We start from the raw sequence: 72,089 nt of genomic DNA on the forward strand, positions 1-72,089 counted from the left end.
TTATAGGTGGAGGGGGGGTTAAGAGGGTTAATAACATATATGGCAAAACAAAGTTTGCGGGGTCAGCAAGTATTATATAAGAATTGCTACATCAATGAGAAATATGTTACTTAGAAACAACCAAATGCTGAAACAATACAATCAGTGCATGAGTCATGGCTTACAATTTTGTAGCCGTCCACGGGTTACCTAAGGTTACCGGGTAATTTAAGCTTGCATTATTTTAAGCAATTAAATTTGCATGGTAGTCAGTACGCTAAGAAACATATACATATATGTCCTAATATTATAAATAAGAAAGATTTGATCGTATATAGTTGTAATTGATAAACACTGAAACTATTCAGCTCATTTTAATATTTTTTAAGAACTCCAAAATTGCATAACAAGAGGTGTAAATGTTTGTACATAACAAAATAAAGAAATTCATTCATTTGGTACTTTATCTTCCACCGAAGGTTATCCCACTACAGATAATAGACATCCTTCTTCCCCTCGCTGCTGTTGCCGAGTCCATACCTATACGCTAATCTGAGAACCTTCATCTTATATATAAAATTCTCGTGTCACAATGTTAGGTAAGGTAAGGTATTCATTCGTCTTAAAACATTTCCTGTAAATACAAAAAAAGAAAAAAATTACCTGTTAATATATATAACTAATATATTTATAAAAATCACGAATAAATTAGAGTTAGATAGTTAAGGTCAGTGAAGGCATGATGAAAAATGAAAAGGGCGTTTATATCAGTCAGTATCAAATAGCCTTGATGCTGTTTACAAAACACTTGTCTTTGAATAAAAACTACTTATAGGGACTTAGGGATAGGGGATAGGGACTTACCTCAAAGTAATTATTAAGTTGAGTTAAATATACTACCTACCCGTAATATGAATTTGATTGATGATTGGAAAAGTAATAAGTATAAGTAATAAGTAGTAAATATTTATTAGTTTTTACGATTTACGTAAAATTGCCGGTGTAGGCTGGATGATGATTGAGGAAAACAGGGATGTCTTGCGCGAACTTGGGGAGGGCTATGTCCAGCACTTGACTGCAATAGGATGAACTGATTGACTTACTGACCGACTGAAATATGTGTTTAGTTTACAATCTGTCTACAGCAACAGGTCTAAAAAAATACTAACAATTAATGAATTCCTATAATTGTATAAATATTATTACAACATGAATTGAAACTGCTAAAGCTATCTTAAGTACTTGCGGAACATGCGGAAAAATCATTCGTAGTTACAAATAACATGTTATTCCATTGCCTGCATTCTCTTGCACAATTATACAGTCTTAACCTCTGCATATTGTGCTGCCCACTGTTTTATAATAAATAATTAGACAAGTTAAGAAATAGTTGGCAAATATATGTGTACTAAGAATGACATAGCGTTCCTTAAGAATAACTGAAACTATTGGATATGTGAAGTACAAACCTGAGCGAATCACAAAGTGAATCTATGTTAAAATTGATAGATGCGTACTTAGTATAAGAACAAGGTTTATAATTAAAGGGTCTAGTGCTGTGGATACTTATTGTATTCAATATATATACAGTACATATATTCGGTAAAACTATTTTTTTATGTATTTACTCCTAGTTTAATTTAGTTTTTAGAAATACAGTCTACATAAAATAAAGACAGAAAAAGATTTTCTCTTCTTATTTAACAACTTATAAGTATGAAATACAATACAAGTAGTCAACAAATGAATACAAGTGCATACTTGAAATGAACATTATTAATCTGTGTCTGATCTGTATCACACTCGTGATGCATGCACTCAAAACGTATAGGTACTTATTCGTTGGGTCGCTAGCACCCCTGGCAAGATATTGATATCGCACCCTTAAGGTTAAATAAATTAAGAAATAGATAGTAATAATAATATATTAATATACAATATTATTATAATACTACATATGCTTTAACTATCTAGATACGAGCAAAGGCATACTTGCGAGACCCTTTTAGTACCATTCTTATTTCAAAGGCTTAAAATTTTTAATTACGTGCAAATCTATCTTTCCGCACTGAAAGTCAGTACTTTATATCCATTTCCAAGTAACAAACGAGGTTCTACAGATCAATTTACATTATGACATGTATGATAAAAGTTTCTTCTATTTGTTGAGGGTAGACTGAAAAAACACATAGCATCATGCAGTTTTTGTATCAATGACAACTAATCTAATCATTTCGGCCAACGTATTTTTCTTAAATTTGGAAAAATAGGACGAACGAACTAGTTGTATAAATTATCTTCAAAATCTCGAGTTGTTGCTAATTTTTATCAGATATCGATTTTAGAGTTGTATGCAGCTTAGAGACTGGTGAAAGCAAACTATAATTGTATAAAACAAAATAGTCAATCACATTAAACTTTTATTTGAACTTAAAAAAAAATATTTGTCCAGACTCCAAAAGCTCCGCTTGCCAACTCTGATACTGCGTAGCATGCACATACCCAATGATTACACTAATAAACGTTATTGTGCACGCCACAAAATCACGGTCAATAGCTGTCCACGTTTTACAATGTAGACGCCTTTCTTAAATCTGTGGTAGACGCACTTTTATATATCAGATTATACTGGTATTACTTATATACAAGCAAATAAGAGTAATTCGGTTTTACTGTGACTAAAGTTTTATTTAATTTTAGTTTTTTTTTTTTTTTATAAATATTTACACAATACACACACGGTCGTCTGTTCCTAAAGTAAGCAACTTAATGCTTGTGTTATAGGTAACAGCCGACTGGTATGTAGCTACATTTTTTTTTTTCGATAAACATACTTATAAATAATACATATATAAATATATAAATAAATATTAATATTACACCCAGACTCGGGGTAGGAATCGAACCCACAACCCTCGGAGCAGAAAGCAGGGTCACTACAAACTGCGCCAACGGGCTAGTTTAAACTAATACAAAATAATTTCTAGAAGGAAATGCAATCGAAACTGTATATAAATCTGTCGGGGAAAAAGTCTTCATATTTCCTAATAAAAAGTTGGTATAAAAACTTTTTGGTGGTATTGTTTGTAATTGTTTAATACCATGAAATTTTAAAAATGAAATTCATAAGTAAGAAACAGTTTTCCGCCACAATACGGTACATTAACAGGGAAAATGTGACTCAGTGCGAAAAAAATTGGTGAGGTTTATGGACCTAATGCAGTGTCAGTAAGAGTAGAACTAAATTGGATTAAAAGCGTTTTCAGTCAGGAGTCTGTTACGACATTTGCAAATTACGATATATTATAATAAATGTAAATTTAATATATAAAATTCTCGTGTCATGGTGTTAAACATTGAACTCCTCCGAAACGGCTCGACCGATTTTAATAAAATTTTGTGGGCATATCGGGTAGGTCTGAGAATCGGCCAACATCTATTTTTCATACCCCTAAATTATAAGGGGGGGGGGGATTAAGCGGGTTAATAACATATATGGCAAAGAAACGTTTGCGGGGTCAGCTAGTACATTTTGTAAAATCTTATCTTGAATTTCTATATGAAATATGAAGAAACTTTTTCCCCAACCTAATATAAGCTACCGGTTTTAGCTTTATAAATATTTTTACGAGTTTTTTGTATTAGTATAAAACATTGTATCATCATTTGCATCTTACGAACGCTTATTACGTGATTTAAAAATAACATTTTTAGACACAGCTTTAAGGTAAAAATACGTATAGGAATATATGTACCTATGTTCGAAATAAGTATCTAGTGTCTGTTATGAATTATAACAAACTTGTCATAAAATAAAACCACGAGAACATTTTCAACAACAATTTCTTCACACGAAAAGAGAATTTTCGTTAATAATTTTTGAAATATAGAAACGACATTACAAATTAAGACACGAAAATAAACCGCATTCAATGAATTAACATCTTGGTGCGGTAATATGTATGAGACACAACTATAATATGTTTTGTTTTGTTAGAGGTGTAAACTTCGCAATAATACCGCACACAATGTGTATCTCGAAATGGAATCGATCACGATGAGCAATTTGCATCTCAATAAATGTACATCTTGAAGTTCATTCAGAGTTATGCGTAATGAAAAACAAGAGGCAATCAACCTCGTGCCATCCGCAGTAAATAGCGATACACAAAAGAATTACCTAATATAATTGCAAGTACCTACTGATTGAATACCGCCTTACGCCACATTCGAATAAATCACTGTATAAATAAGTATAATATAATTTTAATAATCATAGAGCTTTATTGACCTACCAGGCGCATGATATTAAGATAGCAGAAGCTAAAAATAAACTTATTTTCAAAAGGCAGAGTTAATAAATATCTTGTAATAAAGATCTTTAGGTATTTTTCCTTTCTACACAGCACATTTAAGTTGCTCAACGCTTGGATGTAATAGTGTTGGGAATCTTTGTTTACTGTCTGTGAATTTCGCACATAAATCTTTTTCACGGACCAATGATCTAGCTGACAGTTTACACCACAGCTCAGAGGACCGTTATACAACTAATTGGTGACAATCAAGCTACTGCTTTGTGACTGCGAATTATTTCGTTCATTATAGCTTTATCTATACATGTAATAAAACAGTAGCGAGGATCATTTTGTACAATGTTTAAATGTATTTTGTATGTGATATGTTGAATTTATTACATTTTGTAACAATGCTATTGTAGTCAGAATTTTTTTTCTTAACCAAAAAGTGTGGTAGTTTTAGTAAGTCTCGGCTTAATTACTTAATATTCCTAGATCTAATTTAGGCTATACAACATCACTCCACGAACCTCATAGCGGAGTTATTCGTTATTTACTCAAACCAATTCAAAATTTTAATTTAAGAAAATATCGAAAGAAACTTAATAATTTTAGAGAAATTCAATGAAATGACAGCAATGACTGAATCTAATATAAAGGTAGTGTAATATTTAACAATATTTGAAATTGAAAATATATTTTCGGAAAAACTTATTATCCTTCTAGAGGAAGATATATTAAAAACTATTTCTACACGTTTTAATATTAATGCTTTGTTACGCAATATGCGATATTTAACTCGAGGAACGAATGCCTTAACAATTAGTACTGGAAAATTCCCACAACGTGAACTCGTAGTTCACACAGAAGTAAACGGTTTACGATTTGCAGTTCAAGAAAGCTAGCGGTTTCTGACCTGTGCGAGTGTTATGTCAAACAAAAGAAAGTTACGTTAGGTCGGGCGGTTCCCTCAACCCTAACGTTCGCACGGCCCACGGAAGTAGTATGTAGCATGTAGCATGTTTATAAAGCAAAAAATAAATTCACAATACCATAACGTACCTATGTTTGGATGAATGATGGACTGCTATAGGAGGCGACCTTTTGTTGTAGTTAACACAATTACTTAATCACTAGGTATATACAATGTTTCCTCTCGGGATTTGTAAATTATAAACTTGTACTACCTACCTGTTGCTGTACTGTTAAAAAATGTTATCTTCAGAGAGCGATTAAAGCACGGTGACAAAGTTACACGTTATTAATTGCTTATCCAAATTTTATACGGTAGAAAACATAATTAACACATAAAAAAATTACAAATACTTTGTATTTGAAATTTTTTGTATTAGGATTTTGTTACTTCTTTAATGTCACCGCCGCGCCGCTATTCAACAATTTTCCACATAAATCGCTTCCTGCTGTATTGAATTACTTGACATCAAATCCATGCATGCACCTTTATAATTTATATTTAACTAACTGTGCCCGCGACTTCGTCCGCGTACAATTTAACAAAATAGTTACTATTAAGTCGCAAAACTAAAATAAAAGAAGCCAAGGTCCTCCTTATTACATCAGCTAACTGCCAGTGAAGGTCCCGTCAAAATCGGTCCAGCCATTTCAGAGATTAGCCAGAACAAACCGACAGACAGACAGACAAAAATTGTAAAAAATGTTATTTTGTTATATGTGCCGTGTATACATCCATATACATTTAGTAAAAAGTCGTTATTTTAATATTACAAACAGACAACTCCAATTTTATTTATTTGTACAGATAATTTTTAATTTGATAAAAACAACAAATGTAATAACATTCATTATACAAAATAATAATTTTATTTACAAAGGAAACAATGATATAAAAATAGAACATTGGCTTACATTAGATTAATATTATATATTAAGGCTGCTTCACCGATTAACGTTAACACTGTTTGATAGATGACACTATCCAACGGATAAGACTATATGAATTCCACTATATGTACAGCATATTTCTATTTTCAATTGTGAATCATCTAAAAGTTGTTGTTTGTTATTAGAGGCGAGACAGGTCCTAATAGTTTGTTCTACCTTCTGCTGTTACAGTCTATTCGTAAGTTATGTACACGGTGAAACAGTCCTAAGCCACATTTAAATTATTTACATTGGTCACAATAAAACCAGTTACCACGTAAAAGTCCCAATTGTCCCAGTTGTCATACTCTATAATATGAGGTTAAAAGTTCTTTAAGTAGCCTCAGTTGTTACAGTTCAATCAGTACTTCCAAATCTTAATAATAATAATAAATAAGTTTATTGCACACAGTAACATAACAATGACATAAGAATAAAGCTTAAAGGGAAAAAATTAATAATTACTAGGCATGCAACGCAAATCATCACCCAATTTCAAAAAAAATCTCTGTTCGAGATTTAAGACATGCCCACGCGAGAGGTGATCAAAGCAATTTCAATTTTTTAAAAATTCTTTTATTTTCATGTTGATTTGCATTTTCAGAATTACACCTATATATAATGCGATATTAAAGGGATACAGCAGAGAATAACAGTGTATGCATAATATTAAAAGCAGTTCTTTACAGGAGATTTTTAAAAATCTAAAGATTTTCAAATGGTCGTTTACAATAAAATATGTAGAAATAATACAATAAAAAGACAATTATTATCAATAAAATTTATTATTATAGCGAAAATAGTAAGAGACATTGTAAGGACATAAAAAGAAGGATAAAATTAATTCTGAAGTTTTAGACTTCCTAAAGCCAATGTTTATTCTTTAAGATATTATAATAGTTTATAAAAACACTCCGCAATTTTTATTTGGGCAAAATAACTGAAAAATGTGTAGAACAAAAGATTAATTTAGTAAAACCTAGCTTATCTTTAATTCAGCACAAGAATACATATATTATAACCCTATATTACATTCATGTATTTATGTATAGAGGAAGATTAAAGTGCGTGGGTACTGGGTAGTGCTAGTTTTTATAAAGTAACCGTTGATTTTCTTGCAGTCTCTTTTATAAATTAACTGTAATCGATCGACTATATCTTTCTCTCATGTTTACTTTAAATTATTATAAAATTACGACTTGAAAGTTGTTTAAAATAGCTTATGAAAACAGTAGGGAAGTACTTAAAATACTACTTAGATATTACGTTACTACGGGTATTTTTTTAGTAAATTTTTTTAGGCGATAGAAATATTCTGTAAGAATTGGAATAATCTACAATCTGTGCTCAGCAACTCAAAAAGTAGTTTAAAGAGTAGAAAAAAAAAAAACGCTTTTAACAGAGTAAGAGATGGAGTTGCTTCCGTCTAGGAGTCAATGTTTTGTTTATTTTATTTTCGAGGAAATGAATAAAATACTTTTAATTTAAAATTAGTAATCACGATTTTTATTAATTTCCTAAACTTCTAAAAATTTACTATAAAACATATCTAAATAAAATTTATAGATATGCCATATTTAATAAGCGACTTCAATAAAGATTTTTTTTTAAATTCTATAGATTAAACATTTGACAAAATTACATAACTGAAAGGATGGCATAATATGACACTCAAAGAATTAAATATCGTTTATCATATAAAAACTTACGATACGTGTAACGTACGTGCGCGTGTCAAATGTAAAATATCAAAATGTAAATTTTTTAATCGACTTCAAAAAATTAGGAAGTTCTCAATTCGACTGAATTTTCTTTTTTATGTGTAGTACCCATAACTTTTTACTTGGTATGCCGATTTTGATGTTTAGTTTTTTAATCGTAAGCTGGTTATTGTCGTTAAGACCCATTTCAATTTTATTGATATCCGTAAAGTACTTTTTAAGTTATCCTTAATAACACCTATTTAATTAATTATTTTCACAACTACCTTCATTGTTTTACTTGTCTATATAAATTAAGGTCGGTTTTTAAGTATAGAAGAGAATGAGATAGAATATATTACACAGTATTTTATATTATCGGTGTTTTCGTAGGGTACTTTGCAAGTTTTGCTTTTGCTGTGTGAATTGAACACACATTTTTTTTTTAATGACGAGAAAACTATTATTATCTTTACTGCTCATATTGAGTTTTAGGTTTCGTTGTTTTTATTTGAATGCGTCAACATTGAGATCCCTAATATTGGATATAAAATATTGTATGCTAAAGTGTACAGCTGAAAGGTAAAATGACGCAAGAGAAACTGAGGAACTTCTGTAATTAATCTATCCAAGATTAGCAAACCCCATATATATATACCTACCGTTTTGTACTTATCTCCTGTTTTTATTTTTGTAATTTTGCTCATTCTCGGTATACAACAATTTATTATTATTATATTAATAAAACGACAATTCAAAAGTGCTTTTGAAGCCTGCTTGAACTGATTTTTCAATTTGATTCAATTAAAATTTTACGAGAGGTATTATTAAAACAGACGAAAGTTAAAAATAATAATAGGCAAAAGTCTGCACATTATTAAATCAACCTATTAATATATATTATAATAAGAGATCGGTGAAAAAATATCTATAATGAAAAAAAAAACTACATTTAACTTTAGCTGTGTAATTGATTCTATCCGGCAAGCTACAGTTGATTTTTTGTCTATCTACCTGACAGAAATCTACCTGCTCTGCTTACCCTCTACCCGCGCTTGCTTTCTAACGATTTACAAAATGGACTTGCAGAGAAAATTCTAGATGTTAGATAATTTTTTATTTCTTAAAGAAGTTATTACTAAATTTTAACTGGCGATTTACCTATATGACTTACGCCGAGTTGCACGACACAAAATTAAAATTGAATTAGAGATTAAACTAATTTAATCACAAGAATTTCATACAATTCTTGCGATTAAATTAGTTTAATCAATACTTCAATTTTAATTTCTTTTCGTGCAATTCGGCGTTACTATCTTAGAATTTAGGTCTTATTAACATTTGGAAGGTATTTTGATATATTTTTTTTATACATCTATCGTTACATATTTCGTCTTTTACGTTTTTCAATGATTATGACTGGTTATTAATGTGTGTGTGTGTGTGTGTGTGTAAAAACTACTCATTACTTTATTCTAATTTATGGTAAATCTTCTATTATGAGTTGAAACATATCTACTTACTTTATATTTTGTACTTATCACGATATTTCATAGGTAATACATATCACTAAACTCGTAACTAAATTATATGCATCAAAATTATTAATTGCACATTTATTTATATCAACAGCATGAATTTTATTACTTAAGTTGAAGTAAATTTAAATGCGTTTGATATTACCCGATCTTTTTTTTAGTATGAACTAATCATAAAATATACGATTAATAATTTTTTTTTAAAAAAAAACGTGATTTTTTAAATAGGAAATGCATTATAAGCTAATTAACAAACGTTTGGTTCATTCAATTGAGACCGCTAGTATCTATACCTATTAGTCGTTAACTAGAAATTTTACAACACTGTGAAAGTCTATAATCTTCCCCAACGTTTGACGCATAATTTAATATATTGTATAAGCTAAGAATATACATTGTAGTCGTGTTGTAAAGGGAAGGTTGTTAGCGTCAGGTTGTCGGCCCCTGCCCGTGACGTCACCTCACTGACCATTCCGGGACCCGCCACAATGGCCTTTCTTAGAAGGAGCAGATGCGCTTGCGCCGCTATTTACCGCGTCCCTCGCTGCTGTACCCTTCGTTCGCCTTAACCGCCAATATTGAGTAGATATATGACAATACCAAAAAATATTAGCTCATAGCAACATTCAAAATACTTTACCTGATCGCCGTTGATAAATGGCCTTTGTAAATATCAAGACGGCATAAAAAACGATTGTAAAAACTCACTCTTAATAAGAAGTGGTTAGTTGGCCGGAATTTTACGACTTCGCGGACTGTGCGGGTACTGGGCAGGTAGACGACGCTGATTACCCTAGCTACAGCGCGTACCTGCGCTCAACGTATCATTAGTACTGTACATGGTAATAATACCCCTCCGTAATGATCGGCGCGCAATCACGCCCCGTGTCCTTGTCGCCGCTCGAAGAACATCGCAACTTCCATGGATGAGTGTGGATCTAGTCATGATGTATAACATGCACTAAACCTCCACTCATCGAAAGAAATTGACCTTTGTGCCGGCCGCGCTGGTATCCGGGGTACGACGCACTGCACGCACTGAACGTCCGCGACGTCACGTTGCACCGAACCGAACGTTAATGAGCACGTTGCCGTGTGTAAAAAAAAAACAAGAATTAAATGTTTGCCGCGCGTTTCCAGCGACGCAGCACAACCGCGCGCTTCAACCGTTCACTATGAAATAAACGGTCGAGATTTGAAATCTCGAAAACTAGACGCTGCGCGTGCGGCGGGGTAGGAGAAGTGGTGGTCGGCGGCGACCAATAGCGTGCGAGCGCGCGCAAACCGTGACGTGGAGGGGAGAAACGCCGCGCAACACCGCGATATTATCTTTTCTTAAAGAACGTTATTTTCTTTCTTTCCTACTCGCTCTTTCGTCCGTTCAACCGATAACGGAAGTGAAATGAACGTGCGCGTAAACTATAGACGTGATGGTAGTACCACGACGCCAGCCGAGCCTCCGTTCACCTGCTCAATTTGGGTATCGAATAATCTACAATTACATAAATTTAAATTAGACCTCAACAATGGTCAGTTTTGACTTTATGAAATGAAATAACAAAATAATACAAAATAATCGTTTTAAGTAGTTAACAAAATATTTATTACCGAAAGCCGTAACAATGGCCCGTTTCTCAGAATATAAAATTAAATCATCAGACTTGACAATAATGTTTCACAGTACCTATTGATTTTTAATAATCATGCAAAATAACTCGCTTACAAACAATATTCCACTTTAAAACAAACAGTACAAAGAACAAAGTACAAAAATTACTAACAATGAGAGATATTTTATTCTTGGGAATGTGTTACATAATTCGGCACGTAAAGGTGTTACAACGTCTAAACCATTAACGTGAGAATGATGTAAAGTAAGGTAGTATAATATTTTTAAGACAATTGATATGAAAATCAAAAAAATATTACAAAATAGAAAAAAATGCGGGACTTTAGAAAGGAGTTGGTACAATAAACGCAATTGTGATACTTAAAACTCCTTTACAAGGCTATTTTGCTTAACTCTATTGACTATTTTAGATTGTCATAATATATCTAACATTGTTGCAATCCCTGACGCGCATTTTTGCTCCTTCAATAGTAGGCCAATAGTTTTTCTATAACGTTTTTTTTTTAAATGTCGGCTAGCCGGGTAGTCGATCACATGGGCCGAAACCAAATGTACATCAATGGGATGTCGAACAGCCTTTTTTTACATAATTTTATTAGTATTACTACATAACAGTTGATAATTGTCGTCAGGCAGATTGATTTAAATCACTTTGGTTAAATTAACTTACTGATCTGCATGTGTTTAACACGGCTGCTTTTTGAAGTAGTTGATAAGTGCTGGCTGATAGTTTTAGTGTATCCCTATGAAAAAAATCTCATAAAACATGGACAAATGGAAACCAAATTCTCATATAGGGTTATAAGAGTCAATGAGATCTGATAGATTCTTATAACTCGGTATGAGAATTTGGTCTGCCTTTGTCCATGTTTTATGATTGTACCTGTTGCGCTGGTGGTTGCGGGTTCGATCCCCGCACGTGGCAAACATTTGTATTGGCCATACAGGTATTTACCGTGGTCTGGGTGTTTGTGCAGTCCTTGTGGGTCTTCCCACCGTGCCTCGGAGAGCACGTTAAGCCGTCGGTCCCGGTTGTTATCATGTACACCTGATAGCGATCGTTACTCATAGTAGGGAATATATCCGCCAACCCGCATTGTAGAAGCGTGGTGGATTAAGTTCTGGTCCTTCTCCTACATGGGGAAAGAGACCTATGCCCAGTAGTGGAATATTACAGGCTGAAGCGATATATTGCATTTTCTAGAGAAGTCGAGAGGTAGTTTTTAATTACATATTTTCTAAAGTTCTCTGTTCCTTGACCTGGTCTTTTCTAGCTACCACTCCGGAAATAGATCTTCGATAAAGCTACTTGTTCGACGTCTCTTTGTCGACGTTTGAAAGGCTTAGATGTTGGCGATGTCTTCCGTGTAGACTTTTCTTGGCCTATTCTGTGATTTTAGTTTTGTCATCGATAAGTCTTACATTTGTCTGAGCAGTCCTATTTTTAAGATTAAAAGGTGAAAATACTTGATCCATTTTTGATATTAATTTGTGAGGTCTGGAAATGTCTGCTTTATAAATTATTATTATTATGTTATGGTTAGTGATATTGTGCTATATATTAAATCTACTAAACTACCACTAGGTAGAAGAAGAAGAAGAAGAAGAAATATACTTTATTGTGCATATTACAAGCCAACATAACATACATCTTTAAAAGATAAAATTTGCAAAACAATATTATGCACAAAGGCGGTCTTATTGCTAGGTAAGCGATTTCTTCCAGACAACCTTGGGGTAGAGGAGACTTCAAAATAAAAAGAGTAGGGTTATCAAAAGGCAAACAGAAAATTAAAAACAAAGTAGATTCTACAATCTAATAATACAATAATATATACATACATATATATATATACATATATACATGTACACACATATATACATACATATATAAATAGATATACATACATATATAAATAGATAGTATATATTATAAACATATAAAGAATTAAATACACAAATAAATACATACCCATTACATAATATATAATATATAAATAAATAGTATATATTATAAATATATAAACAGTTAAATACATACCTATTACATTAATTACACCGGCACACAAAAAAAATGAAGTGGAATGTGCATTTGACCGGACCTACTTACGGGTACGTATTTTGGTCCGCTGAATCCGAATTTGAGGTCAGTTTGACCTGTACACCCTCAGAATTTCGAGAAAACTTAAAAAAACCCTAAAAATGATGAAAATCGACAGTTTTAATGATATAAAAATTTTTTTAGAACTAAACTAAGAGTGATTTTTGTGTATTTCGATCCGCCGAATATGTGTCGAAACTTTATTGAGACCATGGGCCGCTTTAAATGCAAAAAAAATCGCACAAAACCCTCGAAATTTTCGAAAAAATATAGTTTTGATGAAAAATTCAGAGAATTCAGTTCTTGTTTCTTGTTTTTTTCCCACCGAGTTAACATCATGTTAACTTCGACTACAAATCGTATGTGGAACCCACGTTGAATCCAAATTAGTAATTTGGAGACCAAAACATTCTTCATAAATTTGTTTGATCTTATCAGATAACGATCTTCGATTCCTTTCCAAATTGAATTCGCCACAAATGTAACAAAATGAATCAGGATTTTTATTACACAGATGAGAATTACTTCTTGTAATAGTATACTCTCCAGTAGCCAAGTTGCCCACTTCTAAAGAGCTGCAGTCGCTTGATGACGACGCCTGCGAGCCTGCTTTCTCACTCTGACCAGACGCCGATACTGGGGTTCCGACTCCCTGCATCGTAAAGTACTTATCACTTGTACCTGCCATGACGGCACACACGCCGTTTACCCAGGGACTCTGCCAGATGGTTCTGTTGCCCACCGTCACCACGTGGAGGTGCCCTGGTTACAGGCACAAGCAATTAAGCCTTCAAAAGTCAAAAACAAAAGTGAAAAAGCAAAAAAAATACTTTTTTTGGAATTTTCGAGGGTTTTCTGCGATTTTTTTGCATTTAAAGCGGCCCATGGTCTCAATAAAGTTTCGACACATATTCAGTGGATCGAAATACACAAAAATCACTCTTAGTTAAGTTCTAAAAAAATTTTTATATCATTAAAACTGTCGATTTTCATCATTTTTAGGGTTTTTTTTAAGTTTTCTCGAAATTCTGAGGGTGTACAGGTCAAACTGACCTCAAATTCGGATTCAGCGGACCAAAATACGTACCCGTAAGTAGGTCCGGTCAAATGCACATTCCACTTCATTTTTTTTGTGTGCCGGTGTTATCAAGTAGATAATAGTTAATCATAAATATAAAATTGAATAATTATCGACAGCACATTTACGAATAACTATACGAGTAAACTTACTAAGACCAGCTTTTCACTAACAATTTAGGTAAAAATCTTTAAGTAGCTTCTTAAATGATGTAAGAGTTTTAGCCTCCCTAATACTTTTAGGCAAAGCATTCCACAGAATTATTGACTGCACTGTAAAAGAGCAATTGTAGAAAGCAGTATGATGGGTAGGTATATACAGCGTAGTTGTATCATTCGAGCGCAGTGCCTTGTCAGATTCACGCACTACAAACTTTTCTCTTAGATACTCTGGGGCCCGAGGACTTTTAAGCACATAGTAAAGCAGCGACAGCATTCTAGTATTCCGGCGAAAGCGGATTGGCAACCACTTGAGCTTTTTACGAAAATCGGATATGTGATCGTATTTTCGCAAAGAAAATACGAATCTAATAGCTAAATTTTGGAGCCTCTCAAGTTTTGTCAGTTGTTGCTCAGTAAGGTCAGGATAGCACGCATCGGCATAGTCGAGATGAGACAGGAAAAGAGATTCCGCGAGTGCAATTTTAGTAGAAGTCGGTAGCATGTATTGCAAGCGTCTTAACGAATGCCAAGTTGAAAACATTTTTCTACTCACTTCTTTTATCTGCGTTGTCCAGTTCATATTCTCGTCCATGTAAACGCCAAGATTTTTAACGCACTTACTATATGGTATGGAAGTGTTATTGATGAGCACCGGAGGTAAAGAAGCCCAGTCAATCCTCGAAATAAAAGCCCGACTACCCAATACTATAACTTGCGATTTCACTGGATTTAATTTAAGACCATAACAGCTACTCCATTCAGCTACAGCAGCAAGATCTTTATTAATTATAGTAATAGCCCCAGGCAAGTTTTCGAGGTCAGACTGAGCATAGATCTGCAAATCATCTGCATACAAATGGTAGAGAGAAGAAATGCTATTCGTGATGTTATTAATGAAAATGGCAAATAGAAGAGGTGATAAGACGCCACCTTGAGGCACACCGACAGGCAAATTAGACCAAGAGGAAAGATCTATTGTCATCTTTACTCTCTGCCGGCGCCTCTGTAGATAACTACGAAACCAGTCAATCACTGATGGAGATATGTTAAGTGAACACATGGTACTAAGAAGTACGTCATGATCTACCGAATTAAAAGCATTACTGAAGTCTAATAAAGTCAGAACAGTAAGCTTCTTGTTATCCATGCCATATCTGATGTCCTCGGCGAATTTGACAAAAGCAGTAGTCGTGCTGTGTCCTGTTCTAAACCCTGATTGAAGTGGATTTAGAAGATTATTTTTCGTCATATACAAAGTAAGTTGAAAGTGGACTATGCGTTCGAAGACTTTGGAAAGAAAAGGAAGGATAGAGATTGGTCGAAAGTCAGTAACAGTAGAAGGATTAGATTTTTTAGGTAAAGGAATAACGTAAGCATCCTTCCAAGTAATGGGAAAAATGCCAGAATCAATAGAACTATTAAAGATATGCGTGAGAACAGGGAGAATTACATCAAGGATAGGTACCAGCATCTTACGACTAACGTTATCGCAATCAACGGCATCAGACGATATGGATAATATGTTCTTCTTAACATCACATTCAGTAATTTGACTAAAAAAGAACGGAGGATGATTAGGAGCTGGTAGCTGGGAAAGATGATGTAGTGTGCAAGCCTTTGTATTGGCGTCAAAGTCTGAATCAGGTGAAGCAAAATGTCGGTTTAGTTCGTCTGTAGGAATATCTGAGTAATAATTACTTGTTTGCTTACCAACTCCAAGTGATTTAAGAAACTTCCACACTTTTGCTGGGTTGCCGTTCTCAACCGATTTATGAACATGACGTCTTTGCGCATCCCTACACATCGTATTACAGCGATTGCGTATTTTTACGTATCTCTCACGATGCTCATCAGAATTGGACTTCCTATACTTTGCCCTAGCCCTGTGCTTTTTGGCTATCAACAACTTTAACTCGTTGGTCATCCAAGGTGCAGGAAGATGCTTAATTTTAACAGGTCTTACTGGGGCATGTTTGTCATATAAATTAGCTAGTAGGCTATTAAATATTTCTATTTTTTTGTCGATATCCGTTTCGCTATAAATTATGGACCAGTTCAGTTCACGTGCGTCTAACAGTAAACTATCTGAATTCATTCTACCAAAATTCCGCTGCATCAATACTCTTGCCTTTTGTTTAGGAGGACGTAAATTATAAGATAGATATATCAAATCATGGTACGAGAAACCCTCCGCGGGACACTGTCCAAATTTGAAAACAAATTCTGGAGCAGAAACCATGATGAGATCTAAAAGTGAAGGTACACAACCGGGAAAATAGTGTGTGGGTTTAAGTGGCAACAGCTGCATATTGCACGAATCAAGGATGAAACTGAGTCTTTCAGATCTTCTATCACGCTTTACCATACATGTGTTAAAATCGCCCATAATTATATTATGACAATATGAGGGAGTATAAGTCACTATAATCTGTTCAAAAGAAGTAAAGTAGTCTACATTAAGTGATGGGCTATAGAATACACCTAATAACATTTTTGTGTGAGCCAACTCAACCTCTATCAAGATGTGCTCAGCAGCATCAATTGGCGGGGGCTGTGGTGACAAGCTTATTATAGAAAAAGGAAAGTTGGACTTCACTTAGGTAGTTATCGATCGATTATTGATCAGAAATTATAAGACGAATGAAATACCAGAATCGCATTGGTCTGAACGAATGACAATGTATATAGGTAGGTACATGAACGAGATTTTAAGAACCCGCTCTTTTAAATGGAATAACTTAGTAACAAAATTTTAAAACATAATTTTTTTTTTTTTTAATAATAATAATATCTTTATACATAAAATCTGTTTACAATATAAGTTACACTGAGTCTTCCCAATAAGTTATCGTAGATACTTGTTGTGGGAACAATTGTGGGAAAAATATGAAATATGAAAGTTGTTTTTGTCCTAATATCAAAAAAAATTAAGACCTCTTTTTACCCTCCTTCAAAAAAAGGAAGAGGTTTATATATATTTTATTATGTATGTTCGGGGATAACTCCGTCGTTTATGAACCGATTTTGATAATTCTTTTTTTTTTGTTGGAAAGGAGATATCCCTAGTTTGGTGCCATCATAAGGAAACCAGGATCTGATGATGGAATCCCAGAGAAATCGAGGGAAACTCTCGAAAATCCGCATAACTTTTTACTGGGTGTACCGATTTTGATGATTTTTAATTTAATCGAAAGCCTATGTTTATCATGTTGTCACATTTAAATTTCATCGAGATCTGATTATAACTTTTGGAGTAATCTTTGATAATGCGTATTTACTTGACAATTTTTTTGTCTATAAATACCTACGTTGTATTACTTGTCGATATAATTGAAGTCGGTTTTTCTTCGTTTATCTGCAAACACAATTATTATCATATATACCTTTTTCATCGTATATAGGAGTCTTAAAACGATTGACGGATGTCACAGAAATGAATGTTATATAGCAATTTTTTTAATTGGTTAAGTTATTAATTTTCTTTTTTTGCAAATACTGTGTCAACAAAAAGTGACCCAGCAAGGCCTACTCAGAAGTACAAATTATCCTGAATTGAAAGTGTTCCGAAATTTTAAAGTACCATTTTAGGCTAATATTCAAATTATTTATGGACCTAGCCTGTTGAATCAATAAAGGAAACAAAATAGAAATGAACACTTAACACAACAGGCATAAATAATGTCTGTATCGGCATGTATAGTGTTAATTGGTTGAAATCGCTTCAGCCTGTAATATCCCACTGCTGGGCTTTCCACATGTAGGAGAAGGATCAGAGCTTAATTCACTTTGCTGCCGGCTCCGAGGCACGGTGGAGAAAGCCACAAAAAAAAAAAAAAAAAACCTGCAACCGCCACAGGAACAGCCACAAACCAGTGCTGTGACTGTTGCGCCAACGCGTCGTCTATCGGTTGAATTATTATTATTACTAATTACTAAATAATTATCTTAGACCAAAACCCTCCAATAACAAATCAACAACAACATAAGGAAGTAAACAACATCAACCAACTTTACCCAAGCAAACCAACACTACCCAAGAAAAACATTAAAATTGAGATTCCAGCATACACAAGAATATACATTGCAACTTTAAACGTATTAACACTAAGATCAGATGAAAACGTATTAGAATTATTAATGGCACTACAAAACACCAACCGGGATGTTCTTGGCATGAGTGAAGTCGGAAGAATGGGGGAAAGTATTGTCGCACACCCAGACTTTATACTCTATCATATAGGTGAAACCCCAGGAAAACACGGTGTAGGATTTCTAGTAAAAAAATACCTAGCAAAGCACATAAATGAATTTTATGGTGTATCAGAGCGCATCGCATTATTAAATTTAAAACTACCAAATTACAAGGACCCATGGACCATTATCCAGATCTATTCACCCACAGAACAGGCAGGGATTGAAACAATTGGCCAGTTTTTCCACGATCTGAATAAAACTTTAAAGACATATGTTCACAAAAATATCATTGTGATGGGTGACTTTAATGGTCACATCGGTGAACGCCAACGGGGAGAGGATAAAATTATAGGACCCTATACATACAGCTCAAATCCTAAAAGCAAGAATGGAAAAATGCTTGTGGACTTTGCAGTGGAAAATAACCTGACCATATTAAACACCGTCTTCAAGATAAAGAAAAACATAATGTGGACCTGGCTGTCACCCAATGGCAAAACAAAATACCAAAATGACTTTATATTGACCAATAAACATAAATTTTTCACAAACATTAATGTCATTAATAATTTAAACTTTAACACCAACCACCGCATGGTCAAGGCTGAACTGATTTCATCCCAACCCAAGAACCCCAGACCAAAAATAAGTCTAAATAATATAAAACTTAACAAATATCTGTTAAGAGAAATAGCCAATTCAGTAAAATCAAAACTGAAAGATTACAAAAAAGAAACAAAAGACGCCGACATACAGGAGAAATACACCTGGTTGGAAAGTTCAACCACAACCATCACTAAAGAACATAGCAAAAAGAATGGAAACCTATATAACAGGATGTCGCAAAAAACTTAAAACCTCCTTGATCAAAGAGCAGCTCTAATAAACCCTAAAAACCCAAATAAAAATAGGAAAGAAATCGCAAGAATTAGTAAGGAAGTAAAAGAAAACATAAGGAAAGATAGGAGACAAAATCGGATGGAAATAGAAAGACATATTAGACAGACAGGAGGAATAAAAAAGGCATACAAAGAATTAACTAACAAGAAGGATTGGATTGTGTGAGGATTGGTAGACAGGAAATACCCAAGATCGAGATCGAGATATACCCATGTCTCTCCATTTCAAATTCCTGAAGATCATTTCTAGTACTGCCAGAAAGAGTGTTGGTGAAAGGGGGTCACCTTGTATTGTAATAATTAGAGAATGAAGGCTATTTTGATTGATTGATTGAAATAATTATGTTATTATATTACGTAAAATTTGAAGCCGTTTTTCTCACATAAATTTTATTTTGGTTCCATGATTATACAAAATAGCTTAACTGTTTAATTATAAAAATGAAAATAACATTTCTAATTCGACAATTAAGGATCGTTGTTTGCCATAATGATAGTGCAACCTAAGTCAGTAAGTTGCATGACTTCTGCACCCCCATCTAGTAAGCGATGAGAGCAAACGGCGATTTTTTCACTTATAGTGCATTTCTGTTTATTGGTAAGATGACCACTTTGGACCACTGTAGCGCTTAGCTGTTCTAATAATTGTGATGCTGAGTATGCGTCCATTAGGAAACTGAAAAATAAGAAGTTGTGTTACAAACTAAAATCAATATTCATTATTTCTTTTGAGATGACTAAAGATTGCTTAAAAATGTTATATGTTTTGTCTGGATACACTAAGTAGAAGTAGAATTATTACTCTATAAACTATTGTAATGAAATTGGATTTTTTTTTTTTTGTAAAATATACATTTACCTTTCAACAAATGCCTCCAACTCACTGTAGTTTTTAGTGCTAAGGAACTTATCAACCAATTCTTGAGGAACAAGACCAGTTACCTGTAATAATGTTTTTTTTTTTTTTATTATTTGTATAAAATATATAGTTTGGACAACACTATACATTCTGGGATGTATAAAGGCTTTAATTTAATTTATCATATACTATATAGATTGAGATTACCATTAAGTATTAAAAAAAAACAGTCAAATAGAAACAACAGCTTGGGCTAAAAGATAAGTCACTACTTCTAACTGATTTTTTGTACATAGCTTAGAAAGTATATATACTATAATAAATATTCCACATCTATAAGGAAGAATTGTAATCATTACATAGTATAAAACAAAGTTGCTTCCCGCTGTATGTATGCTTAGATCTTCAAAATCACGCAATGGATTTTGATGCGGTTTTTTTTAGTAAATAGAGTGATTCCAGAGGAAGTTTATATGCATAATACATGCATAATAGAGAACAGGAACATTGATAGTTTTTGCAACTGTGCAAAGCCGGGGTGTGTCGCTAGTATTTTATAAGTTAGCTTTTATGTTGTGTACACAGCATGGTACAGATATGATGAGTTATGTGATAATAGATTTAAAAATATGAGAAGTAAAAGGGGAAAAAATTGAGTTCATTTGGAAAAAATTGACAATAAAAAATTAAAATACATTTTATCAAAAGAACTTTAACACTCACTATGCTAAGTGTCTCCACTGGTGTACTAAGTGTGCACTAGACAATGTCTGTTCTGGCAAATTCTTAATGCCAAAATAGCATTTGTAATATTAGAATTTTTTTTTTAATAAATTCATAGCTTTTTACCTTAATTGTTTGAACTTGGTTTTATTATTATGTGTTTTTATTGGTCAGTTAAATATATATCATCAGGACAAAGACACATTAAATTATTCATTGCAGTATAGAATATCATATTTTTTGCAGCGTTTACTATATATGTTTTGTTTTTTTTTTCTGTATCATACCTCTATTAATCCTTCAGGGGTAATCTTGCCAATTAATCGCTGGCAACATTGTAAAGCAGTAAGTGCACGACGCAAGTCCCCCTCACACGTATCAACTGCATCTTGCAGTATATCACCATTGCCAACGTCAACGCCTTCTGCTTCACATACTTCTTGTAATCTTAAAGAATATTTATAAATATAGAAACCTCCTCAAAACTAACTAGGCTTAAAAATAAAAAATGGACTGTATTTATTTATTTGTTTCAATATTTTGATGTTAACTCTTCTATTTAATTACCTTTTATTAATTTGGAAGGAAATTTAAAGTAGAAGATGTAAAATGCACTACTATGGAAAAAATACCTTTTGATAACATTTTCTCTTGCGAGTGGTTTGAACCTAAATTTCGAACATCTACTGGTGATTGGAGGTATAATCCTGGACACATAGTTGCATATGAGACAAAATCTAGTTGTGCGTGTCTCTCTTTCCATAGTACGACGCAATGCAGCCTGTGCTGCTGATGTCATTGAGTCTGCTTCGTCTAATATCACTAATTTGTAAGGTGGACATGGTCTTCCGCTGTAAAAAAGTTATTTTTAAAGCAAAAAGGTCATACAAGAACTTGTTGTGTAACTTTATTTGTAACAATAAAAAAAAAATACTAACTCGGGTCTCTTATTGCTGGCTGTTAATTGAGAAAATGCTTTGACTTTGTCTCTTATAACTTGAATACCGCGCTCATCAGATGCGTTAAGTTCAAGGACACGATCACGAGTAATGTCCCCAAACAGCTGCCGCGCCGCCGCGAGAATTGCACTCGTTTTGCCTGTTCCTGGCGGTCCGTAAAACAATAAGTGAGGTAGGTCCCCACCCGCCAAACATTCGCGAAGAACTTGCACGACTTCTCCCTGATCGACAATATCATCGATGGTTTTCGGCCGACTAAGTAATAAAATTAGAGTTATTAAAAACTTTACAAATTACATTTTTTAGGACGTGTATTAAGTGTTAACATACTATTTTTCAACCCAGGGCGCTGGCGGTTTCTTTTTCACTGCTTTAGTGCCAGATGATGAAGGTTTATCAGCGTTTGAAATTTTACCAGTTTTGAGAAATGCCTGCATTTTGCTACTTTCTGAAAATTTTAAAACATGTATTTTTAATGAATTGTTCGAGTTAGAGAACTCAGAGGCGGTAAAATCAAACTACCAAAATTGTCAGTGTCAATGTCACTTTCCAAGGGCGCGTTCCACTAAAGGCCCACAACACCATCGACAATGACCGCTTAAATTGCCGTTCCACTAAGTTCCACTAGCATAATTTCTTATGTTAACATAGATACAAAAAAATGTGTTTCACTTTAAAATTCGTCTACAACGCTTGCGGTTTTTTTACATTAGTGGATTTTAGTGGAACGGCAATTTCATTTTCAGTCATTATCAACTGCGTTGCGAGCCTCTAGTGGAACGCACCCCTAGTAATCTGACATTGGCTGCGCTCTACTGAGCTTGATAGTGTTGTGATCAACGACCGCAAAGCCGTTTCTATCGTTCCGCCTAAGGCCTGTGGTAGTCGCGAGCGATCGCTCGACACCATAGATGACGTCACCTGTTCGCGACCACATCGCGCCCGCTTCACCCAAAAAATATAGGTGGGTGAGAAATGGCTTTCATCAAAACGTGGCGGGAACTTTAAAAAAAAGTGTCAATGTCAAATTGTGAATGTCTCACATTCGATTCTGCAACAAACGCAATGATGGAGAGTCAACACGTGCTAGTGTATCTTTCCTTTTATTTGGTGGAAATTTTTGTGTTTATTGTTGAATTTTGTATACTGTGCCGGTTTGTTTTGAATAGTAGTGCTGTTTTTATTTTATGTAATAAGTGGTAGTCCCTAATATGGAGTGGGACGCTTCACCTCCTCCTGATGGGGGAGGTGGTGGCGTTGGCAGCAATAAAAGGCACTTGTCAATGGATCCTGATCCTGAAAGTGTAAAGAAAGCCTCTCCTCCGTCTGCCTCTGTGCAAGACACGTATACTGATCCAGATTTCACAGGTAATAAAGTTGCTTATAATCAGGATGATAAAGGTCCCTTTTCTGTTCATATTTCTAAATTGGAATCTGTGCAAAAATGTGGTCCATCCATTCGCCTTCTCAATTTCGCACAGTTCCTTCATAAGAACTCCATAAATGGAATTGTTAACGGAGGCATTAAAAACCTAGGCAGAAATAGGATTTCTGTAGATTTTTTGTCGGCTGATCTAGCAAATTTATTTGTCCATAATCCTATTCTATCCGCAAATAACTACGAGGCTTCTATCCCACAATATCAAGTCACGAGGACTGGCGTGGTCCGCTCTGTCCCCATTGAATGGTCTTTATCAGATATGGTTGAGGGAATGGAATACCCTCATAACTGCGGTAAAGTCATCAAAGCTCGTCGCCTAAATAAAAAAAGAATTACCGATGGAAAACCTGAATGGATACCTACTACTACAGTTGCCCTAACCTTTCTTGGACAGAATTTACCTGAGAGAGTTTTTTGTTTTCACGCATCCCTTCCTGTTTCTTTGTACCAATTACCGATCATCCAATGCTTTGCTTGTTGCCGTTTCGGTCACACTAAGGGCCAGTGCCGTTCCACCCCCCGATGCTACAAATGTGCTCAACCTCACTCTGGCGAAACCTGCACTGTCTCAGATGAAAATGTCTCTTGTCTTTTCTGCAGAGGCAATCATAAGGCTACAGAATCTTCAAAATGTCCGGAGCATGAAAGGCAAAAGCAAATTAAACTAATTATGACCAAAGAGAGTATTGGTTACACAGAGGCTTCATCACGTGTCCCTCATCTGCCCCGGCTATCCTATGCTGCAGCTTCTCAAGCGTCGCCTAGGCTAGAGCCCTCTCCTCAAGTCACTTACCGATCCCAAAGCTCTCCTACAGATCCTTCTCCTCAAATCACTCACCAATCCCAAAGCTCTCCTACCATTCCCTCTACCTCCTAACGTAAAACGGTGTTCAGTACTCCTCGTCCTAGTACCCCTTTGCGCCCCTCTTATGATGTTTATGCTCATTCCTCCCTCACCAACTCTCCTAAATCTACCATGCCTAACGGTTGTGCTTTTCCTAATCCCCAAATGATTGAGCCGACCCCAAATTTAACTCCTAACGATAATTTAATAGAGATTTTGGTCTGCGCTCTTGTCAACATGATCTCTAAGTTTGGAGACGCTTTACCGAACAATGTCCTAAGTTTATTGCAAACTTTTATATCTACTTTAGTTAATAAAAATGCTGGGTCGCACGATCATTCAATGGAATTGTAGAAGTATTCGAAATAAAAAACATGAACTAATTTATTTAATCAATGAATATAAACCTGCAATATTTGCTCTTTCAGAATCTAGGCTTCAGCCTCGTTCTATATTGAGAGTACCTGGCTACTTGTGCTTACGTGATGACAGAGATGATGGCTACGGAGGGTCCGCTCTTCTGATTGATAGAACTGTTACCTTCTCGCAAATTCATATCCCTTACCATGGTCCTGGTTTTCAAATAATTGGTGCTAAAATATTTAATGTATTATTTTTTTCAATCTATTTACCACACCCTAGTTCAGCATTAATTTCAGAATTAAACAATATCTTATCCACATTTTCGTCTCCTCTTGTCATCTTAGGAGATTTTAATGTTTATCACACACTCTGGGGTTGCGGTAAATGTGACTCAAATTCCTCATCACTGTTGTCATTTTTTGATAATCTCAATTTATGTGTCTTAAATGATGGTACTCCGACAAGAAGAGGTGCCCCGAGTGAAAAACCTAGTGCAGTTGACCTCTCCGCGTCATCTCCGAGTTTAGTCATGTCCTTCGTGTGGATGGTCTTACCGAACTCATTCGGTAGTGATCACTTTCCCATATTAATAAATTTTGATTCCGCTCCTAATAAATCGGCTCCTCTCCCTCCTCTCTTAAAATACCGAACTCAGAAAGCTGATTGGCGTAAATTCTCATATTTTCTTGATTCTAAAATTGCTACCCTTCCTCCGGTCTCTGACAATAATTTTTTACTGTGTTATGATCTGTTTATTTTGTGTCTAACCTCTGCAGCTGATGAATCAATTCCACTTAAAAATTCTTTTCTAGATAAAATACCTTCGCCCCCATGGTGGGACTCTGAATGCACAGATAGATATTTTCTCCCCGTGTAGGGACGGGCAGTAGAATACAATTTCCTACGGCCCGGCAAGAAGGCCTGTCGTAAGAGCCGACAAAATTCTTGAGGTGGTAGGCTTCGGCCGTGGCTTAATTACCACCCTCTGGGTAAAGTCGCGCCGCCAAACGGCAATTGCCGTGTTCCGGGGCGGGTCCCAGAGCAGCCATTTGGGGAATGTGTTTGGGTAGTTGTGGCACTCTATGTGACCGATTCTGTCTGCTCATCACTGCCGCATCGGGTGCCTGGCTTCGGAGGGTAGCGGGATCCGAGGCACGGTGCCGCCGCTGGCCGACCGTAGGAAGTTGGGGGCCCAAGTAGCAGGAAAGCCACCTGTGAAAGGCTGCCCCGCCACCTGACGAAAAATCCCAGAATGCTCTACCTTGCCGGTTGGCGACCGGAAGGGAGGACCAGGTAGCCATTTTGGGGGGGCTCGGGCGTCCCCGCAGTCTCCGCGTCAGTCTCCCTACGTGCGGCGGTGTAGAGTCTGACACCTGGTAGGTAGGATGCCGCCTCGTCCAGTTCGCATTCCCCAGCACCTATTCACTCCACATGAAAGCACAAAAAAATAAAAAAAGGTATACACAGCGGCTGCACGTCCTCCCACTGAAAGTGCACCTCTCTAACATCCGAGGTCTGCACTCCAATTTCGAATCTGTCCACCACCACCTAGAAACAGAAAAACCGCAGCTGCTGTTCCTCACTGAGACGCAGATCAGATGTCCGGCTGACACGGCGTACCTCAGCTACCCCGGGTATTCTCTGGAGCACAGGTTCATACCTCGTGCCGGAGTCTGTGTGTACGTCCGTGATGACATTTGCATCAAGCGTCTTAAGCACCTTGAGACATCCAGTTACTCCATCCTATGGGTTCTGGTGGACACAGGACAGGAGAAAATCCTGTATGCCTGTGTCTACCGCTCGCACAGTGGAGACGTGGAGACAACTCAGTTATGTGACCATCTTACCCTAACGGCGGATAAGGCTCGAGAGCGTTACCCTTCGGCACAGTTAGTCATCCTGGGGGACTTCAACGCCCACCACCAGGAGTGGCTGTACCCATACCAGGTGACCGACCATGCTGGGAGAGAAGTGCGTAAACTAGCCTTGACGCTGGACCTCACCCAGCTTGTAAATTGTGCTACCAGGGTACCAGACGTAGACTCTCATACCGCCAACTGCTTAGACCTATTTTTAACAACTGATCCAGACAGGTACTCAATAACAGTTTCTGCACCACTGGGTACTTCTGACCACTGTCTGGTAAAATCAATATCCGTCTGTTCCCCACCCGAAGAATCCCCATGTGGCCCAAGACGGGTGTGGCGATATAAGGCAGCGGATTGGGATGAGATGCGTCACTTTTTCTCGTCCTATCCTTGGCGAGAGGTATGCTTTTCTTCTGATGATCCGTCGAGCTGCGCTGAAGCCATTACCGCGGTAATACGTCAGGGTATGGAATATTTTATACCATACTCTGACGTAGCGACGAATGGAAAAGCTCGTCCATGGTTTGATGCGGAATGCTATCGTGCAGAAGCCAAAAAGCGGTCGGCATACACTGCATGGGCTGAAGCTCGAGCGCGCAAGTCTCCAAATTCTCGGAATTTGAAGAAAGCTTTTAACCAAGCCGCCAAGGCATGTAAAAGGACGTTACGCAGGACTAGATTCAACCATATCAGCCGCATTGGGGCCAAACTAGCTTCTTACCCTTCTGGGAGCAAAGCGTTTTGGTCCCTGGCAAAAGCCGTTGAATCTAACTTTTGTTGGCCGTCACTTCCACCATTGCTGAGGACTGATGGATCACTGGCCCATTCTGCAAAAGAGAAAGCGGATTTGTTTGCATCTCTTTTTGCTGAGAACTCGCGTCTGGTTGTTGCAGGAAAAGCACCACCAATCTCAACTCGTGCTGACTGCATTATGGCAGAAGTACGCATACGCCAAAAAGAGATCCTTAAAATCCTGCAAACTCTAGACGTAAACAAGGCCAGCGGACCGGATGGTATACCAGCGATAGTCCTGCGTACCTGTGCCCCTGAGTTGTCTCCACCTCTGACACGCCTGTACCGCCTGTCACTTAAGACTGGCAAAGTGCCGAAGTCTTGGAAGCTTGCCAACGTGCAGCCTGTGCCCAAAAAAGGTAGTCGTGCAGACCCTGTCAATTACCGTCCCATCTCGGTCACATCCATTCTCTGTAAGACTATGGAACGTGAACTAAACAACAAACTCTTGGCCCACTTGGAAGGTAACGATCTCCTCAGCGACCGGCAGTACGGTTTCCGCCAGCACTGTTCGACTGGGGACCTTCTAGTGTATGCCACACATATTTGGAGTGAGGCCATTGACAAACACGGCGAAGCACTTGCCGTGTCTCTCGATATCTCGAAGGCCTTTGACAGGGTTTGGCACGCGAGCCTTATAAGCAAGCTTCCTTCATATGGTATTCCACCTGGCCTTTGCACTTGGATTTCTGACTTCCTGAGCGAACGTTCAATACAAGTTGTCCTTGACGGGTACTCGTCGGACCAAAAGGCTATCGACGCTGGTGTTCCTCAGGGATCAGTCTTGTCCGCTACCCTCTTCCTGCTGCATATTAACGATCTGCTCGTCCCCGGTACCTTTGGGTACGCTGACGACTGCACAGTGACGGACAGATACTTTTCGAGTGCAAGGGCTAGTAAGGATGTTATCCAGTCTTGTCGAGAGGATATGGTCAGCCGCTTGAACGTCGCCCTCCAGGCAGTCTCCGAATGGGGCGATGCCAATCTGGTCACGTTCAACGCTACAAAAACACAGGCGTGTGTGTTCTCCTCTAAACGGAGCCCTTTACACCTGGCTCCGACTTTCCGGGACGTTTCTGTGGAAATTACCGACTCCCTACAGCTCCTCGGTGTAGAGCTATCGTCCAATCTGAACTTTGGGCAACACATCGAGTCCAAAGCAAAAACTGCAGCAAAAAAACTAGGTATTCTCTCTAAGGTCAGGCGATACTTCACTCCAGAACAGCTGCTTCAACTATACCAAGCACAAGTTCGGTCTTGTATGGAGTATTGCTGCCATCTTTGGGATGGATCCGCCAAATACCAACTGGCAACTTTGGACTCGGTGGAAAAACGAGCTAAGAGACTCATAGGTGACCCTACTCTGACAGACACCAAGTTGCAGAGTCTCGATCATCGGCGTAGGGTAGCTCGTCTGTCGGTGTTCTACAAAATATATTTCGGTGAGTGTGCGAAGGAATTACACGATCTAATTCCCCCAACAACCTTCCGCCATCGGGACACTAGGCGCGGTCGATCGTTCCATCCTTATGTCGTCGATATGCCACCTACGCGCACAAAACGCTTTGGCTCTACTTTTCTGATGCGCACAGCTAAGGAATGGAACTCGTTGCCCGCGTCTGTGTTTCCCGAACGATACAATCTGGGTGCCTTCAAGGCCAGAGTGAATAGGCTGTTATTAGGCAGGCATGCTCCACCTTCGACCGCATCGTCACTTAACATCAGGTGAGATTGTGGTCAAATGCCTGCCTATTTGTCATAAAAAAAAAAAAAAAAAAAAAGATAGTATTCGGAAACGCAAGGCTGCTGAGGTTACCTATCTTTCTGATTTATCGATGATTAATTACCTAAATTTACAGAAAACAACTGCTAAGACTAAGCGCTTACTCTCAAAGAAAAAGTCTAGTGGGTGGCGTAACTTCTGCGAGTCTTTGTCACCGCGAGCTCCTGCCTCGCTTGTGTGGAGAAAAATAAAATCTTTCAGACAAATTTTTCAGGATGATCGTATCGTCTCTTCTAACGATTCCTCTTACTGGTTGCCTAACTTTGTTAATAATCTAGCTCCTCCCTATGTTCCTTCTGAAAACATTTTTTTATGTCCTCCCTCTTGCATGGCTTCCGAAAGATTCAACGATTCCTTCTCTTTAAATGAACTACTTTCTGCCCTTGATGGACTTAAGGATTCTTCGCCTGGGATCGATGGTATCCCATACTCCTTTATTATGAAATCCCCCACTTCTGTTAAACTATATCTGCTTGATATCTTTAATTTAATCTATAGCTCCGGAATTGTCCCTGAGTCGTGGAAAACTCATATTATCATTCCTATCCTAAAACCTAATAAAGACCCCAGGAATCCTTCTTCATATAGACCAATTGCTCTTTCATCTGTTATGACTAAAATTATGGAACACCTTATTAAAAATGGATTAGAGTGGCTTATAGAGAGTCGAGGCCTATTGTCTAAATACCAATTTGGCTTTAGGAAGGGTATGGGCTCTTTAGATAGCCTCAGCATCTTTACCACCGATGTTTGGCGTGCCCTTAGTTCTGGGAAACATGTTATTGGCGCCTTCCTTGATATCTCATCTGCATACGATAACGTTGAGCTCCATATTCTCCGTCAGAAAATGTTTAACTTAAACTTGCCGATGAAAATGATCAATATTGTTTTTAATCTTTACTCTGCCCGATACATCACGGTTCGCGTCCAAGGTTTATTACTTCCAAAAAGAATAGTCTGGAAAGGGCTTCCTCAGGGCTCCGTTCTGAACTCTCTTTTGTACAATTTGTATACTTACGACCTTGACAAATCGGTCCTCTGTTTTTGCAATATTCTACAATATGCTGATGACATTGCTCTTTATTCTTGTTCTTCAACTTTTTCCGAGGCCACTTCTAGACTTAATTCTGCCCTGTACTACTTAAATAATTGGTTAAATGATCATGGTCTTACCTTGTCTGTCCCAAAATGCTCTGGCATCGTTTTCACTCGAAAACGCTCTGTCCCAGATAGCGTGTCTCTTCACATCAATAGTCAACCTATTGCCATTCAGAATCACGTAAAATTTTTGGGAGTCATACTGGACTCCAAAATGTCGGGCGTTCAACATCTAAATTATATTTCTAACAAATGTGAAAAAAATATTAATATTCTAAGATCTCTCTCGGGCGTTAGATGGGGATCGCACCCTTATTCGCAGAAGTTGTTGTACAATGCGATTATACGTAGCCATTTTGACTATGCAAGTTTCATTTTGGAACCATGTAATAAGGTTGCTCTCTCATATTGGACTAGATTACAAGCGAAATGCCTACGAATTATAGCTGGAGCAATGAAAATGTCTCCTACTAATGCCCTTCAAGTGGAATTGGTTGATCCTCCTTTACATCTCCGCAGACAGTTCTTATGTGACAGGTTCCTTATTAATGCCGTACAAAACTTTTCTCACCCTTTAATTAATAAACTCCATGATCTCAATCAGCTTATTAATAATTCAAATTTTTGGACCTATAAAGATAAACCCCCCCTTACTAAATCTTTTCTTAAAATCAACATCAATGGTATATATCAGTTTGACAAAAATCCACTATTCACGTATAGCTACGATTCCTTGATATATCATCCTAGAATTATCCTGAACCTAGGAATTACTAAAGAATCACCTGGCGCCGCACTTGAGTTTAATAGAATAATCGATTCGGACTGGTCAGAATGGTTACATTTCTTCACTGACTCATCTAAAATTAACCCCGAGTTAAACGTTGGTTCTGCTGTCTGGATTCCTAAATACAATATTATCTTGAATTACAAACTGCCTCCTCTCTCCTCAACTTTCTCAGGTGAATGTATTGCCATTTTGGAAGCTGTCTTGTATATTGAATCCCATGGTCTTAATAAATCTGTAGTATTCACTGACTCCCGAAGCTGCCTCCAGGATTTATTGAAAAGTCCATTTCATGCTAAAAATAATCTTCCCATTACTCTAAAGATAAAAGAAACACTGTTCAAATGTCATCAGTCGAATATTGAAGTAGCGCTTGCTTGGATACCGAGTCACAGCGGTATAACAGGTAATGAGATGGCAGACATATGTGCAAAAGACGCCATTCACCTAGGCTGCGATAAATATAATAAATGCTTTACCCGAGACTTTAGAAGTTTGGCTAAACAATGCCTGGATAAATCTTGGGATAGATTATGGCAATCTTCAAGACTAGTTACAGGTAAATATTATGGTAATATCCAGCCGTGTATCCCTGTCAAGCCATGGTTTTTTAAATACTCCGACCTAGGTAAAATAACTACGTCGATAATTATCCGTATACGATTGGGTTTCTCCTGCACACCTGTGTTCTTAGCTAAGTTACGCATTCGTGATAGTTCCTTATGTGAATGTGGCTTGGAGGAAGGATCTCTCGATCATTTATTTTTTAATTGTCTGAAATTAACTGTATCACTATATGATATGCTTCCCAAAAACATTCCGCGGCCGGTCAATGTTTGTTTTCTTCTAACTTTAGTGCCATCTTCTTTTTGTGTTGTCTTAGCTAAGTTTATTAGAATCAATGATATAAAATTATAATTTACCAATAAATCAAAGTTAAATAGTCATGTCAAATATTTTCAACTAACTGCAGTTTAAGCGGCTTATCCCACTATTGTACTGTCAAAAACGGACCGTTTCCGGACTTATACACTTTCAGTAGGTACTTGTCATTGGCAAAATCATCGGCGAAAAGCTGATGGAGCCATAGTCTTTAAAAAAGAAGAAGAAGAAACGCAATGATATATCCAGGAACCCATGTTATATATTTTACTTCAATCCATGCAATGTATTCACTCACAACCCCCACAGCTGCACTTTTTCACCATGCCACCACATTGCGAACACATAGCTGACCTGCTGACACCTGATTGCGCCCAAATATGCGTTCCACATAAAACTCGCCTACTAGTACAACACCTGTGGTGTTTTGTACCTTAATGGAACCGTGGAACGGCAATTTCGGCGGTCGTGGTCGATAACGTTGTGGGCCGTAGGTGGATCGCGCCCATTGAGTTTCGTAAACTTGCAAATGTCAAATATACGTGCGGCGGGAAAATAGGCATATCTTACATATTACTAAACTAAAATGTCTACTAGATCTAAAAAGAAATTATCACCTGCTGATACAAAAGAATCACAAGTTATTAAAAAACGAGTGGAAAACTCATGGATTCTTTTAGCAAAGGGTTAAACCATTAATAAGTTATAATGTGAAAATCATTCTTTTGGCATTAGTAAATAATATTTTTTATGTATATTACAGAATCATTACTCAATAACACCAGTTTTAGTATAATAACTCTGCCTCATCCTGCCCATGGTGGTCCTGCAAAGTATTGTTTAAATGACTCTGACCACAAGATTTATGAAATTGTAACATTCAAAGAACCTTATCGATCTTGGTTTATAGAAGATACTGTCAAATCTGATGGGAGCTTGTTGATGACCACTCCGATAGATCCATTATTTTTAGGTAAGACAAATCAACCTATAAAGTTAACCAATTGACACTACATGGAACTTACTGCAATTGTAATTTTGAATCTCCCAATATTTCTATGACAATGCAAACACCATGGTCACAGGTGACTTAGAATATGATCATGAATAGGGGTATGAGTCCCTTGAAACTTAAAAATAAAAGTAAACTCCCCTGAAACTTAAAAATAAAAAACTATGAGTACCCTGAAAGCTTAAAAATTAGCTTGATAATCAATAACAGACTATGTAATTATAAATCTCATTCACTTACAGTGTTACCTAGATTACGGGAACAATGCAGCAATAGAGCAATTCCATTAGAAGATTTACTGTCTGAGAAGGGCTTTGATAAAATTCTTGACTTTGTTGTAAACCTAGATAGGATTGCTGATTTAAAGGTAAAATATACACTTAAGATATATTTTTATATAGATTCAATTAAAACAAAGATCCTTTGTTTTTGAACCACTATAATTTTTGTGATGAATTAATTTTAGAACTGTATTATGTTTTGTTACTTAACAAGGTAAAACATCCAGTTGCTTCTGCTTCCTTTTTCTTACTTGCAATTTTTAATTGTGAAAGCTGTTTGAATGATGTATGTTCGTAGTTGATAGTTTTTAGACATATGAAGGAACTTATTGTCTTTTTCAGTTATGAATAAGAAAAATGTAAAATGTAATATTTACAGTAATTAAATTCATAAAATTTTCACCATTCCTGTTATAGGGTCCAGCTGACATTAAAGCCTATAAATATAATGAAGAAAAGACTTTAAACTGGTTAGAAAGTAAAGTCCATAAACTAGCAGATTTTTTAAAGAAAAAAAACATACATGTCACAGCTGGTGCTGTATCTGCAACATTTGTGTCAAGTAGTGTTAACAACGACACTATTGATGAAGGTAGGAAAATATGACATCTAAGAAATAATATTATTGATTGCTTTCCCAATTACACATAAAGCAACACTGTGTAACACAGTGTTCGACAATTATATAGTTAGCGACACTGCAGAACATTGTTGCACACTGTTTAACACTCGAAGAAATTGCATTGAACTGAACAATCTTGACTGAACCTTCTTTTCTAAACTTTTTTGTCTAATGTGGTCATAGATAAAGTAAAAAAAAAATAGATAACGCACCTAGAACAGAAAAGTGAAGCCACTTTTTTAAAGATGTGTGAGTGAGTGAAGTGTTGACACTTTTTAAAAAAAGTCCCTAAAATTTTTATTAAACAATTAATTTAATATAGGTACAATGGGTATGTGGAAATAAAAACCTGTTTATAGTTTTAAATATATTTACTCCTTTTTTCGATTCAAATTGTTACATAAATCTATTGTAGCCGTGTTTTGATTTATTTAATTATATAAATCTGTGTCAATGAAAACTTGCGTTTTTAAGTAATTGATGATTCCTCTGAGGGGCAAGTTCCTGCTTTAAAGACGTCTAACTCTTTGCTGTAATAAATTGATTTTATTTTTACATTTTTTTTTAAATTAAGTTCCTGTTTTTTTTTTAACTTTTCTCTTAGTTTATGTTTTCTAGGTGTATCAAAGATTGAATCTTGGTTAACGACTGATTTAGACTCATCCGGTAGGTCCTAGAACAAAAAATATAACATTAAAATACGTAGTAGTAAGTAGCAGTATGTACTTGATGGTACTCTGCGAAGTCCACGTTTTGTACCGTACATGTCAGCTTTATCAAAATGGTTTGAACAAACCAACTAGATGAGGGTGGCTGTTGTTGTAGTTCATTTCGGCTCAGTCGTAAAGCAGCTACCCATTCATCTCCTATTAAAATATTCGTTGGAAACCTAAAACCATGATATTTAGTAGTAAAATATGAGTAGTTAATTCACAAATTTAAACTGAAACAAAGGAGTTAAAAAATTCATATTTAACTTTACTTCAATTTAGGAAAAACATAAAAATCACATGATAAAAAAAAATGTTGTCCACTTTCTACTTAATTATTTTTCTATGATTGCCTACAATTTACTTACCCGCATTTTGGGCTAATGAAAATAAAAATTACTGGTAACATTCCCTCGGTACGTCATTTCGGGACATCGAAATTAAAAGTTCCGAATAACCTCAATATTATTTTGGAATAACAAGAAATATAAAGTTTTGTGTGTACTTACGTATGAAACGATATTTCTTCAGACTTTTTATTCACTTTGGTATTGTTTTTGCACCATTTAATTACATAAGAACGGCATTTTGTAGGCAAAGTTACTGTACGAGGCCCCGTGAGATACTAACGAAAATGAGCGTAGTTTGATGCATATGTGTGCGTGAGCGCGTGTGTTTACTTGAAGGAGCCGAGTTTTGTGGCTTCACTAACAACAAAGGCCGTGCATTATCTACCTTTTTTTACTTGATCTATGAATGTGGTCTGGTTTGTGTGTAAAATAATTTTTATCTAATTGACACAGCTAAAAGTAATATTATGAAGAATTAAAGATGACACAACTATTTTGTATATGTGTAGGAACAGTGGATATCCTTTACATTAATAAATATTTGTAACGGTCATAATGATATTTATCATATTTTGTGTATTAAATTATTTATTTTTTAAAGTATTCAATGAAAAGAAATATTTGACTGTTTATTATAATAACAATAATTAAAATTCAATAAGTATTCTAATTAATTTCTTTTTTATAGAATTTTATCTTAAATACGCCAGTGGAATTATATCTGAGTATCTTCAAGATGATGTCATAGAGAAATTAGAAAAGCGGTTTGATTTCAAAACAGAACTAATAGAATATGTTGGTAATAAAAGGAAATCCGAGGTCGAAAGTAGTGAGACAAATAAAAGGATTAAACATGAAAACAATGGCGATTCTGAAGATATCAAAGTTCCTGTTAACAATCAAGCACCGGAAACAAAGAAGCCTAAAACATTAACAGCAAAAGAAAAAGCGAGACAAAAAGCTGCTAGTGGAACTAAAACAATATCTTCTTTCTTTTGTAAAAAGTAATGCTATTACCTATTTTTTTATTAAATCAGGAATGAATTACCTATTATAATAAATAAAGTATGAAAATTGTAGAATTACTGTATATTTATGGGTATCATAACGGTTATTTATTATTATTATTAAATTGGGGTTTCTTTGTTTTTTTTTAACCGACTTCCAAAAAAGGAGGAGGTTCTCAATTAGACTGTATTTTTTTTTATGTATGTTACATCAGAACTTTTGACCGGGTGGACCGATTTCGACATTTTTTTTTTTATCGAAAGGTGGTGTGTGCCAATTGATCCCATTTAAATTTATTTGAGATCTAACAACTAGTTTTCGAGTTATATCTGATAATGCGTTTTTACTTGACGCTTTTTTCGTCGACCTACGTTGTATTATACCGCATAACTTTCTACTTGATATACCGATTTTGATAATTCTTTTTTTGTTAAAAAGGGGATATCTCTAGTTTGGTACCATGATAAGGAAACCAGGATCTGATGATGGGATCTCAGAGGAATCGAGGGAAACTCTCGAAAATCCGCAATAACTTTTTACTGGGTGTACCGATTTTGATAATTTTTAATTTTATCGAAAGCGGATGTTTGTCATGTGGCCACATATGAATTTTATTGAGATCTGATAACTACTTTTTGAGTAATCTTTGATAACGCGCAGTTACTTGACTATTTTTTCGTCGATCTACGTTGTATTACTCGTCGATGTAATTGAAGTCGGTTTTTTTTTCGTTTGCGAGCAAACACAATTATATATTATTTCAGGTATTATGCTATGATGATAAGTAAATAAGATTCTTTTAAAATTTTTATTGGTAGGTATGATGGTGATTAAAGTAAAAAGAAAATACTATTGTTTAGAAAAATTGTTTTAGTAAAGATTTTAAGACGGCGTTGGCGGCTTTTTGAGGTCGTTTTCGAGATTATCTTTTTTACAAAAATATTTTTTTCTATAATTATATATTATTACTAGCTGTGCCCGCGGCTTCGCCTGCGTTGTAATCAGTGTGTAACAAACTTTTCCCAGCAAACTTCCAGTGAAACTCTCATCAAAATCGGCTTAGCCATTCCATAAACCTTCTTCTTGAAGCCCTCTCTCCATTGGTGAAACCGCATGAAAATCCGTTCAATGGATTTTGAGGGAATCGATCACATACCCTTTTGGGGACTTTGTTTTATAATATACCTACTAACTGTTTAACCCAAATTATTTTTCTATTTCAGTCACTTGAAATGCTTATCACACTGAGTAACTTATTAAAAGGCACAATTTAGTATAATTTAATAGTTATTTTTATAAAACCTCTCTATACACTACATTTTTAGTTTTATTTTCAGGCTGCAGTATAAATAACCTATCAGGCGATATTATAGGTGCTGTATATGTTTCATACAAACTTTAAACCCCAATTACACCCCCTTAGCGGTGGAATATCGCAAAATCTGTTCTTAGCGGACGTCTACTAACTATAATCTACCTCCCTGCCAAATTTCATCTTTATCTATCCTAGATGGATGGACCATCCAGCGGTTTTTGAGTGCTCGTGCTCGAGATATATATATAGATTACCATGTATTCTTTGGACACCTCGTCACCACCTGTAGAGCATAAATTTTAAATTTCAAGTCTCTTACTTTAAAAAACAGGACTTTCATACAAACTTCCAACCCCCGTTTTACTCCTTTAGGGGTCGGGTTTCGTAAAATTCGTTCTTAGCAGATGTCTTCGCCCTATAAGAATTGTTTGTAGGTGTTATAGTTTCGGAGATTTCGTGATGAGTGAGTCAACCTACCATCCCCCGTTTTAACCCCAAAAGGGAGTTGATTTCTAAAGATAAATTATTTGTACACGTTCTCACCATCTATAGAGTATACATTTTAAATTTCAACTCTATTACTTCAAAAACATAGGACTTTCATACAAACTTCCAACCCCCGTTTTACCCCCTTAGGGGTCGAGTTTCATAAAATCCGTTCTTAGCGGATGTCTACGTCCTATAAGAATCCTACCTACTAAATTTCATGTTTCTAGGTGTTATAGTTCGGAGATTTCGTGATGAGTGAGTGACCTTTCGCTTTTATTATATTTATTAGAATTAGATTAGATAATCATAATAAAAATAACAAATTTCAGAAAAAATTTCCGATACATGAATGGATGTCATTGCGTTAGTGGTATTTTATAACTTAACAGGTTAATATCATACGCTCAAAATCTCGGTTTGAAGTAAAAGAGAATAATTGTGTTTGCTCACAAACGAAAAAAAAACCGCCTTCAATTACATCGACAAGTAAATACAACATAAGTAGACGGCAAATAGTCAAGAAATCCGCGTTATCAAAAATTACTCAAAAAGTAGTCATCAGATCTCGTTTAAAATTAAATGAGACCACAAGACAAGTATCAGCTTCCAAAAATAAACTGCTACTGCCCTCTCGTGGATCAAACAGCTCACTTCGTATAGTAGACCTATAGTTCGAATTAAGTAGTATTACTGAATGCCGATAGATGGCGCGGTAAGGACGCGCTGTCTCGCACGCGTCTTCAAAGATTACAAATGAATATTCACTACCTATATCTCGATCAAATTTAAATGGGAGTACAAGACGCATCAGCTTTCGATTAAAACAAGAATTATCAAAATCGGTATACACAGTAAAAGGTAGAGGCTTACCTAGTGTGACAGCGTACAAAAGGCGATTATTGGCAATTTAAACAAAAAAAAAAAAAAAAACTTTAGCTGTAAAAAATTACTTATTTTTTGAGTTACACGCGACCTCCGGTGGCGCTAAAAAAGGGCCTAGAATGCTGCAGCGATTTCGGCCTTCTCAAAAAAAAATCTCTTTAAAATAAAACATATTGTCCGTACAACGATACGGTCGAAAAAAAATATAATATCAAAAATTGACAAAATGGCGGCTTTTTTTTAAAGTTGAATTTCACCCAAATTTTGGTCGTTTTGGGCCTGCCAAAATTCGATTTTTGATCAGATCAAAAAACTAGTAGTAGTATTATACCAGGTCAACTATATTCAGAATATGTAAAAAAAATTACTAGTGATCGGATCATTTTTGTCTCCGAGTAGTCACTGCAGCAAATTCGAAAAATGCTGTTTCAAGGAAAACGCGTTTAAAAATAAAATGATCGTTTTCACTGTTATAAACGGATTTAAAAAAATCAGTAATTTCTTTTTGACAAGTTTTGTTTTTACCACTAAATTGCTAATTGCACTAAAAACTGAGACAAACTGTAAAATACAATATCCATGAGATGGGTCAACAACAACTTTAAATGGCTGTAACTCAAAAACTTTTTGAGATATCGATTTAAAATTTTAGTATATTATTTTTAAAGTTATAATCTATCGAAATCTGAAAAAAAAAAAACAAGATTCGATCTTTTAAAAATTTCACACTAGGTGTGCTGTGCCCCTTAAGCGGTATAATATATCGTAGGTCGACGAAAAAATATGCGTTATTACATGTAACTTGAAAAGTAATTGTTAGATTTCAATTGAATTTAAATGGGACCACATGACACACACCACCTTAATTTGATTAAAACAAAAAATTTTGAAATCGGTCCACCCAGTCAGTTTTGGAGTCCTCCTCTTTTTCTGGAAGTCGGTTAGAAACTAGAGAAGTAAAGAAATTCAGCTATCATCATTTTGAAAAATGATTTGGAATCTCTGGTTTACATCCAGTCCTCCAAATTCCTTCCAAGTTCCAATAATAATAGCTTTGCCATATTTAAAATTAGCTGTCATTCTTTTTTTTAAATAAAATGGCAACACATAAGTAGTCGCCATTGCTACGTCCATATTCGTTCCTATTCCTTTCGGACATTCATTATTTCTTTGTACAATATTGACTTTTTATTATTTTTAAGTGTTTTTAGGACACGTTGGACATTGTGTAGTGTAACTCATGTGATTAATATTGTTATTGTCGTGAGTAAAGACTTTTGATAAGTGTTCAATACGTTAAAATCGCGGCCAATGTCAGCAGGCGTGTCAGATCAGGTATTTCGCATTATCGCTTATTTATGCTTTATTTACGTGTGATTATGGATACTTATCTGGAAATACTTACGCTTATTATTTCTTGTTTCATGTTTGGCGGGCGTGTAGCGGATGAAAGGGCAAGGGAACCAAGGTAAAGATGTGCAATTAATGACGTTGCAGGTGTTTTCTCATTGGGAAGAACCTCGTAGGTACCGGTCGGCTAGCGTCCGGTGTGCGAACATGATTACTTCGTTAGCGTCATCTGAAATTCACTTTCAATGTTTGTTTCGTGAAATTAATCGCTTTTTTGACGACTGTATTACACTGTTACTTTCTGTAGATTTATCACTAAACAGTATAGTCAGACATTTCTAAGTAGCTTACACCTACGAAATTATTCGTAATTATTGTATTGTATTGTGTAAACAAACAGTCTATTTAATTATTTTTTTGAATTTCTTTGTATGTTTAGTTATTTACATTTTATTTGATTACATAATGTTATTGAGTATTTATTTTTATTTTGTTGATAACATTTTATAACGTATTAACGATTATTCAAATTAGTATTTTATTAAATTAAATATAACACAATTAAAATATTTTTTGCACAAGTAATGAATATACTATTCTTATTTTTCTTTAAATAATTAATATACCGGTACAAAAACATTCATTTCTATTCTAGAAATAGATTGTATACTGTACATTTTGTTTGTGTAATGTTCAAAGGAAAATGTAGCAAATCTTAATGGTTTTTCTCCATATATTTAGAATGAATATAAATCCTATTTTTCAATATGCATATCTATACAAATATTATAAAGCTGAAGTGTTTGTTTAAATGCGCTGCTAATCTCAGGAACAAGTTTGAGTTAAAAAAATGTTTTTTGTGTTGGATAGTCCATTTATCGAGTAAGGGTTTAGAGTATTTAAAATTTTAGTAACTTGTTTTCTCAAATTAACGTGTGACATTGTGGGGCACAGGTAGTGTTTAAAAATCCAGAGCAATTTTTCTGTTACGAAATTTTGTTGTTAGATTAATGACAAATGTTTATTATAGAGTATTTTAATGAATCACAAGTTTTACATAGATACAGATGATTAGTAGAACTACTCATAATTCATTAAGCACTGTCACTTTATTATTTACATTTATTATTGTTACATGTCTACATTACTTTTGTGTATAACCCTAGTTTATAAACTATACTTTGATGACTTCAAGTAAAATAATTATTACAAAGTAGTTAGTATTATACTAATGACTAGATAGTTTAACAGACATTGCCCTGTCTTACCTACTGTCAAATATATGCAGTTTAAATGATCATAAAATTTTCTGAAATATTCTAATTTTCTGCATGATTTTCTTTACATTTTATTTATTTCTTGTATTTAGATATAACAGTCTTTTTATAACAGTAACAGACCTGTAAATATCCATAATTGTATGCACAAGTGAATCTATAAAATACTTCTAGCATATCATAATATAAATTTATAGTGATGTTTTTTTTTTTATGTAAAAGTTTTTTTCTTATAATAAAAGATATAAAGTAGCACCTGTGACAGAGAAAATAAGGAGCAATAGGTTAGCGTGGTATGGGATGTAATGAGGAGGGATGACCGCTATGTCGGTAAAAGAATGTTAGGGATGAATGTCGAAGGACGAAGAGCGATCGGCAGACCGAAAAAGCGATGGATGGATTGTGTGAGTGAGGATATGAGAAAGAAAGGAGTAAGCACTGAAGTGACGAATAATAGAGAGGAATGGAAGAGAAAAACATGTGCCGACCCTACATAAGTGGGATAAGGGCAGGAAGATGATGAATAAAAGATATATGCCGAAGACTCAAAATGTAATAGTTTTTAAAAATAATGGCCTATGAACTCAAGGTATACATATAAATACTGTCTACAAGCAAGAAAGATTACATTAAACCACATGAAAAATACAATGATAATAATATTTTTGTTATTTATTAGTTTTTTTGTCATTATAAATGGACATCTGAATTTTATTTATTAGTATAGATAATTTAATTTCCTCATAAAAATTTCAGTGACAAATGTACCCAAAGAGCAACAGTTAGAAAGTGGAGGTGACGAGTTGCCGGAGGTGTCATGGCGTCATCAACAGCAACCATCTTATGCACCACCCATCTCGTCAGCAGCCGACCCCTACAGCGCGGCAGGTAGGTACATACATTTTTTATTTTCAAATCTTTTAGTAATGCAAAAGTGTAGACTGGTAGATAGTAACTTATTGGGTTAGTGCTATTCATAATGTCATATTTATAAAAATAGGTCTATTTTTGACAGTTATGTTTTTCTGTACAGACCAGAGTTTGATGTTGCTTAAATCCAAACTATTAAAAATATTATGATTTATTTTATTACTGTTTATTTAATGACAAATTAACTATTTAATACTAATAAGATAATTATGATTTTATTTATTATTTAAAAATGATGACCAATAATAACTTTTATTGTTTATAATGATGGGTTGTTGTAATTTACTGTGATGTAATTTTCATTATGTTAAAATTTTAACCACCAATGAAATAAATATATTCCAATCCTTTATCATAATTTATTTACACATCGTAATTTTTTATAAGAAACATTTAGTGGTTCTACCTGCGCAACTATTTTCACTTTGGAGATTTCGGGAATCAGTTCTACTGGTTCTTCAGAGATCTACATACCAAGTGTCATCCACCATCTCTGGCATTCACTGGCAATGTTATTGTGTGATTGAGCACCAATCAACCATCCGAACTTACATAATAATATTATTGATAAGTAAGATAAGATTTGAATAAATGAAAACATTTTTTTATTGTTGATAATAATAAAATCAAATTTTATACATGTAATTTAGTTTTAAAATAATATTCAGTATGGCTCTGATCAACATAAAAACAAAGGTCTATACAGACATTGACTTAACCTGTTATATTATGTACATAAATCAATGTGAGAAAGCACGTTTATTATATTAAAACATATGGTTTTATGAATGTAAATGCATGGCTTCCTAGGTATTTTTAATATTAAAATACATTTACCATTATTGTTTGCCTTTGAATGTCTTAGCTATAAAGTATTGCTTGCTATATTGTATTTTTAAAGTTATTATTTTAACTTGCATGTCTGAAGATAGATTTAGTAATATCGTGAATAGTAATTGTAAAAAAAAAAACTATTTATGCTTTTCATAGCAAAAAGCTGCATCCTACTGAGAATTGGAGTTGTAACTCGTAGAGCTGAGTTACAGCAGATTGGCTTGAAATTTATGTATCATATATTTGCACATTTCTTAGAGGTACATGACAGGACATGTATATCTTTTCTCAATGGTGACCTACCTGATATGCACACAAAATAGCATTAAAATCGGTCCAGCCGTATCAGGGGAGTATGGTAACATGTGACACGAGAATTTTATATATAAGATGACACAAAGCTCAAGAGAAGGGACTTTGAATATTAATTTTTTTTCTTTGGGCACGGTGATAATTTTATATATAAATAAAAAAATATATATATAACAACAAAATAGCAATTGTTCTGATTTGTATTGATAAAATGTTTATATACTAAACACTAAGGTTAAGTTTGACCAAATATTAGAACTTTGTTTCGAGAACAGTATTTTAAATTTTCGATTTTTATTTTAACACAAAGTTATATTCTATCTATACATCTGTACAAATAAATAAAATTGGAGTGTCTGTTTGTAATATTAAAATAACAACTTGACTAAATGCAAGTTTACTAAATGCAATGGAAATAACATTTAGAAATTTATTTTGTAACTGCAAACTGAAGAATTTTTTTTTCACATATTTTATGTTTAATAGTCATTTTCTTTTTTCCAGGTTATTATGGTACAACTGCTCTTCCTTATCAGGCCTTTGGAGTTGGAGATGGAACATGGTCAACGAACGGGACGGATCCTATGACTTTCCTTGGAGGATACAATCCTCATGATTCGTATGGCATGGATGGTAGCTAGTATTTATTCCAGTCAAAACAATTTTGAGTTGATTGACTAAAAAAAGAGGCATAGGCAAACTTAATTTTGACTTATGAATTGAGTATTTATATCTAACATGTATTTTCAGGTGTCTTTGGACCATCAACAACGCCATTTTCAACAGCTGCTTTTGGACCAGCATCAACTTTTAACTATTTCCCTGGAAATGGTGATTACTCTACTTGGGGTCAATTAGGTCGTGCGAAGCAGTATGACGATTACTATAGAAATGACGGACTGTACGTGCCCGATGGGATTAAGGCCGTCGAAACCGGTGTACAGGCGCTCTCCCTGGGCGAGCACAATAAGAACGACAAAGACCGTACACCTGAACTCAAAGACGTTTCAAGTGGACCGCAACCCAAAAAGATGACTTGGGCTTCGATCGCGAGTCAGCCGGCTAAGCCCGCTCCGTCTTCGCAGAGCGGCGGGCTGAAGAAGAAGGGGCCGGGAATGCCTCCTCCGCCGATAATACCAGGGAAACATAATATGGATATAAGTACGTGGGATGCGGGTAAGAGCGCGCCAGTGGTGACGGCTCCGCCTCCTCCTCCATTGCAACCTCCTCAGGTGCCGGCTCCACTGCCAATGCCTCAGCCGGGGCCCCCGCCCGCCCCTACGCCCCTGCAGCGCGGGCCGCCCCCGCAGCACCAGGCGCCCCCTGCGTGGGCCCACACGCCTCGCGCTGCGCCTCCGCATCAATCCCGCCCTTCGCATCCGGTGCCTCCGATACCCCCCCAGACTGTTGTCAACGCACCGGCTCCAACTGCTCATCCTGTTTTAGAAGAATTGCGAGTCAAAAACGAATACAATCCTAAAGAGTTCGATCTAAGCGCGCCTCTTGCTCGTTTCTTTGTAATTAAGTCGTACTCGGAAGACGACATACATCGAAGCATCAAATACGAAATTTGGTGTAGTACGGAACACGGCAACAAGCGCTTAGACACAGCATTTCGTGATCGCGAAAGAGAGGGCGGGGCGGTGTACCTTTTCTTTTCCGTTAACGGCAGTGGTCATTTCTGCGGAATGGCGCGTATGATTAGTGCCGTCGACTATAATTCTAACTCGAATGTTTGGTCGCAAGATAAGTGGAAAGGACAATTTCGTGTTAGGTGGATATATGTTAAGGACGTTCCTAATGTTCAACTGCGTCATATCAAATTAGAGAACAATGAGAACAAACCCGTGACAAACTCTCGCGATACACAAGAAGTTCCACACGCTAAGGGTCTCCAGGTATTACGTATTATGCATAGTTACTGCCATTCTACCTCTATTTTTGACGATTTTATTCACTACGAACGTCGTCAAGAAGAGGAAGATTCTCGCAAAGTGCCCCACCACCCCCCGCAGGACAATAACCGTGAAGATCACGAAGGTGGTCGTGGGTACCGTAACTACCGAGACTATAGGGATGGACACCGAGACGGACGAGACGGTCGCGACAACCGTGATCATCGAGATGGGCGAGAACCAAGAGATCATCGAGATGTACGCGATCCGCGTGACTTGCGAGACGCTCGCGACCCTCGAGACCACAGGGAAGATCGAGACGGACGTGACAATCGAGATCATGGTTATCGCGAACGCGACTCAGGTTATAATAGATCACATCATAAGGTATGATTTCCTTTCGTTTCAAAACTTTGAATATTACCTTCCAAAATCATTTTATATTACTCTGTCAAACTTTTACAGGATCGTGATGGTTCCCGTGGACGTGGCAGGGCTCGTAATTGATCGATTATGTGTGAGAACTATTTGAGGACTGGCTTCTCTCCATAGACACCTAGTACTCAAGTAAACAATTGGTACTGCATTACAAGAGTTGTATGCCAATGGACATGCAGATAATAGCAATGAGGAACCTTCATTTAATGTGACTTTCCAAAGTTGCATTACAACTTGTACTATTGTTACATAAAATAGATTATTAATTGTTTTGAACAGTGCTTTGCTAAGAGAAAAACATTCAACAAATTAAAATGTGCTAAATAATGTTTTATACTGGAAGAACATTTAATTAATAATGACTAGTGAACAGAACGTTAATTAATTATCATAAATTGTCATGTGCATCATATCACATGATGTTGTGTGAAATTGTGGACTTTATTTCAAATTTGTGGACTAAATTAATGAAATATAGTAATTTTATAACTAGAGAAATCTGTGGTGAGAGGAGTTGATCCTTTTTGTTAAGGACTCGTGAATTTATTGGGTATAATGATAAAAAGTAACATTGTACACTGATAGTGTAGTGTTCTAACGAAGCCCTGAAGATCAGTGTGAAAATAATCCCAGAAATAGTTTGTACTAATTGGGAAGAAAACTTGTACAATTTTTATAAATACAAGAAAATAAAATGTAATCACATGGATGTACAATGGACATTTTATATACAGTTTTTTAATCATACAGAATTTCTCTCGTACATGTTTTTTTTTTATACATTAAGTGGATATCCCAATTTACTTTAGTCTAATTTTGAAAAACATTTTTATAATATTGTAATGCAACGCCACAGTGGTGCTTGCAATAACACCGTAAATAACTTTTTATTGCTTTCAATTGTTGTAGAAATGTATTGATGGTTGATTTTAAACATTTGTAAATAATATGTATTTTAATAAAGAAGAAATAATATTTCTATCATTAAGTGCAAACGGTGTGACGAGAGAAAATTGACAATGAATGTTTATGATTTTATCCTGTATCCCTATGTTATTGTAGTGCCGATTCGGTGGTGGAAGCATGCACTGCAGTGCTTCAATATTTTAACTACCCCACCTTTTTTACATGTGCCTTTTTATTTCAAATCAACTGTGTCTAGAATCAAACTGTATATTCATATTTTAGTTTATATCAAATATAAGATATATACTTTTTGTTTTCAATTTTTTTTTTGTTACAAGTAATAAGATGTATGATTTTTATTTTTCTAATAGTCTTATAATTGAAACAATCTGATGTTATATTAAAGATACCATTGCATGTTAATTTCTTAGTAAATTTGCAATGTTTGTTTACTACAACGATAATGTGAACTTGTATAAAGTTCGATTGATACTGGATTAAACTGTCATAGACGTTGTTAAGCATTATTTCTATCCCATATTTTTATATCTATACTTTTGACTTTTCGAGTGAAGTAAGAATTTTATTGTAATGTTGATTGGATTGATTAAGCCTGTAATATCCCACTGCTCTCCGTAGCCTTTTTCCCATGTACAAGAAATTTATAATTAATGCTAAACTTCAAAGGTATTATAAAAAAATAAATTTTGTAAAGCCTGAAATATTGTAGATTTTAAATGATTAAGAGCAGTGCTAACTGAATATTTAGAAGTTATAATTAAGTAAACTTATAAACTGCATTAATTTTAGTAAGCAGACGAAAGGAGTAGACTCGAATTGTTATTTGATTATTAAAATAGGATTATTTTATCACAACGGACAACTTACAGGCCTATATATGTAATTAATTTTTATTTCAATGTTCGCATATTTTACTCCAAGCTAGTCCTTGTTTCTCCCCCCCCCTTCTATCAAGTGTAAGTACGAATTTTATTAAAATGTTAGTTTAATTTATAGAAACCATAGATCAAGTAAAAAAAGGTAGATAACGCACCTAGAACAGAAAACTGAAGCCACTTTTTTAAAGATGTGTGAGTGAGTGAAGTGTTGACACCTTTTAAAAAAAGTCCCTAAAATTTTTATTAAACAATTAATTTAATATAAGTAAAATGAGTATGTGAAAATAAAAACCTGTTTATAGTTTTAAATAAATTTACTAAAAATAAAACAAAAAATCGGTAGAATAATAAAAAAATATATTCGTAAGATAATCGTATGAATGGACACTTCCTATCCCCTCTGTTTATCTCTTTTCAGTTTGCAGTCGGTTTTTTTTAACTATTTTTCTTAAACCTAGAATCCTTTATGTTGTATAAGTTTTTTAAATTTTTGTCGCTTAGAACTCGGAGTCATCGTCATTGTTTGCATTTTACTAATATGATGTAGTCTTATGTTCAAATATTTTTCAATCACTAATCGTATTAAATTGACTTTATGCGCATGGCCAGCATAATCGTGGTCATTTTCTCAGTCTTACAGCCGCTACCCATTCACCTCTTATTAAAATATTCGTTGGAAACCTAAAACCATGAAATTTGATAGTAAAATATGGGTACCTAGATTACTCAAAAATTGTAAAAAGTTAAAACATAAAACAAACGAGTTAATAATTCATAAATATATTTTGATTTTTTTTATTTTCAATTTATGTAACATAAAATAACACGAGAAAAAAAAAATAATAACTATGTCTACTTTTTACTTAATTATTTTTCCGATTGCGTACAATTTACTTACCCACATTTTGGGTTATTGAAAAAAAGAACTACTGGCAACACTCTCGTGGTACGTCATTTCGTGACATTGAAATTATAAGTTCCGAATAACCTCAATATTATTTTGGAATAACAATAAATTTAAAGTTTTATATGTACTTACGTGTGAAACGATATTCCTTCAGATTTTTTATTTACTTTAGTATTGTTTTTGCACCATTTAATCACACAAGACGGCATTTTATAAGCAAAGTTACTGTATGAAGCCTCGTGACATACTAACGAAAATGAGCGTAGTTTGATGCATATGTGTGCGTGATCGCGTGTATTTACTTGAAGGAGCCGAGTTTTGTGGCTTCACTAACAACAAAGGCCGCGCCTTATCTACTTTTTTTACTATATCTATGATAGAAACCATAAACCGTAACGGTTTGAAAACAAAGCTCACAGCAAAGTTTTAGCCTATACTAACATTTGTCATTGTTTACCCAGGTATCAAACCCTAAACAGCAGGAACTATGACTTGTACTAATCAGTCTACACTAAATACAATATTTGTATAGATAGTACTTAGAAAAAAATTAAAACTTACTACACTTTAACAATGTTGTATTGTGTACAGTACAGCCATGGTTGGGTCTTAGTTTTTTTGTAAATAGTTCTTACGTGACAGGAGATTTAAATATTTTATTAATTTAATCTAGCGAAAGTAAACATAGCTTATGGAGCTTTTTGCGAAAGAGAAATATCGTGTAATTTTAAGTAAGACATGACGCTAATTTTAACATTTCTTTCAATGAACGGTTCAAAAAAACTAATGCAATATTGAAGCGTTTCTTGAGAATTTGTTTATGGCAATATTTTTTACATTGTCAATCCATAACATTTTAGCATTGACTTTGACGTATGTCAGAAGCTAAAAATCTTGAAATAATACGCCTACAACTTCACAGTGTACTCCAATACAAGATCTCATGTTTATTTACAATATATTAACAAAATAAGGGTAAATACAGATATTAATATAATGAACTTTTATATTTCAAGTCTTAAATTATGGATAGTACGCCAGGAAAACCATAAATTTAGTGTTGATATGTGTTTTAAATGTTAAAACTACAGTATGTTTATATTCGCTTGGTGTCCTGTCACTTCGATACCCATACTCGCTGAGCCACAGTCTGATGGCTCAGTCTCGCATTTTAGTATTAGCATTGCCGCTGACACAACGCTCGTGTGATATAAGCAAAACAATGTTATCGAACTCGTATCACTATCAGATACTAAAAACACGATAATAATAAAATGAGTTCGATGCGAAGTTACGATCTAGTACATATATAATAATGCACAAAAGACCGCAATAGTGAGTGATCGACTTAAATAATTTTTTAAAAATGAGACATGCATTCGGCCGAAATGCAAAAAAGTGTTTCAGTGCAAGTAGATAGTGATTTTGCCCTTCTACTACCAAGCGGAGCTTATGAAATAAAGAAAATGGAGCCAAGATCGAAGCTACGTAAAGTGATATTGTTCTGTTTACTACTTTCACTCTTTGGAATGGTGGCATTTGGATATTTCTGTCCAGACCAGGTAACAAAACATTACATACTAAATCTTTGTTGTTAATTGTTGAAGTTAAATCAATAGATTTTTAAATAATAAACAAAAAGTTTTGGCTATATCATTTATTTACAGTGCATATAGAGATTTTAGTTAACTGATAAAATGATTGTTCATCAAATAACTACTTCTATTATAACTTCTGCTAATAAATGTATTATTCTTGCCTTTTTATTTAATTAACAGTTATTTTTATTATTATCAGTTTTAAAATAATTTTTATTGTTTATAATAAGCACAACTTAATACTTTAACTTTTTAGACTTTTTTAAAAATAGATAATTTGTATCCTCTTTGAAAAACACATTTAAATGAATGATGATTTAGAAGTAAATAAATTTATATTTGAAACATAAATATGTTTAAAGTAATGAGTTTTATGTAAAGCACTGGTATGTAGTTATGGTTACTAAAATAATTTATCTTAAATGTAATGTCCCACAGTTCATCTAACGATTTATCCCCAATACATGAAAATAATTTTTAATCTACCTGCCTCCATTAGTGATTTGCAGATATAATATATCATAAAAAAATAATCTTAAAAATGTTTGTAAATTAAAAAATACAAATAAAAAAGATTATTATAATTGTGTCATTTAATATGAATTGAAAAATAAAATATCTTTTGTACTTTATTAATTACTTTATATATTTTGGCAACCTATATATTTTCTGTTTACTTAAGAATTTAATTTTTAAAGGTAACTTAAAACATATAAAAAAAAAACAAAAACAAATTTCATTCCCACATTTTACTTTTTAACTCAAATGCAAGACTGAAAAGGTATAATTAAATAATACTTTGTAAACTTCTTCTCCACACACACGTGATAGAAAAAGTTACATCTAGGTTATCGTTGCTATGTGATAAGATAAGTCATTCATAAATGAAATTAAATTACTAGACAAAAACATTCCGTTAAAACATCTTGCTATTTTACTAAAAAATATTTATTTTATATTCAATTACTTTTTAATAAAGTGTTGAGTGTTGTTATATATTTTCTTATCTTGTAGTTACGGAAACTATTTGAATGATTTATAGTTAGTTTTAAAAGTGTTCAGATAATTTAAAGTTTAGTAAAGTTTTAAGAAATAAAGACTATATTACAACTGCAATGAAAAATGTAAAAAAAAAATGTAAGCAATGTTTTGCTTTTATTAATTTCGATGTTTATTCATTTGCAATTGAATACAATTTTAATATTACTATTACATTTATATTGTCCATTTATTATTATTTTTTTATTTCTATTTTGATTTAGGGACTTTACAGCAAAGGTAAAAATGTCAGTCTTATTATACCTACCCTAATCATAGTCAACAACAATATTACTTATTTGCAACGCAAATTATATCGTAACATACGTAGTATCTTCTAAACTCCTAAAATGTTTTAATGAAAAATTTATAAACTAAAATTGGGAAACATCTAAAATCACTTAGCTTATTTAACGCAGTCGCAGCGGCTGGACGACTTCTCTAATTAAAGAGGGTGGCAGCCATGCAAGTGGTTTTCATTTGTTTTTGCCTTCACAACCAGCCAGCGGTAAAAAAGCTGCTCGCAACCCTTTAAGCAGCTTAGAATGGCTTTACCGTAAAGACGCGCGTACATTTGTGGTCGCGGTCTTTGACCGGATATTAAAAAAAAAGAACTTAAGAAAAAAACTTAAGTACATTTATAAATGAGTATATACTTGTTAATTTATATAGTAGTTGATAGTACTAATACACATAGTTGTCCTATTAATCAATTTATTTCGTTGTGATTATTGTTTTGGAAATAATTAACACGAGTTGACGGGAAGGTAACTGTTAATGACAGATTAAATTTCAATGCCTGTTTAATATATTTGAATTTGAATTGAAATTGAAATTAACTGAAGAATTGAATTGAATGTCGAAACGTAATTTTATGTATTATGTGCATTTTAAACATATATCAGTGAGAATCGATTTTATTACCATATATTTTAAATCGTACATTTTAAAAGGCATACAACAAACTTACTGATTGTAAAGAAATTAATTTGAAGATTTAAATTACTACATTTTTTTTTTATATCACTAGGTAGCTTATAGACGCCTGCAACACCAGAAGAATCGCAAGCGCGTTGCCGACCCAATCCCCAATCCATCCATCCATCCCCATCCAGGAGCTCTGGTCACCTTACTCACCAACAGGATCACAATACTGTTTGAAAACAGTATTATTTAGCTGTGATCTTCTGTAAGGTCGAGGTACTTCCCCAGTCGGGCTGCTCCATATTTTGAGCAGGGAATTCCTGCTGTGCCCTACCTCAGTTTATATGGATATGATGGATAGTAATTTTATTTTGCTTATATTAATTGAAATTTGCTTAATATTAGATGCCTATTTACAAATACTTATTATGTGCAAGAAGCTAATTACCAGAGTAATAAATAATTGTTACACCATGAAATAATTATTACTTAATATAAAAATATTATTATTATGTTTATTTGTTTCAAATGTTTTAACGTGTTGATTTAGAGTTATGACTTGCATATTGTATATACGGTTAAATAGATTGTCGAGAAAGCAAATTGAAAATTAAACAGTTGTAACTAACTGAGTCTAGTTGTCTCGATTCTCAAAGCTTTGTTGCCCCCATCGAATGGGAATAGGATCTACCATATATGGACACCCGCCGTGCAAGTTCCATATTGGTTTGTTTCGAACATGGCGCTGCCCATTAGCGACGAACATCGCGCCTGTGCGTGTTAAAAATTAAACTTGCACTCGCATTTTGTGTTATACGTAAATTAAAAGAGGTCTTAATTAAATCCTGGAGGGACTTCATCTGTCTCTCAGAGCCTGAGAAATATAACAATCGTACTAATGAACTTATCTTCTATGATTTCAATTAATGTTTTCTGATGCCAGATTGCTATCAATTTCTGTGAAATTATTACGTTACCCACAGTTTTATTTAGTATTCATATCTTCTTGAATTTTCATTCACGATCTCTTCCATAAGTTTGAAATAAATTTAAAAAACAGTATGTCTGTATATAAAATCATAGATTTTTAAACAAAACAAATGAAAAACTGAAAAATAATTTACGACACCAATAACTTAATATGTCCTTGAATAAAGAGCTCAAAACATATTAATAAATACAGCATGAACCTAATATGTCAGTTCGGACAACTCGTTTTTGAACCAATCATTAAAGACACTGAAAAGTTGAAAAGTTGCTCCAGCGACTGGTCCAAGTAACTCGAACGATACAATCGCCAGTTTTGGTCACACGTTTAAAATTCAGTTTGTAAAAAGAAGAGTTAAATTACAATTTTGTACATGCGTTGTGGAGAAGGTGCCAATTCGCATTTGGAGTCGAACGGGTCGTGTTGTCCATGAGTCGGTAGTCAGGATTGCGTATTGCATGATAATAAGAAGGATAACATCTGGTTGTCTCAACACACCTCTGTATTAAAAGGCTAAAGATTAAATTGCTAAAATATAAATATTTGTTGATTCAGATTGAGCCTACTATTCTTGTTTGGTAAGACTAAATGTCAATGATTAGATATAAATAAACTAAGGAAGGAGCTGACCTTTCCGCTCGAATAACTTTGTCATTGCTTATATTATCTCTTATGGTGATAAATGTAGATTGAAACTGTCTCCATGGAGCCTGTGTGTTACTCTGATTTCTGAATTAACGGGCGCTGGTATTTGATTTAATTTAACGACGAGCTTAAGTTTATTTGGGTAAGAGTTTGGAAAAGGGTTTTAATAATTTATTAAGTATTCCTGTTGTTTTTTTTCTTTACGTTATACATATGGATTCTTGGTACGACTTATCACAGTATCGCATTTTATTAAAATCCGAGCAGTAGTTTTTTCCTAAGCATACTGTTTAAGGATACAATCAATACTTATTAAAAAAATAGTATTTAAATTTTTTTAATCTTTTAAAAAACTTCTAATGAAATAGATTCAAGTATCCAATTTTGAAGACGTTAAGGCTGAAGTATAACTTATAGTTAAAAAAACCAAAAAACATTTAAGGCACCCATCAGAACGGTGATCCAATCTATACAAAAATATTAATATACCTAATATTGTGTAAATTAAAAATATAACAATCCGCGTTTTATGAAAAAAAAAATCATATTTGTTTTGCTTCTAAATCATGGGTACGTATAAATCTGTGTTTCCAGAAAATTACAACCTGGGGATTTTTAAGTCGCGAGTGAATAGGTTACTTCTAGGTAAGCGTGCTCCATCTTAGACCGCATTTTCACTTACCATCAGGTGAAATAGTGGTCAAACGCAAGCCTATCATTGTATAAAAAAAAATTAGATCAAATAAGCTATTTCACAAAAATAATAATAGTAGATATATAAATGTATGTAGCAAATTAATGTGCGTATGAAAGCAATAGTGATAAAAGTCCTAGTCTTAAAATGCTCTTTAAAACCCAAGAAAATCAATTTGATTTACATGAAACTCTCTTGTTTAGTCTCTTATTCCTATTCCGAAGCGTTTAACATCCATGTGTAATTCTATATATAAAACAAAGCTTTATTTTTTGTTAGATTGTCTGGACTTGATAACATCAGGATTTACCAGTTCGATTTAAATTGTTTACGTTCGTTCACATTATGGACGTTATGTAGACATTTTTTATGAAACATTATCCCACTCATAGAATAGATCAGTAACGACAATCTTCATCTCTTTATAAAACAATATATAACAATATGTTTCTTTCCATAAACTTAGCACTATTTTTTTAAAATGACAATGAGGCGATATCGAAAGTAATAAGATTAGCGTCTGTAGCCGAGCTAGGCAAAGACTTTATTTCGGCTCTCAGCGTCATTTATTTCGACTATTAGTTTACAATAAGTGCTAAAAAATAAAATTTTATACATATAATTGATAAGTAAATATTAGCTTTTAGTTTGTAAGTTGGTACGCATTTTAAAAGAATAAAAACTCAACGTAGGCGAAATCAAAAGAAAAACAAAGTAGTTCATGTTCAATAAACTTATAGTTTTCTATTAAATATGAAAGAGCCTTTTAGTTCAATACGAAAGCCTTGAAAGTTATATCAAGTGCTAGAACTAATCGTCCACAATACACAGCGGTCGGGTCAGAGTTAGTGTTTCAGTAAGATTCAGTGAATAGGTCTCACTCACGCGACCGTTACCTTTGTTTAGTTCATTGCTGCAGTTAATCTTGTTACAACATGTTACCATGTTTAATTTACTACATCGATCGCTTAATTATCGGCATTAACATCTCGTGCTGGTTACGACGACCGTCTGACGAACATTTTTATGTTGTTTACTAGCATTGCTTGCGAGTTAATTTGAAATTATGTATGTATTTGTTTTATAAGTGATAAATATGTTTTTATATCAAGTATCAAGATTGAACTAAAAATATTTTTAGGCCAAAATTCTCTTAAAAATAACATACGGTGGCAATAGAACACTATTGTATAAGAGACTACGTAAAAATATACTATTTGGAGTTTAAAAAAAAACAGACTACAATTACATCGACAAGTAATACAAGAGGTAGACGAGAAATAGTCAAGTAAATTCGTGTTATCAAAGAATATGTACTAACAAAGTAGTCATCAGATCTCGTATCAAGACAAGTATCAGCTTTTCATTAAAAGAATTATCAAAATCGGTACACCCAGTAAAAAGCTAGATATATTACAACTTAGGTTGACGAAAAAAATAATAATCAAGTAAATACGCATTATTAGATATGACTCGATAAGTTCTTGTTATATCTCAAATCTTTTTTTATTTTATTTTAATTTGTACCTACTTTCCTTTGAAAGCCATGGAAGATGTCTATCAAGGATGTAAAAGTAAAATTTTGCTCAAAGATTAATTATGTGAGCTATTTTTCGATGAGTTTAGACCCCTCCCCTCCCTTAGGTGAGATTTAGTAAGATTTGCCTGGACCCCTTTCATCTTACGTGAGATTGACCCTAAATATAATAGAGATTGACGGGACATAATAAACAGTTCAAGTATACTATAATTAATTTATTTAAATTAAATAAAATTCACAGCAAAAACTAAATGATTTTCATAGCCATGAGATTTATATTAGCTGGCAAAATGGACACAATATTTTTTTTTTATTATTTTATATTTTTTGAAATTAATGTGAGATTTTCGATTATTCCCCTCGATTTAAATGAGATTTGGTAAGATTTATTGGACCCCTCCCCCCATTCTGAGCTCACTATTAATGGATCTCCCCAATGCTGTTAACACTGTTCGGCTATTTTTGTAAGTTATCAAATACTTTGTAGATAGTTTGTACAGGATAAAATATTAGAAATTGCACAAAATATTGAGAAATTTTAGAAAACGTTATTATTATTTTAACTATGCTTTTGACAGTTATACAGGACAAGTTCTCGTGGGTCAGATGATATCTTTTAAAAATGTTCCAGCGATTATTTGTGTGTTGTTAACTATATAAAATTAGAGTCGTTTAAATCGACACAAAATAAATCGATAACTTCATTATGTTCATGATACGCCTTTTAACATTTTTTAGAGAAAAACTAAGTCTAACACAAAAATTACGCTTACGTTTCCAATCGAGTTGTTTTACATCAACCGTATTGTATCAGCACGGAATAACTGATTCGGTGGCTTTTGTCGCTGACTATACTTTGTCATAATATATTTGAAAGTTTCGCCGCATTCGCTTTTATGTAGTCGCCACAGACGTGGAACACTCCGCTAGTGGTTTTATTATAGTGTACATGTTTTATAATTTAGTTGAAATTGCTATCATTGTTAAGAGTCTATTTTTTATATTGGTACCCATTGAGTAAACTTCAAGTAAGCTATCATTTGAACAATAGCGTTTCCATTGTTTCGTTGTCGACGCAGATTAATTATAGGACGTCAGAATTTCCTAATTGGATCCTTTTTGTCTTTAAACGAGTGCGTTAAACTATACGAAACTATTTCTTTATTGTATTACTAGCTGGTACCTGCAACGTCATCTGCTTGTGTTTCGATATGTTTTTACTTAACGAATCCATTGATATAACTTTAATATTTTACTAGTTTTTCATAAATGGTCTCCTAGACGGTGAATCAAGATGAAACCTGTCCCAGATTTTAAGTGAGACCACAACTATCACAAGCCCCATACAATTAATTCATCATGCAATAGATTTTGCTCGTATCCGCTACAAACATACATATACAGACGGACACGTGCTGTTAAATAATTATTTAGACTTCTATTACTCTCATGGAAATATCTACAACACGTTATGCTAAACATCTTTCATGTATAGATATTGACTGGTTACAGTTTTATATTATACTGATTAGATGTAGCTATATGATGGAACTTCTTGTTTGTTGTTGTTCCAGTATTATTTATGAACGAGTCATGAAGTTTACTATGCACGGTGAGTCACAGGCGCCGTATCGTATTTTTTCAGTTAACATTAGCATCTAAGCGGCTGTCGATGCGTCAATAGTTGTAATTTAATACAAGAACCCGCATTATAAACATGCAAACTGATACCATTTATTCATAAATTCTGATTGTTATCGTTTTAAAATAATTAAATAATATCGTATGACGAGAAATTACTTTTTATAATACAAATTGTTCCTATTTTAAAATCGAGTACATAATCTAAAAAATGAATTTAAGGAAATAGTTTTGATTTGATTTCAAAAATGTTGCGTTGATCATGAAACAAGTTAAAAAACGTGCATGTTAACATTTAAAAGATATTGTCTAAGTATATATTTGTCAAATCGCTATACATAAGTTGACAGATTGCGACAATCTTTTTTTTTGATGGAAGAAAACTTTGGCCAAAGTGTTTGTCAAACATTTATAGACTGGTAATGTACAAACGTCTACTGTAAAAGGTAAAAAAAAAAAAAAATTGTTGTTATAAATTAAAACAAAACAAAACAGAACACTAGACAATTTAAGAGGTAGGAGTCTATTTCCAGTACAGATGTCTTAGATAAAGCTCGCGTTCGTCCAATGGGACAGTAATAGCCATTGTAGTGATAGAACCAAAATAAACGGCGTGGAGGATTGTTCCCACCGTGCCCGGTATTTGGTGAAGTAAAACAGACCTTTAATGGCGGGAGTTTGGTCCGAATGGATTTCTATTAAAAAGTAATGAGCGTCGTTAAACGACTGAGGTGGCGTTAATACCTTGAGCGAGAAAAAATTCAATTACAGAAACAGTTTGTTTTGTTGTTTTTTTGGTTAAGTTCGTGCGAGTTTAATGTATTTCGAAGACTTTAATGTTATTAATTAAATACAGGCTGGATTGTTTTGATAATGTTTTTAATAAATGCAAACAATTAAATGATTTGGGTATTTAATACAGTAGTCGTAATATGGTATTAACACAGCATCTCAACGCAATTAATCTTCTTGAAGATATTTATTAAATTTTTGTATTTTAGTCTTCATAAGCTGTAGTAATTTAAAGCCTCATAACTTTTTATAGTTATTTCAACGTCGTTTAGCTTATTGTAGATTGATATAAATAAACGGAATAAAAGGCTATGAATGTCTTACAAATTTTAAAGACTTCTCTTGAGTCTTAGATGATTGAATCTTAATTCGTTATGCAGTTTCACTGTCGTTTAAACGTTTCTTGGAAGTTTTGATCAAATATGCTAGACTTTTTATAACATTTGTCATCACAGTCTAAATGTACTTTTAAATAAATTTAATACCCGGTCGCTAGGCCGGATTTTAACTAGCGACCTTTCTGTTAAACACGTGTTGTATCCACCGGCTCAAATGCTTAAAATAAAGTATTTAAATCTATCACAGTAATCCCTCGAAAGGACCTCATCCTTATCCAGTTGTCACCCAGCAGGAGTACGATGTATCGGTATACTAATTTTTTCTCACGTGTTCATTTAATGTATTTTAATACATGGCCGTCTTTAAACTTCTTTTTTTCTTAAAAATGCGTTTAATTTTTTTTTTTTTTTAATATTGTTAAGGACACACAAAGAAACTAGCGCCATCTAGCGGCAACCATTGAAACCACGCAAAGACAGGAGACCGCATGAAACTCTCTACTCAATACTAGATGGCGTTAGAGGAGCAACTGTGGAACTATATAGAAGTATAGTCTCGAAAACCGGGTACATGCGCGAACTTTCCAGAATGGTCTGGGCCTCGTCTCGGCCGATATAAATAGCCGCAGCGAGGCGAGCGAGCGCAGTTCAGTTTGAGCGATCTTCGAGGCGACTTCAAGAGTGAAAACTAGTGATCAAGAGTGGTACCAGCGAAATCTACGACATTGGCTACGACATAGGACATTGTTAGTGCTTAGTGTTTGAACCTAGTGCTTTGTGTTGGACCTAGTGCTTGTGAATAAAGTCTTGAAAAGAGTCAGCAGGTCTTTCTCTCCAAATCCTTCGAACCCTAACACGTAACAACTGGTGTCAGAAGTGGGATTTGGAGTTGCCATTGACTCCGAGAGAAGACTTCAAGGGGGTCAGGACAAGAGCACAACGAGCTGCGGAGGCCACACCCACTGGGGACCAAGCTCCGCCCACCGTGGGCCAAGCCCCGCCCACTGACCCCACCTATCATGCCCCGCCCACTGACCACGCCCCTCAGGCCCCGCCTACTGAGACTCAGGTCCCGCCCACTCGGGCTCAGGCCCCGCCCACTCGGGCTCAGGCCCCGCCCACTCGGGCTCAGGCCCCGCCCACTCGGGCCCAGGCCCCGCCCACTCGGGCCCAGGCCCCGCCCACTCGGGCTCAGGCCCCGCCCACTCAGGCTCAGGCCCCGCCCACTCAGGCTCAGGCCCCGCCCACCGGACCACGCCCAACAGTGACACCGTAACTTCTACAGACTCTCAAGTGGCTCTTCAGTTAGGAAGTTTAATTAAATTAATGGAGCTGCAAAGGGCTGAAATTCGTGCTTTGCAAGAATCACAAGAGCAAACAAGTTTCAAATTGCAAGAATCACAAGAGCAACAAAAGGCTGAAATTCGTGGTGCTTTGCAAGAATTACAAGAGCAACAAAAAGAGCTCCAAGAAAAAACGCTTTGGGCTGTAAAAGATGTTAGTGACGCGGTGACTAAGCTTCGAAAAGATGTCGACGTAGTGGAAGAACGAGTTACCGGGTTAGGATTGGATGTTGAAAATGTGAAAACCGGCCTCACTGAATTACAGAAGAAAGTAGTGCGCCTTGAAACCACGGGAGCCGCGATGTCTAGTGGAAGTACCGGAGTGGCGCAAGGACCAAGAGTGAAAGTGCCTCCATACGACGGTACTACTCCGTGGAACGCTTATCGTCAACAATTCCAGACGGTTGCTACTGCCAACGGATGGACGGAAGAGCAATGCCTGACCGCTCTCACTGTTGCGCTCAGAGGGCAAGCTTTGTCGGTTCTCGAAGCACTGCCACATACAGGAAACGGGTTCCAAGGCTTGATGGAGGCACTTGAATCCCGATACGGAGAGCGACACCTGGAGCACGTGTTCCGCGCCCAACTGCGTGACAGAGTCCAACGCTCAGGAGAAGGACTACAACAATGGGCGTTGGAAATTGAGAAACTCGTCAGGAAGGCACACCCAGGAGCAGACACCAAGATGGTAGACACGAATATTGTTCAAGCATTTGTCGACGGAATCAAAGACCTGGAGGTCAGAGCTGCAGTGAGGCTTCGTCACCATACATCGTTAAAGGAAGCATTGGCGCATGCTTTGGAGGTCGAGGCTGTTCGCCATGACATACGGCAGACCCATAAGATCCGCGAGGTCTCTGAGGAAGTCAAGGAGGTTAAGGCTCTTACGAAGAAAAGTTCTGGAGTTATGTGCTACAAGTGCGGCGAAAGGGGTCATCTTCAGCTCAACTGCCCGCAGAAGGAGACCCAGATAGCAAGAATGAAAAGGATCGAGGAACAAATAGAGGAGCTGAAGGAACAAGGGGCTTCGTCCCCTGCGCGGGAGCAGGGAAACGAATAAAAGCCAGGACTAAGGGGCGAGTACTGGCTGACGCGGAGGAAGCCCCAACAACTGTTATCTCCCAGGCATGCAGCGGGAATAGTCTTGCGATTCAGGGGACTATTAACGGGACGGATTGCAAAATGACTCTAGATACAGGAGCCTCTAGAACAATAGTGAACCCAAAGCTGGTAAAAGTTGCAAGGGGACACAAGAGGAGAATTAACTGTCGGCTTCTCACGGCCTCCGGTCAGCCAATACCCGTCCTGGGAGAAATGTCAATTATGATGTATGTAGGGGGGTCCTCATACTCTCATAACGTTATCGTGGCTGAGATTATGGATGATTGCATCTTGGGTTTGGATTTCATGAAGAAACACAACTGCAGAATTAATGTCACTGACGGAGTTTTCAAGTGTGGTGAAGAAGAAATCTTCATTCTTGGAGGAGCTTGCGGGAAAGTCACATGTGTAAAGGAAGTCATTATACCTGGAAGAGCGGAAGCTCGGGTGTTGGTAAAACTACCGCCAGCTGGAAAGAAAAAATCAAACAGATGCGTGCTGATCGAAGACACACCTACCAAGACATCGGCACAAAAACTGATGACGGCGAGAACCCTTGTTAGTGGAAGCAGTAACGCAGTGGTCAAGGTTTTTAATCTTGATGATCGCGAGATCTGCTTGAACAAAGGTGACGTCATTGGAAAGTGTGAAGAAGTTGTCTGGATGAAAAAGTGTAGTTCGATGACAGGCGCAGACCTGGCAAAGAGCAACAACTACGGTTTAGTGACTGAGCTACTCGATGATTGCAAGAGTAATCTTACTTATTCGCAGAGCATGAAAGCCAAGAAGTTTTTACAGCGCTACGCGAATATCTTCTCCAGTCACGAAGGAGACCTTGGAAGAACGTCAGTGGTCCAGCACAGGATAGATACCGGAAGCGAGAGACCAATTCGTCAACGAGCAAGACGGATACCAATTGCAAAGGAAAAAGAAGTTGAAGGGCTTTTGGAGGACATGAGAAGGAATAAGATTATTGAACCGTCTGCAAGTCCGTGGTGCTCACCTGTAGTATTAGTGAAAAAGAAAGATGGTAGCACGAGATTTTGTGTGGACTATAGGCGTCTCAATGATGTCTCTAAGAAGGACAGTTACCCGTTACCTCGAATTGACGACACTTTGGATACCTTGAGTGGCATGAAATGGTTCTCAACCCTAGATCTAAAATCTGGATACTGGCAGGTGGAAATTCATCCAAAAGACAAGGAGAAGACAGCTTTCTCGACCGGTAAAGGTTTATGGCAATTTAAAGTCATGCCCTTTGGATTGTGCAATGCACCTGCCACATTCGAGCGACTCATGGAGTGTGTACTGGCAGGCTTAGTTGGAGAGGCTTGCTTAGTCTACTTAGATGACGTCATCATTGTCGGCCGTGACTTCGAGGACCATTTGCAAAACTTGGAGCGACTTTTCGCTAAAATAGAGGGGGCCAAATTAAAGTTGAACCCGAAAAAGTGTCGTTTATTCAGGAATAAGGTCAGTTATCTCGGCCATGTTATTTCCAGTGATGGAATCCAGACAGACCCGGAGAAACTGGAAGCAGTCCAAAAATGGCCTACCCCTAAGGACAAAACCGAAGTGCGGGCATTCCTCGGACTGTGCTCATACTACAGGCGTTTTGTTAAGGGATTCTCAGAGATAGCCAAGCCATTACATCGGCTGATGGAAGATAAACGACAATTTAGTTGGGATGGGACTTGTGAAGATTCTTTTCAGAAACTGAAAAAACATCTGTGTGAAACACCAATCCTGGGATATCCACAAACCGAAGGTCGATTTATAGTCGACACGGATGCAAGCAACACGGCCATTGGAGGGGTATTATCTCAAAAACAGGGTGAAAGAGAAGTAGTTATTGCATATTTCAGCAAATCTTTATCCAAGCCAGAGAGAAACTACTGTGTGACAAGAAGAGAACTCTTGGCTGTTGTAAAGACGCTACAACATTTCAACAAGTATCTCATCGGCAGACAGTTTTTACTGCGAACTGATCACGCAGCCTTGAAGTGGCTACTGCAATTCAAGAACCCAGAAGGTCAAGTAGCTCGATGGATTGAGCAGCTTCAGGAGTATGACTTCAAGGTGGAACACCGCAGCGGAAAGATGCATGGAAATGCCGATGCACTCTCACGAAGGCCGTGTTCGGAAGACTGCAAACATTGTGTTAAGCAAGAATCTAATGAAGTAACATTAAAGCTAACAAGTACAAGTCCTTTGGGTATCTGGGAGAGTGATGCTATGAGGGAAGCTCAAGAAAGAGATGACGACCTTCGGCACATCATCACATGGAAGAAACGGGGTGACGTAAAACCAATCTGGAGTGAGGTTGCACCCACTGGCGCTGTCACTAAGGCGTACTGGGCTCAATGGGACAGTCTGATACTTCAAAACGGAATACTCTACCGGAAATGGGAGAAGACTAACGGCAGAGAGTTTCACCTTCAGATAATTGTCCCAAGAACGAGAGTACCAGATGTTCTCCGTGAAATACATGATGGCGTATCAGGAGGTCATCTAGGTGTCAAGAGGACGTTAACAAAACTGCGAGAACGATTCTACTGGTTGCATTGTCGAGATGATGTACAGGATTGGTGCCGCAAATGTACTACTTGCGCTGCTGTAAAAGGACCACAGACCAGGAGCCGTGGGAATCTGCGGTTGTATAACGTCGGTGCACCGTGGGAACGAATTGCAGTTGACGTAGTGGGGCCATTTCCTGTAACGGAATCGGGAAACAAGTATTTTATGGTCGTAATGGACTACTTCACCAAATGGCCCGAAGTGTTCGCCATACCAAACCAAGAAGCTACAACAGTCGCTTCTAAGTTAGTCGAAGAAGTGATATGTCGCTTTGGCGTGCCTCTAGAAATCCATTCCGATCAGGGCAGGAACTTTGAATCGCAAGTATTCCAGGAAGTGTGCAGAATTTTGGGCATGCATAAGACGAGGACCACCGCGTACCATCCACAGTCTGACGGAATGGTTGAGAGATTTAACCAGACCCTTGAGAGGCATTTGGCGAAATTGGTAGACGATAAACAAAAAGATTGGGACAAGTATATACCGCTCTTCCTTCTGTCGTACCGAACCGCCGAGCATGAGAGCATAAAAGCTACCCCGGCGTATGTCAATTACGGTAGAGAATTACGAATACCAGTAGACCTATTGACTGGAGGGGCACCGGAGGGACCAAATACCGTACAAGACTATGTCAGCGATTTAAGAGAAAAAATGCGCTATATACACACCTTGATTCGGGAAAATGGGTTACAGTCAAGTGAGAACATGAAAACCAGATACGACCGGAAATCGAACACGAGCGGCTTCAAGGAAGGGTCACTGGTGTGGCTGCATAACCCGACCCGCCGGAAAGGGAAATCTCCAAAGTTGCAGACCAAGTGGGAGGGTCCATACAAAGTGGTTACCCGACTGAATGATGTGACTTACAGGATTCAAAAGCAACCAAGAGGGATATTCAAAGTGGTACACATAGACCGTCTGGCGCGTTACCATGGCAGTAACAACGATGCTCGGGACGAGCATCTCTAAGAGGGGAGTAGTGTTAAGGACACACAAAGAAACTAGCGCCATCTAGCGGCAACCATTGAAACCACGCAAAGACAGGAGACCGCATGAAACTCTCTACTCAATACTAGATGGCGTTAGAGGAGCAACTGTGGAACTATATAGAAGTATAGTCTCGAAAACCGGGTACATGCGCGAACTTTCCAGAATGGTCTGGGCCTCGTCTCGGCCGATATAAATAGCCGCAGCGAGGCGAGCGAGCGCAGTTCAGTTTGAGCGATCTTCGAGGCGACTTCAAGAGTGAAAACTAGTGATCAAGAGTGGTACCAGCGAAATCTACGACATTGGCTACGACATAGGACATTGTTAGTGCTTAGTGTTTGAACCTAGTGCTTTGTGTTGGACCTAGTGCTTGTGAATAAAGTCTTGAAAAGAGTCAGCAGGTCTTTCTCTCCAAATCCTTCGAACCCTAACACGTAACAATATCTACACAATACACACACGGTCGTCTGTTCCTAAAGTAAGCAACTTAATGCTTGTGTTATAGGTAACAGCCGACTGGTATATAGCTACATATTTTTTTTTTCTATAAATATACTTATAAATAATACATATATAAATATATAAATAAATATTTATATTACACCCAGACTCGGGGTGGGAATCGAACCCACAACCCTCGGAGCAGAAAGCAGGGTCACTACAAACTGCGCCAACGGGCTAGTCAATTTAAAAATTGGGGTTGTTTCAAATGACCCAAAAATCATTTGTAAACCCTTTATCCTAATCTAGATTAGATGAATGAAGATAAGAATTACTTACTTTAAAAAAAAATACTTATTACAAACAACGAGAGCGAAAGACCAAGTGATTCATTCAGTTTCCCTCAGGAGAAGAAGGTGGAAGATGGAGGACGAAAGAAAAAAAATCATAATCACGAACGAATTTGCAGGAAAGCTTGTCAAAAATAAGGTTGATATAAATATCTCATTACTCTCATTACAGCCTATACAGTCCACTGCTGGACATAGGCCTCCACAAGTTTACGCCAAAAATAACGTGAACTCATGTGTTTTGCCCATAGTCACCACGCTGGGCAGGCGGGTTGGTGACTGCAGTACTGGCTTTGTCGCACCGAAGACGCTGCTGCCCGTCTTCGGCCTGTGTATTTCAAAGCCACCAGTTGGATGGCTATCCCGCCATCGGTCGGCTTCTTAAGTTCCAAAGTGGTTGTGGAACCTTGTTATCTCTTAGTCGCCTCTTACGACACCCACGGGAAGAGAGAGGGTGGCTAAATTCTTTAGTGCCGTAGCCACACAGCACACACACACATATATATATATATATATATATATATATATATATATATATATATATATATATATATAATTAATAATAAATATACATTACTTAAATAATAATTATAATATAAAACAAACTAAATAATGCGATGTTACAAGTAACAATATTCTTTAATTTAACTTAAAGAGAATCTTCGGTTGCTCTCTGAGCAACTTCCGTGATTTTTGGCAGACTATTCGAATGTATCTATACTGGTTTATTGACTGACTGAGTCATCATGTTTAAGTATACATTAATAGCATTATTCATATTGTAACCGAAAAATCAGTCATAACATTGTTTTACACTAAAATTATTCGAAATCAATATTATGAGAGAAAAAAAAAAATAAGAACATGGACGTATCAAAAGTAAAATCATATTTATGTAAATGTTTAAATCTTGTATAGCATAGTAATAAAAACAGGCAATATCAAAGGAAACCACATAACGTTGGCCCAGTTGGCGTACCTCAAGTTTCATATTAGGGCCGTTACTATTTTTAATATACATATTTTTGTTAGAATGTATTCAAACTTAATAACAAAAAGTAAGTCATCGTGTTCCTATCAAAATTAAGCAGGTATGAAAAAACTGTAACAAGAGAACTCGAAAAATACTTGTATTTATTTCTTTTGGACGAAAGTTGTTGAGAGTGCGTTAAATCTGTATATTTAGTCAAAGATTACGTCCCGTAATGTCCTGCCACGATAAGTGTGACAAATAATAATAAATACATACATACATATAATCACGCCTCTTTCCCGTAGGGGTAGGCAGAGACCACTTCTTTCCACTTGCTACGATCCTTACATACTTGTTTCGCTTCATCCACTTTCATTATTCCCTTCATACATCCTCGTCGGTTTAGGGTACTCTTGACCTGGCCTTTTTTCAAGACGTCCCCGATTTGGTCTTGAAATGTCCGCCTAGGTCTACCCCTTCCAACACTTCCACTCACACTCGCCTTATACACTTTTTTCGTCAGTCGTTCTTCATTCATTCTCTCGACATGACCAAACCATCTCAGCATACCTTTCTCAATTTTTGTCACTACATCTTCTTTCAGACCACACCGTTTCTTTATCTCACTATTTCTCATCCTGTCACTCAGTTTAACTCCTATCATACTTCTTAACGCTCTCATCTCAACTGCATTTATTCTGCTTTCATGTCTCTTCTGCCATACCCAACTTTCACTTCCGTACATGAGTGTCGGAAGCAACACCCCCCCATGCACAGCCAAACGAGCCTTTTTAGACACCCTCCGACTGCTCATAAAGGAGTTCAAAGCTCCGTTCACCATGTTTCCTGCATTCACTCTTCTTTCAATATCACTCTCACACTTTCCATCTCTTGTAAACTTCGAACCCAGATACACAAACTCATTCACCTGTTCAATTTGTTCATCTCCAATCACGATATTACAGTCTGTCACTACCTCATCTCTTTCAAACACCATCACTTTCGTCTTCTTTACATTCATCTTCATTCCCTTTCTAACAAAAGCTCCACTCATAGCAGTTACCATCTCCTGCAACTCCTCGGCCGAGGACGCAAGTAGTACTTGGTCATCAGCATAGAGAAGACATTTGACGAGTAACTCACCCATTCTCAACCCACTTTCATTCTCTTTTAACTCTGTCAAGCAATTGTCCATGAACAAGTTAAACAGCCACGGTGACGCTACACATCCCTGTCTAACACCTTTTTCGATATTAAACCATTCAGTGTATGCCCCGTTTATCCTCACACAAGCACTAGAATCCCTATAAAGAGATTGTAGTGCTCGCATGAGTGCGCCGCTCACACCGTACACGGACAATGCTGACCACAATTCATTCCTCACCACTCTATCATAGGCCTTTTCCAGATCCACGAACGCGCAATAGACCTTTTTGTTTTTTGCTAAAAACTTTTCGGCTATGCACCGCAAGGAAAAGACCTGATCCGTACATCCCATTCCCTTTCTAAATCCCGCTTGTGCATCCCATACTTTTTCATCTGTTTCATTCACAACCCTTTCAATCAACACTTTCGCATACAATTTACCGACGACGCTGAGAAGGCTTATACCGCGGTAATTTATGCAGTCCTGCCGTGACCCTTTTCCCTTATACAACGGCACGATTACGGCTTTGCACCAGTCTTCCGGTACTTGCCCATTTCGCCAGCACAAATTGAAAAGGCAGTACAGCTGGCTAGCCACTATACCCTGTCCAGCCCTCAGCATCTCGACGGTGATCCTGTCATACCCTGCAGCCTTACCTAATCTCATACTTTTCAGCGCTTTCACTATTTCATCCATGCTTATCTCACTTTCATCGACATTTATACTACTCTCAATGGAAGGTGCCGGATGTTGTACCTGCACTTCCTCTCTTTCAAACACACTTTCAAAATACTCTTTCCATCTCTTTAACACACATTCTTCTCCATTTATAACGCTCCCATCTTGACTCCTGATTGTGCTCAGCTCCGAGGGAGAAATTTTTCCTCTGGCTGTTTTGATGGATTTCCAGAAAAACTTAATGTTTGACTGGAAATCTTCAGTGAGCCTCCTATCAAAATCATCCTTTCGTTCTTCTTTCTTTCTAGACACAACTTCTTTCGCTACTGATTTCAATCTTTTATACTTCGTTCTTGCTTCCTTTACCTCGTCATCCGTTGCCTTTTGAACCTTTTGGTTAGCTTTTGTTGCTAACCAATCCAACCACGCTTTCTTCTTTTCTTGCACAGCCTTTTGTACATCTTTATCCATCCACACATTATAGTTCTTTCTTCCTTTCCTTCTTTTAGCTACCCCTAGCTAGCTTAAAAGTCTCCCACAAATTCTCAATCACACCTATCTCTTCTATGCCTTTAAAACTTTCTTTCAGTTTCTCTACATATCATCATTCTTTTCTTTTCCTTGTAGATTTTCCACTTTTATTCTGGCTAAAACACTCGTAGGCTCGGCCCCTCGGTGGCGCCATCGTTTAAAGAGGCCACGTATTCGGGCTATAACCAGGAAGTGGTCTGTGTCGAGACCAACACCGCGGTAAGCCCGAGTGTCAAGCACTTTCTTTCTCAGTCTTTCATCCACAATTACAAAATCAATCATACTTCTAGACTCACCCTCATCTCTTGTATACAAATTGATCTTTTTGTGTTCAAACATTGTGTTGACCACGCAGAGATTCCATTCCAAGCATACTTCAAGCAGACTTCTCCCATTGTCATTCACTCTTTCGTCCCCAAACGTACCCAGAACTCTTTCATACCCATCACGCTTTACTCCAACCCTCCCATTAAAGTCCCCTAACATTACGATCCGTTCATTTTCTCCGCATTTATTCAAGACCTCTCTCATGCTATCCCAAAATTCCTCTCTCTCTTGTTGGTCTTTTAATGACCCACCTCCGCGCAGATCCGTCGGTGCATAGACCCCAAGGATAAACAAGCGAGTGAGTCCGACTTTCAACCTAATCCAGAGGAGTCTTGGGCCTACACATTCATGCTCCATCACACATTCAACCATTCGAGAGGAAAGGATCACACCAACTCCCTGACAGGCTCGGCTGGTTTGGGGGACTCCCGACCAGTATGCCGTGTAGGGTCCATTTACCGTGGTGTCACACCCTTTCCTCTTGGTTTCATTCACGCACAAAATATCTATGAATCTTTCATCCATTATCTGACATACTTCATCTACCTTACCATCCATTCCTCCTCTTACATTCAACGTAGCAAAGCGGCTCTCCATGGGCCGCTTTTCGCCCCCGCGAGAAACGAGACGTGATGGGTGGCGAACCACACCGCCGCCATTTTTGTGAATAAAATTTTTTCGGTTATCCATTGCGTTCCCACGAGTAGCTAGGGAAAAGTTTGTCCACCCTGGCAGAGCCCCGCATGCCAGGGTAAGGCTGGCCTTATTCTGGGTCGCCCGGTCCCAGGGCAATATGGCACGCTTACGACTAGGCTTGCCCCTAGCCATGCATCCATCCGCGCGGCAGACGTTGGATTGGCGGGGAGGGTAGGAATAGGGAAAGGGAAAGGATAGGTGGTGTGAACAAGGAAGATTGGTAAGTTAGAGTGGGAAAATAGGAAATGTAGGATATTACCACCCAGGAGTGCAAGGGATAGGGCAGTAATAGCTAGGGAAGCCGGGGTCGCATACCCGTATACCATACCACAACTACCGGACAGGTAAGTTGGGATGACTATCCCATGACTCATAATAAATAACTCATTATTATTGAAATCACACATTTACTAATTCTCAATTCTCATTGAAATCTTATATTTTTAGTGGCCTCAAAAACCTATTTGCATAGGATTAATGATTATGCACTTAAAATATTGTAAAATAGGGATTATTGTTATCAAATTACACATGGAAACAAAGTATATAAATAATCGTTATTAACATAATTACATTACATAAGAAAAATTCTTAGCAAATTTGTCTATTCACAAATCTCATTTACGGAAGTTCACTGCGCGATTGTGATTGTATAGTTAAAGAAAAAAATATTTTTTTCCTACCTCGGTTCCTTATCGTATTACATAGGTATTAGAATTGTGTTTTTTTTTTCAGTAAATAGTAATGTATGTTTTTTTTTTAAATTTAGGTTTTAAATTAAATTGTTGTAAAAATAATTTTAATTGAATACGTTTTTAATAGACAGTAACGAAAAAAAAAAAAATTGTATATCAGAGAAAAAAGTACAACGTGTTAAATAAACTGGCGTCCTTCCATTTAACTGCGATATCAGAATCGATATTATAACCTAAATATGCAACTTACTTGCCCTAAAGCTTTAATATAAATAATAAATATGAATTATAATTTTTTTAATATGTATAAAGTTACCGTTCTGTGTACGTAATTGTCGTGGCAATTGACTAAATTACCTGAGTAACACAGTAGTACAGTTAATTCGGTTATTTAAAGCCAAAATTAGTATTTTAAAAACTTGATTGTTTATATCTCTAGTTTATAATTAAATTACACTGTACAAGGCGGTCTTATTATAATATAAATTTATTAATTGCTTTTATTCATAATTGTGTTATCGACACGTAATACAACGTAAGTAGACGAAAAAATAGTCAAGTACATACGCATTATCAAAGATTACTCCAAAAGTTGCAATCAGATCTCGATCAAATTTAAATGTGACCACATGATAAACATCGGCTTTTGATTAAATTAAAAATCATCAAAATCGGTACGCCCAGTAAAAAGCTATACGGATTTTCGAGGGTTTCCGTCGATTTTTGGGATCTCATCATCATAATCATTTTTGAATATCATATCAAAAATTGACCGCTCCAGCGGGGTTCGAACCCGCGCCTCCGACATACCGTGTCGGCGCTCTAGCCAATTAAGCTATGGAACGATGCACCCGCTCGAGCGAAATTTTCGATATGATAATTTTTAATTTCGGTTTAAGCGAACCGTGGCGCCGTCTATAGTGAGCTCTTTACAGAAACCCGTAACTATTCAAAGTTTCATATTACAATGAAAATCTTTGACAGGAGACGACACCGTGCTATTTTTAATATCTAAGATTTTATTTTTTTGTGTTACCCACATTAGGAATTCTAATCATTTTTGAATATCATATCAAAAATTGACCGCTCCAGCGGGGTTCGAACCCGCGCCTCCGACATACCGTGTCGGCGCTCTAGCCAATTAAGCTATGGAACGATGCACCCGCTCGAGCGAAATTTTCGATATGATAATTTTTAATTTCGGTTTAAGCGAACCGTGGCGCCGTCTATAGTGAGCTCTTTACAGAAACCCGTAACTATTCAAAGTTTCATATTACAATGAAAATCTTTGACAGGAGACGACACCGTGCTATTTTTAATATCTAAGATTTTATTTTTTTTGTGTTACCCACATTAGGAATTCTAATCATTTTTGAATATCATATCAAAAATTGACCGCTCCAGCGGGGTTCGAACCCGCGCCTCCGACATACCGTGTCGGCGCTCTAGCCAATTAAGCTATGGAACGATGCACCCGCTCGATGCATTCAAAAATGATTAGAATTCCTAATGTGGGTAACACAAAAAAATAAAATCTTAGATATCTCATCATCAGATCCTGGTTTCCTTATCATGGTACCAAACTAAAGATATCTCTTTTCCAACAAAAAAAGAATTAACAAAATCGGTTTATAAACGACGGAGTTATCCCCGAATATACATAATATATATATATATATATATCGAATCGAAATAGATATATATATATCGGTCGAATTTGAGCTTGAAAAAATTGTTTTTAAATGTGATAGA

The 72,089-nt window shown here is 36.0% G+C and overlaps 3 protein-coding genes and 1 long non-coding RNA gene across 4 annotated transcripts; 3 read left to right on the top strand and 1 right to left on the bottom strand.

The window, feature by feature from the left end:
* Window positions 1–848: 848 nt before the first annotated feature.
* LOC123663690 lies at window positions 849–25,934 on the top strand. The gene is made up of 3 exons (XR_006744691.1): window positions 849–860; window positions 1,614–1,622; window positions 25,521–25,934. It is a non-coding gene; the product is annotated as an uncharacterized LOC123663690 (long non-coding RNA).
* Window positions 19,851–22,523, bottom strand: LOC123663681 (replication factor C subunit 4). Its single transcript, XM_045598351.1, has 6 exons — window positions 22,349–22,523; window positions 21,998–22,273; window positions 21,692–21,910; window positions 21,347–21,506; window positions 20,337–20,419; window positions 19,851–20,153 (listed from the first exon to the last, which is right to left on the bottom strand). The coding sequence occupies exons 1-6, from the start codon at window positions 22,453–22,455 to the stop codon at window positions 19,946–19,948; spliced, it is 1,053 nt and encodes a 350-aa protein (XP_045454307.1). The 5' UTR covers window positions 22,456–22,523; the 3' UTR covers window positions 19,851–19,945.
* A 6,343-nt stretch (window positions 25,935–32,277) lies between the features above and the next one.
* LOC123660120 (ribonuclease H2 subunit B) lies at window positions 32,278–35,933 on the top strand. Its single transcript, XM_045595226.1, has 5 exons — window positions 32,278–32,562; window positions 32,640–32,849; window positions 33,131–33,255; window positions 33,587–33,761; window positions 35,540–35,933. The coding sequence occupies exons 1-5, from the start codon at window positions 32,463–32,465 to the stop codon at window positions 35,857–35,859; spliced, it is 930 nt and encodes a 309-aa protein (XP_045451182.1). The 5' UTR covers window positions 32,278–32,462; the 3' UTR covers window positions 35,860–35,933.
* Window positions 35,934–39,585: 3,652 nt separating this feature from the next.
* Window positions 39,586–47,003, top strand: LOC123663696 (YTH domain-containing family protein 3). The gene is made up of 6 exons (XM_045598366.1): window positions 39,586–39,880; window positions 39,989–40,013; window positions 41,929–42,060; window positions 43,753–43,884; window positions 43,999–45,530; window positions 45,609–47,003. Exons 1-6 carry the CDS (start codon window positions 39,857–39,859, stop codon window positions 45,648–45,650), a joined length of 1,887 nt encoding a protein of 628 aa, XP_045454322.1. The 5' UTR covers window positions 39,586–39,856; the 3' UTR covers window positions 45,651–47,003.
* The last annotated feature ends 25,086 nt before the right edge of the window (window positions 47,004–72,089 follow it).

Source organism: Melitaea cinxia, chromosome 2, assembly GCF_905220565.1.
Source record: "Melitaea cinxia chromosome 2, ilMelCinx1.1, whole genome shotgun sequence".
NCBI classification, from domain to species: domain Eukaryota; kingdom Metazoa; phylum Arthropoda; class Insecta; order Lepidoptera; family Nymphalidae; genus Melitaea; species Melitaea cinxia.

Bases quoted from the DNA above. Each gene is read 5' to 3' on its own strand.
- LOC123663696 (XM_045598366.1), top strand. From the start codon at position 39,857: ATGTCAGCAGGCGTGTCAGATCAG. The intron at 40,014-41,928 runs GTAAAGATGTGC...TAAAAATTTCAG, and splicing joins GAAAGGGCAAGGGAACCAAG to TGACAAATGTACCCAAAGAG. The intron at 45,531-45,608 runs GTATGATTTCCT...AAACTTTTACAG, and splicing joins ATAATAGATCACATCATAAG to GATCGTGATGGTTCCCGTGG.
- LOC123663681 (XM_045598351.1), bottom strand. From the start codon at position 22,455: ATGCAGGCATTTCTCAAAACTGGTAAAATTTCAAACGCTGATAAACCT. The intron at 22,274-22,348 runs GTATGTTAACAC...TTTATTACTTAG, and splicing joins GCGCCCTGGGTTGAAAAATA to TCGGCCGAAAACCATCGATG. The intron at 20,420-21,346 runs GTATGATACAGA...ACATTATTACAG, and splicing joins CCCCTGAAGGATTAATAGAG to GTAACTGGTCTTGTTCCTCA.
- LOC123660120 (XM_045595226.1), top strand. From the start codon at position 32,463: ATGTCTACTAGATCTAAAAAGAAATTATCACCTGCTGATACAAAAGAA. The intron at 32,850-33,130 runs GTAAGACAAATC...ATTCACTTACAG, and splicing joins GATAGATCCATTATTTTTAG to TGTTACCTAGATTACGGGAA. The intron at 33,256-33,586 runs GTAAAATATACA...TTCCTGTTATAG, and splicing joins ATAGGATTGCTGATTTAAAG to GGTCCAGCTGACATTAAAGC.